This window comes from Chaetodon auriga, chromosome 14, assembly GCF_051107435.1.
Source record: "Chaetodon auriga isolate fChaAug3 chromosome 14, fChaAug3.hap1, whole genome shotgun sequence".
In the NCBI taxonomy this organism is placed as follows: domain Eukaryota; kingdom Metazoa; phylum Chordata; class Actinopteri; order Chaetodontiformes; family Chaetodontidae; genus Chaetodon; species Chaetodon auriga.
The window spans coordinates 7,974,685-8,042,024 of NC_135087.1; the positions used below are offsets into that span (position 1 = coordinate 7,974,685).

The window sequence follows — 67,340 nt, forward strand, 5'->3', positions numbered from 1 at the left end:
GCCCAACTTGTGGAGACAGCTGATCTGCATCAGCTTGTTTTGCCTGTTTGTTGGAACACAAAGAGTTTCTGTCTCCACCCCAGTTTCCCTTTCTGACTTCTGTTTACTACGAGGAAGGTGGAAGGCTTCTGACGAAGACCTTGCCCCGAGTGTGCATGTTTTTTCCATGACTTCAACCCAAATGTAAACTACAGTTGCGTGACTCAGCCATTGTTGTTCCTGTTCCATTACGCTCACAAGGCTTTTGTTTTGAAATCTGAGTGCAAACCGTTGGATAAAGCATTCAGTCAAATATGAATACAATAATTTATTGACTTAGTTAACAGCACAAAATTAGACCATAAATACGTAGCTATACAAACAACCGATACAATAAATTACTGGTGTAGCGCTGTTCATATTAGCCTGACAGCATTTTATCAAAACAGCAGCACTCCTGAAGGCACAAAGATGTTGACTGTGGTTTCTTTTGCAGCACGACGAGATTTTGCAGCCGCTTCATTCATCAGATCAGACACGCTTCATTATACTGCTCATTCCGTGTCCTCCTCTGACCAGGAGCATCATGTTCTGCACCTCTTTCCACGATCATCTTGGCCAATAAATCCTTCGTGACTTTAACTCCAACATCACTTCCATTTCAGTTTCCATGGTGACGATTCCTCCGCAGGTTCAGCTGCTCATTTCGAGAATGCACGCCAAGCCTCTTCTAAAGAAAGACCCCAGTATTGTACACGCATGCCACACATTCACACACGCCTTCTTTCCAAGGACTCTCCCATGTCAGAATACACAGGAATGTTGAGCATAGTTTCATTACAGCATTCCTGTCTGGTCCATAGAAAACACACAGGTTTTCCAGGTAAAGGTTGGGCTGTGGACAGGTTTCTATCAATGCTACTACTCCTCTTTTTGATTGTCACACCCCATAAATGTTGTAAGTAGCCAAACAGAAGCACAAAATTGAAGCTTGGATCTAGTTTTCACGACAAAGTAAAAACAATGTGGCCTGAATGGGGAATCAGTCTGTTTGTATCTTTTGCACAACACAGATTGCGTAAACCAGTCTCCACTTTGACTGTTTCAACAGTCACTGAAGGGGAGTCCTTGGCTCCTGCTGGTCATCAGTCAGGGTAGCCCGGTCCAGTCCACTCCAGGCCATCCCTGCATGAGCAACAACGGTTCATGAGTATTTGAACCCACAAAGCTCCTGTTTTTGTTCATGTATGTGGGCTCCAGACCCTTCAGCGTTCCTGCAGGACCAGTTCAGGCACCCACTGGTCAAGGCGTCGGCTCTCCTGGCAGTAGGTCCCCACTTCTTGTAGCCTGCAGTGATCGGCCTGGGGGTTCTGCACGGGACACAAACGCAACATCAAAGTCATGTTCAGGATTTAAGGTGAATTTGTTCTGCAGAGAGCTTTTGTGCTGTACAAAGCTAAATCACAATGAAACTGGGAGAAATAGTAAAGTTTCAGAAAGTCAAATAAAAGTTCACTCAGGTGCTGCCAAGAGTGAAGCAACATTTTAGCTACGGCATGAAAATAATCTGTAATAATACATCTCCACTTTGGCCCCGCAGTTACATAAGAGAGGGCTGCGCTGAGTCAACTCACCGTAACCAGCATGCAGTGGAGGTCTCTGTGCTCTTCCTGGTTTCTGTTGGCATCCGCAGCACCGAGCAGCTGCTGCAGCCGCTGAACTCCCGAGACTCGCAGGATGGAAAGGCCGCTGTCACAGCAGAAGGACTGCAGCAGGGTGAAGTGGATCTGCAGCGCCACATCGTCTGCATCGTCAGCTGCCAGAACGCACAGGACCACACTGTCTGGGTCTCTGAGGGGGAGAGAGAAAATAAGTTACAGACACCCGCATGTGTGGGATACAAGCCATTTTTTGAAATGCAAGAGCAGCTAGTGCTTGTGTATTCTAGGTAGAATACGTAGGTGAAGCCAAACTTAATAGATTCAACTCACGCATTGAGAAGTTTGGCTGACTCATAGATGCCAACGGTCAGGCAGTCTTGTTTCTGAGCCGTCACCAGCAACTCCTCCAGAGCCAGACCAACAGCCTGCATCCTGAGAGGGAAAGACAGAACAATCAGCCTGCTGTATTCTGCAAATCAAATTAACACCAGTCCTGTCCTACTCCTGCTGCAGTTCTTTAATAAAAGGTCCCTTTATTGTATCAACCAAATTCATGAAATATTGTCAAAATACCTCTAAGAAATGTCAGATAAAAGCTATCAAAAGTTACTTATCTATCCTCCAGTGTCAGTTTCATAACTTATTTTGCATGTGGATGATTGTGACACAGTAAAGAGAGACTTCATATGAATACATGAATACATATGAGTACGGTCTACACACAGTCTTTCTGCAGGCTGTGCAACCTGCGTGCACAGTGTTGCGCAACAAGTCCTAAAATTGGACTGAGAGTATGACATTTTAAACCCAAACTTGATTTATGCATCTATGTTGTCAAACTTAAAAGTGTTGAATGTTTACAAAGCTCGCAGCAGTCCCGACATCGACATGCTGAACATTTCTGCACTCCAGACGGATAAAGGCTCACAGAGTGCACTTTTCCTTCACTGACCTCATCAGTCTGGGAAACGCAAGGGTCAAAGGACGAGAGGCATTCTCGCCCAGCACATGATTCCCATCCACATGGCTCAGCCGAACATAAACCCAAGACTAAATCTGTGCAGAAACCGAGCGAGAAATCTCACCTGTTCTCGATGGGCTCGAAGCTTTCCTCTGGAATCATGTCTGCAAATCCAAAATTAATCCCAAATAACCGCCTGGAGGTTTCGATTCTCTGTCAGCGTGTCCAGGACCTGCAGCAGCGTTTGTTGTTGGCAACGTTGCGACACTCTTTATACCGAGGCGGAGGAGGGCGGCACCGAAACTCCACCAGTTTTGCAATTGGCTGCGAAGAAAATCCAACGTCTCTCTCTGTGTTATGAGGACCGGTTTGATTGCGTGGCTGCGCTGAGCGATGATTTCTCACGACATGGAAGCTCATTTGCTTTGTCATTCTCACTTATTGATCTGCGCGATGTAACGAAAACCATATGATCACGAGGAAACTCATCGATGAAAAATCAACTAAAAATCAGCCCTTTCAAACTGTCTTTGGGCGCAGATGCGCAACAGGAGCTCCTCGTCTTTTCATAACAACCCGAGTTTTCATAACACAACAGCGGCGATTATGAAATTATGACTGACATCTAGCGGCCGACAGAGGGAAGGACAAGTCTGAATAACTGAAAACAGTCGCAGACGTTCGAGCCAGATCTTTATTTTCACTTTGTGGTTGGAGAATAACAGAAAACAGTAAGACAAAGATAAGAGCGTGTAACAGCGGGTGTAATTTCACGTGCATGTCAAGCAAGTGCATTAAATGTGAATTCAAGTGAAAACAGTGACAACATGCATCAATTCTGGAAAAAAAAAAAAGAAAAAACTAATCTCATTTCAATCTTTATTTAGACACTGTTCGGAGCTTTCGATGGCTTTGCATGAGCTTCATCAGCAGGTGGCTGGTCCATGTTGTCATGGAGTGTTGAACCTGAATCTGACGACTTCTCAAGCACTTCTTATTCTACAAATCTCGACTCAACGTCTGTTCATCAGCACTTCTGGTGCTTTTGATCATATCACGTGATCTTCACTCCACCTGGTGATGGAAGAAATGTGAAAAGGCTTACAGATTATCATGCAACACCAGGGCACCTGGCTGTAGTCGTTGTGGTAAATAAAAGCAGCTACATAGAATTCAGTTTAATATATCTGATCAACAGACTCATGGTTGATACGGTCTGATGTTCTGTCTTTCAAACAATGCGATGTTTAGTTTCTGCAAACACTGGTCGGGAATCATCCATGGACCTGTAGAGCTCCAGATCATCATTCACCTCTTGGTTCGCAAAGAAGCTGTCGGCGTAGTTCAGCATCTGCTCCACAGCGCTGAGCAGCAGGATGTCGGTCTCCTGGTCCAGATCCAGCTCGCCGCTGTAGTTCTTCACCGGCAGCACACAGGACAAGGGGATGCCCAGAGACTCACTCAGCTCCCGGGCCTGAAAGAAGGAAGCGCACATGGTTCATCAACATGGCCGCAACAACAAGAAGTCTCCACCTCACTGAAGACAGCTCATTGTTCCCAGTGCGACGTCTCCGCACGAGGAGCCGGAGGAGGTCATGCGTTACCTTCCTCTGGATGTAAACACTGCGATAAACGTTCTTTAAGTCCTCGGCCACCAGCGGGCAGGCCTCATCTATTTTGGTCATCAGCAGAATCTGAGGAAGTCCTGTCAGGGAACAGAGGTGGAGCAGATCAGAAGAGGCACAGCGGTTCCCAGCTTCAACTCTCAACGAGCCCTGACTAAGTGACATATTATTGATATTTTGTATTATAACAGTAACAGCACAGGGCAAAGTTGTACAATTACCCCAAATACTGAACACAATAACTGCTAGAAGTCACTGTTAAGTGAGCAATTTGGATGAATATTGAGCAGACCAGAGGTGGGTTTTCGCATATTCATAAACTGTAGCTTCTCAATCAGCTTCTTTTTTGACAAATTCCGTGTTTTCCTCTCTGCGATGCTTGGCCATTGCTCTATTAACTCTTTGGCTGAGCAGAGACTGAAGGCTTTATCGTTATGTGTGACTTAAGACTTGTGTTTAGGTCTTCACTGTGGCCTTATCCTGTGAGATTATACATAAAATGACTATTTGAACTAGTTTCCTTCACAGAAATGAACGATACACTGAGATATAGGCCCCAGGTTTGGGAACCAGTGAAAAAGAGAAGCTAGAGTGAAAGTTTACTGACCCCTAGCAGGAAATAGAGTCATTACAACTGCAAAATAAATATAATTCAACATGGGAAAAGGCAGATGTATGCATGTGTCAGCTGGTGTCACAAATTACTTTACCTCCGTTATTACTTTACATACTGAATATAAAAACAGATAAAAAAAATGTCAAGACATGCATGGTGAAACAGTGGACCCATTCTGAAGATAACATTGTCACACTGCTGACCCAGCTGGTTGGTCTTTTTCCGGATGGCGGCGAACTTGTCCAGCATTTTTTGGGAGAGGAGCGAGACCTTGCAGGTGTCGACCATATAAACCACACAGTGAATCACGTCGTTCAGAGACGCGTTCTTCCTGTAGCCGGGAGCATCGGCCTGGAGGGGGGCGGAGGGGCTGAACTGAGGAACAAATGAGGCAGATTCATCTGTTAGTGATCGCCCAACAAGCTGCACTCTCAACAGTAACTCACGGACACAGAGATGTAGATAATATATAGGAGACCTGGCAGCGGTCCTTCATGTGACCCTTGTAGATGTTGACTATGTCCTCAATGTCCAAACCAGCATCAGCCTTGTCCTCCAGCCCCATTGTGTCACACAGGATCAGAGGAAGAGTTCCACCACCTTTGCCTGCCTTGATGGTGTAGGTGCGGAACTACAGAAGAGTCATGAAAGGTGGTTTAATAGGACAGGCTGTGTAGTCAGAGCATGAGAAATGAGTTTAATACTCAAATGAACAGCAGACAAGATATGGAAACCTCATATGTCCAGTGGTGCTGCATTCAATCCCTACTGGAGGAGCTCGTTTGAACTACTTTATATACATTCCCCTTTATTATCACACAACATGCACATGCTGGACACTGCACACGAAGGTGAAATTTGTCTTCCGCATTTCTCCCATCCTGGTCGTCCTTCCTCCACGGCAGACCAGGAGCGGTGGGCTGCCATCCAAGCGGCGCCCGGGGGACCCAATTCCGTTTTGTCACCATTGGTCAGGTGGTGATCTTCTTGCATGTTTTTAGTGGGGGTATGTTTTACGGAGGATACCTCAGGTGAACACGGGGAGAACATGCAAACTCCACACAGAAAGGCCCCCTTTTTTTTTTCCTCGAGCAGCAGACACCGAAGGCATGGTGGAGGACACACCCCGGTGCCCGCAGCGAGAATCGAACCCGGGACCTTCTTGCTGTGAGGCGACAGTGTTGCCACCATGCCACCGTGCCACCACATACAGTTAGTCAGGCCCCTCCAAAAGCTCACCAGAAAAATCTGAGGGGTCATGAGATGATTAATGGGAGCAAATAAAAGAAAAAATAAGGCTTTGACGGATATGTTTGTATTCATATTTGTCTTTTCTTCTTTAGCCTTTATGCTTTTGTTCAATATTGGATCATTTCACCTTTATGTAAGAAGTCAAACGGATCTAGCTTATCTTTGCTTTCCTGTACAATCTTAATCTGCCAGTCAACTCCGTCTTTATCTGCTGTTTTGCTGCTGTTAACCCTGGCTGCAATCTGACCTTCACGATTAGAAAAGGGACAAACTTCACCTTCAACACATCAGAGCATCACAAAGAGAAAAACTTGTGCCGGTACCTGAGTGGTCACGCTGTTGCCTGCCGTACCAGCGATGGCCTGGCATGTCATGTTGCCCCTGAAGACCGAGTTGATGGAGTTGAAGAAGCTGGATTTGCCGGCTCCGACGGGGCCCACCAGCAGCACCCGGGCATGGTGAGCTGTTTTAATGTCAGGGTTATAGGTCTGAATGGTCTTCATCAACTGCTGCTTCCTCCTAGAGGCCACAGAAACAATGCAGACAACATTTCTGATATACCCGTTAGCTGTAGAGGTGTTTAGATAAATGTTTGATGTAGAGAGTTTGAAAGCTTCAAGTCTGTTGCAGCCTGATACTAAAATACTTTGATCCATCCTGTGGTTGATTGTACATACGCATCAGTCCACTGGATGTTCCTCCAGGGTTTGGGCAGGAGGTCTCCAAGGCCTGCGTGTGGAAAAGCATTCATTGTAACATGAGCGCATATATTATTCAAGTCAACATTTGAATCAAGTTATAAGCTAATTCAGTATAAAAAAGACCAATTATGTACTTTCAAGATTGTCTGAAACTGTGTGGTTGAACTACACACCTTCAGCTCGATACACTTCGAACTCAGTCAGCGTCAAGTCGTTTCCGTGCATCTCTGCAGCCTGAAAGTGGAAGCCTGTCCCTGGGTTGGACTGGACCTCAGGTTTGTCCTCAGGCAGGAACACCAGAGCGCGATAATTCGGACCAGTGGCCTTGTCTGTGAAAGCACACTGTCCGCTGATACCTGCCACCCTCAGCGGTTTGTTTCCCTCCGCCCTGATGCTGTAGAGGAAGGCCTCCCTGTCGATGACCTCCGCGTCGCTCTGGGTGTAGTCCTTAGAGGTGTAAGCCCCAAAGATGAACCCAGCGGCGTTGTAGGCCACGATGACCGTGGGCCCCTGTGTGTCGCAGCGGCTGTGGAAAGCAGCAGCGGTGAAGCCGTGCACGCTGGCTTTGTAAAGCAGGTGGAGTCTGACATGGCCGACGAGAGAGAGCAGCTTCGCCTGCTGGTCGTTAGACAGGCTGGATGTGACCACAGGCATGACGAGGGCAGACTGTCCAAACAGACCAGAGGATGCAGCACCATGATTACGTACTGTATGATTTCTCTGAGAGCAAGTGAAAGAGTGGATGGGTGGATGAAGTTCAAATGTAGACGGACTTGGTGATGGAGGTTTATTAAAATCTAAATAATTATTATAAAATAATAAAGTGTTTGTTAGGGCATACTGTGAAACGTTTATGGTTATTTTTCTTATGGTTTTTATATAAATGAAGGACAATGTAAGTATTATTTTTGAAGAAAAAAGATGACTCTAAAGGTCTGTATACATGCTATCTATGGTGATATATCAATCGCGGATGAAGGTGTAATAAAGAAACCGGAACCAGTCTCAGACACCATAGCGTCTGCTCAATAAAGCGTGTTGTACTGGACAAGAGTTGTGGGATAAATATTGAAGAGTTCTCTAGTAAATCAAACTACCCCTTCCTTAAAAAGAAAAAAAAAGTGCTGATATGCGACAGATAAATCACGACATTTCGCATGTGAACGAAATGTCCTAACACTTAAACAGAAAGCAAAAGTAACCCTTTATCAATGGACAACCAAAAACAACACAAATGGTCAATAGATCAACATTCAGACAACGCAGACGTGTTATATCTGATTAACAGATCGTCAGTAAACGTGGTCAGACTCACCTGCAGGTAAAGGTGTGCTGTTCTAATGACCGCAGGCTGCTGTGGTTCAGACCGGCGTGTTTCTCCTGTGAGGTTAGAGCGAAAGTGAAAGCGTTACCACAGCCAGCCCTCTGGACTTACCTATAAAAATGAAAGAACGATTCCAGGGGGGAGGAATATTTTTCTCAGCTCTTTGAGTTTTTCCCTATAAAATGCTGAAAAATTAAAGTTAATAGGTGATGAAACTCCTGACTCTAATCTTTATACCCATGTGTGTGTTAATGTGACTTAATCAATCAACCTGTTTTCATCATCATCATATTTACTTGAAAAAGCAACAACAGAACAATGGATAAATGCTTCTTTACAAGTAAAAGTCCTGCATTCAAATTCCTGTTTAAATGTAGTACTACCTCTTCAAGCATCAAAAAGAAAATGTGCTCATTATGCAAAATAGTTGAAAGCAGATAAGTGCAGTACTTGAGTAAATTGAACTGTCCATATGAAAAGGTTTGTATACAGCGAGTACTGCGAGTCTAAAAACACAAAGAAGGGATTTGACTTTTACAGCCATCTCTATGTACTGTCTTATTTGACCACTAGGGGCAGCATTGTGTTTCTCTGCCTGCAATGATCCCAGCAGAGCAGCAGGTGTATCAATCAGAGGATGTGAGATCAGTGTGAGCTGGCAGGTAGAGGGGACCACGCGGTCCTTACCTAGGCCGTATTTGGAACTATCTACCACATACTGCTGACAAATGCAGTATGAAGTGTGTACTACATACGGCATACTCCTACAAACATGCAAGGATGTAGTGCATGCTGCATTTTCAGTATCTCTGTCTTCATCCCTGATGAGTCAAGTGTTCCAGCCCTCTTGTGAGTTTACCTTTCTCTCTTTTTTTCTAACCTTGCTGGTTTTTTTTTTTTCTTTCTGATTTATGGGTTCTGTGCTGCGTTTCTGTGGATGACCTTTTTGCTGTTGGAGTTATTACTTTGGTTTTGACTTTTGCCACCTCATGCTCCCAGTAGGCTTTGTTTGGTAGCCATTTTTTGTTAATACATTTATTGAACGAGCAAGTTCAAGAAGTTCAAGCACTGGAAATACGTGGTTTTCACTGGACAACCAACCTCAGTCTTGACTCCACTTCCTCTGTTGACCCTACCTGTATCAGCTGGTGATTTGTTTGGTAGGGGCGATCGCACTATGGGAGCACCTCCCTCACACCACCAGCCTACACACACACTCATGTGCACCTCCCGTGCTTGGTCTGGGGGAGTATTTCCCGCAGTAGAAACTCTACTGAATGATCGCAGGGATGCTACAGGCAGCAGTGAGTCTATGCTCCTCAGTGACGACACGTTGCTTCAGTCACAGACACTCTGAATGGTGATGCACATTCTTTATTGACACGTTGCTCCCGGCCCCACAACAACCCACACGTTTTGTGACTGTATGTACTTACAGACAAAGTGAAAGGTTCTCAACGTTCACCCCAGCAGTGAAGTTTTCCATCCCGCTCTCCCACAGTGCTTTGCTCTCTGTCTTCATGAATATCATGAATGAAATAACATACACACATACGGTATTTTATACATGCGGGACACATACATAGTTACAATTCTCTTGGCTACCGTGGGGCTCAAGTACTTTTTACCCACGGTTACAGATCTAGTTTAGTCCAATAAACCGTTTCAACGGGCAGCTTTTTGCAGCTGTAGTGAATTTGGGTTGGACAACATGTGTGACTTAAGCGCAGTTTCAAAAACAAACCAGAGATGATTGAATAAAACAAACCTCTGATGATACAAGTTTAACAGTGCATTTAAAATGACTGTAATTGTAACATAAGTACAAAATACTTCACATAATTCAGAGCGATTTAATCAAAACAACATCGTTTCTGTATTTGGAGGCAGCATTCAGGTGGAGGGGAAAATGGTCAGTGGCATCTTTGCAATCTCATGCTTTGGTACTGAGGAAACTCTGGATGTCACATTCACGTTTGTGTGGACTGATCCTTTAAAGGCGAAACAGCGACACAGATAATCAGTCACAGTTTATTTACGCCTCACCAGACGTCATTCTGGGACATTCAGACTGAGACAAAAGTAAATAAAGAGGCAAACAGTGGACAGACTGACCGCTCTGGAGACATTACAGTGTAACCTGTTACATTACATATCACCAATCACTTCGCTTTACCTTACAGATCTGTAATTTACTCAGAACTTCCTGAAATCTGTGTAATTTGATACTAGTGAGTTTGTTCAGTTAGACGAGTTGAGCGCGTAACCAGAAGAATTTCCTTGAAGGAGCTCCTCCATTTTAACTAAACTAAATATTCACTCATTAGTCATTGATTATAGGAAAATCTACTCTTAATATTAGTCAGATTGCTTGCTGCTATGCTCTGAATTAACTGGAATATTGAGCTGCACACTGTTTTCCTTGTAACTATAAACCACACTCCAGAAAACTTTCTAGGAAATTCTGGAAAAATTATGTAGCCATAAAATTAAGCATTACTGCTGATTTAATTACATTACAGTTCAACAGTCTCCACCCAAGGATTACTTTGTTCCAAATATAAATGAATCAGATTCTTTAATTTATTCATATTCACAAAGTAAAACTTGGAAAGTCGCCACCATCCACTGTAACGACGCCGTGATTTTATCCTGTGCAAAATGTTTGTCTACAATAAACATGATGGTATCTGTCAAAACACACGTCACCACTTCAAATGTTTTTTAGTAAGATCACAAGTGAACATCTATTTCTACAAAGCATTTGCTGTCTGATTCCTGATTAGTATGATTTTAAGCACTTGTAATGGATTACAATGAATTACTATATTTAATAAGATGATTGCCGTAATGCTATTAACTTTAATCTGGTACTCTAATCCCTGCTGACAGATTTGTCTTTGCACACTCAGACTCAGAAATCGCAGATTCAGCGGGTGATTTTATCACTCACTAACGTCAGACACGTCACATCAGGTCAGAGTATTTCTGAGATCTCGAGGTCAACAGTGAAGCCACGTTGGTACGACACTTTTTCAAAGCACACAACACAGCTCACCTCATGTCTGCACACAGGGCTCACAACAAACACCTGACCACACACTGTGAACGAGATTTCATTAAAGGTACAATGTCGGACTCTCTTTATGATCCAAGCATCTTCTAATCAGACAAGTTTCATTTCAGTAAGTAAACACAACCGATGCTGTCATAAACAAAGGTTTCCACACTTCAATTTCGGACTATCTGGGGTAGTTTGATTTGATTAATTGAATTCCTTCGATACACAAGTGTTAAAAATGTTGCATCAAAAGCAGCAAAATGGGCCCTTAAACAGAGCACAGACCCTCTCACCTCAGTGCTGAGTGTGTCAAGAAAACAAGCCCACACATAGAGCCTTTGACCCCATGTATGCTAACTATATCAACTAATCTACAACATCAGCCTTCACGTGGATCCACACTTTTTCAGCCCGACATGCTTCTCTTACAGCCACAGTGTGATCTCCTCTCCTGTTAGCACAGGGTCATGGGTGAAGAAAAATCATGCAATACTCCCCACAGGAATGTGTGTTCTCCTTGGATTAAGAGAAATTAGGGCTTTTGGTGCAAAAGTAGCCCACAAAGAAGTGATTAACCAGGAGGGGATGGGGTGAACATCCCACGTCATTACCAACTCGGTTGTGTTCGTGCAGAAAGGGGACGTATAATCCCCTTATTTCCCCATAAGCTCTGTATTTCTGTCGTTCTTTTAGTCCTGTCTCTTTTTTTCTCCCTCACACACACATTTCCATACTTCAGCTCATATTCACCATGCATCCTCCATCGCTGCATCTCAAAATCTGCCTTAAAACTCTATCTTGCAGGCGGGAAAGGTCTCGTCCTGCATGGCGACGGTGCTGTTGGATCCCAGCACGGTGATGCCCAGCTCCTTCTGTCTGTCCAGGGTCTGCTGGTACCACTCCTGCATCAGGACCGACTCAAAGGTAGGAATCACTGTCACCTGGAGACACAGAGGAAAGGATGAGCGGATAAAAAGGATGATTATCTGCAGAGTTACTTACAATTGACTCTTCTAAAAAAGAAAACTAATTCAAAGAACTACGTAGCTCGTTTATAGCACTTCTGATTCTTTTCTGATCGGTTGGAAGGTGTCCTATAAATCGTATCTCACAATAGTGATTTCTTTCGGACGGCTCATATAAGTCAACCATCAATATCATTTAATATATGTTTCAATGTGCATGAATCTAATCATGCATCTACCTGCATAGCGTCGGGCCAGGATGTCTTGCTGTCCAGCAGTGCGTCCAGCGTGTGCCTCAGGATCTCTTCTCTCTCTGGACTGTCCCCGCTGATGATGTAACAGGAGGAGCGAATGCATCTGAAGAAATCCACGCTGACTGTTGGAGAGGAGGCTCCAGAGGGAATGTAGGCCAGGTCCATGTACACACTGACTTCCCCAGCAGAGGTAGACTTAGAGCCTGTGACAGGAGAGGGTGTGAAGCTGCTGCTCGCCAAGACACCGACTCAAAGTCTGAAAAGCACAAAAAGTCTCAGAGAAATTTAGAGTATTTTCTATCATTTACACCTCATACCTGGATTGGGGGAGGATTTTGCTGGTGCTGTACGGGGGTTGGAGGAAGGCGTACGAGTGGCAGAGACATTCCCCTTTGTGACTCCACTTTGGCTCCCAGTCCTGCTTTTTCCTGATCTTTGGGAGGCCTCAGTAACCTGGTCATAAAAAAGAAAAATTATATACAAGGTTCAGTATTAGATTTCACTCCAGCCATAATAAGAAAGAATAATTTTATCCTCAAAATCATAATATCATGGCAAATATGGATTATAAATGCATTATAGAGTATGCAGTATGTTTAAAAACCAGGACTAAATACTTTACAAGGACAACATTTCTGGTATATGCAAGCCAAAGCCTGATTGTAGCCTAAAAACACACATGACTTCATGCACCAAATCACACACATCCTTTCCTCCCATGCTAATAAAAGTAACTCACAGCTGGTGTTTTTTTGCCTCGCATGCCAGTGGCTTTTGCTCTCTTCCCGTGAGCATCAGCGTCAAGCTGAGGAACGGGCATGGAGGTGTCAGGATGTGGGGGCAGGGGCGGACTGTCCCTGAGAGGGGCTGGAAGAGGGTCCTGCGGCAGAGCCTGGCTGGTGCGGAGGTCATGGGGGGAGTTAGACGGCTCACTACATGACTCATCCTCATCTGAGTCCAGAGCTCCATCTGCTGTGGTGGACGGGCAGTCTTCCGTGCAGACGGGGGCATTTGATTCGCTGGGTGACGTGTCCTTGGGGTTGTTGTTGTTGTTGCCTTGATGATGTGGAGCAAAGGGTCCTCTGGGGGACTCGCTCGCACCTGAACCGGAGTCAGGTGGTTTGAAATGCTTGAACTCACAGGGGGAGACCAGACACAGATCCACATCGTGAGCTGACGCCTCAAAATGAAGCGTGTTCGGAGCTGGAGGCCGGCCCATCTCTGAACCCTGCCCTAAAGATCTTGGAGGCTTCTTCATTGGCAAAGACATCCCCACAAAGTGGCCTCCATTGGAGTTGGAGTGATGAACGCTGTCATCCCCCTCTCTTTGACTCACCATGGTCGGTCCTTGCTCCAAGGACATGGACAGTGACTCATCGACTTCTGTGGACTGAGGTGAGCTCACCTCGGCTGGAATGGAGTGTGTAGTGGTGGTGGTAGCAACAGACGGAGAGGGGTCTGAAGATCCATCTTTAAATGCACCCAAAGACAGGAAACTGAGGTGCTTCTCTCTGTGGTTTGTTTGGCTCTCTGGAGTTGAGTTGGGCTGCCCCTCATTTTGCTTGGATGATCCATTTGTCTGGTTGACATCAGCTGACTCTGAGTCACCCATCTGGGCCTGTAACCGGCTGAGAGTGGCCCTGTTGCACCACACATCATCCGGGGACAGACAGTAAGGAGTGTGGCCTGCACTGTTGGGCCGTGAATCAGGGGAGGCAGCCTCTACGGTCTCCACGTCAGGGCTGATTGGGGCCTGGTTCTCTGGAGAGGACCGCGAAGGAGGGCTGCTTCTCAAAGCCCCGTCCAAGAGAGTGTATTCAGTTGGGGTTAAGTCAAGCTGGACTGTTCGCTCTTTCTTTGGCGCCATGTTCAAGGGACATGGAAATCCTACCACTTTTGCTGGTTTGCTAGCATTTCCAGGCTGATCTATAAGTGCTTTCTGCAGGTCTGCATCAGCTTTCTCTCCAGTCCAAACCTTATCTTGCACTCCATTATCACCACTCTCTCCTCCCATTGTCCCTGCGCCACCTGCTGCTTCTTCCCCTGGTGTATCAGCAGCTTCATTACTTGTCTCTTTGCTCAGGCCCCCGAGGCTCTTTTCATTTCCTGACTCACTACTTTCCTGCTTTCCTTTATCTGCTGTTTCCACCTGAGCCTCAGTTTCCTCCCGGAGCCGGAGAAAGTCAGCTGTCATATCCTCAGGAGTAGACATTTTGGAGCCACAAGGGTTCTCTTCAGACTCTTTGTCAGTTCTTTGATTCTGCTGCTCTGCATCAAGACCCCCTGACTCTGAGTTTTCTAACGCAGTCCCAGAATCGGATTTTGTTGAGTTGTTATTTGGCAGTTCAGAGTTTGCATGCGCCTTCTTGCCATTGTTTGCCTCCTTTCCTGATGGTTTTCTTGATTTCTTTGGCCCTGTTTTAGAGTCATTTTTTGCTTCCTTTTTGAGTTTATTTTTATTTTCATTCTTTGATTTGGGAGGGAGAACATCCTTTTTCCCCTGATCGTTCCTCATAACACCGTTCTCCTCTTTATTGCCAGGCTTCTCCTCCTTTTTGCCATCTTTCCCTCCTCCTTTCTTTGAAGTATTCTTCTCTGACGATGCTGCTTTTTGTTTTACACTTGTCTCTTTGATTCTGGTTTTATCAGCAGCGACTCCGTTTAATAATTTTCCTTTTTCCTTTACCAGTACGTCCTTTCCCTCCTCTTTAACTCCCCGATCTTTTCCATGTTTGGTTGTTGGCTCCTTCCCTTGAGACCTGCCACTGTCTTGGCTCTCTGTCCTTGTGGTCTTCCTGTCTTCCCCCAGCCTCTCCAGGTCCCCGGTGGTCACTGTGGGTTTCTGAAGGAAGGCCAGCCCCTTCAGCTTCTCCAGCCCCTGCAGCAGCTTTGCCTGTGGGGTAACCCCAGGGAACAGCACTCTGACCACCTTCTCCTGGGGACACGCTGGGTGCCACACAAGCAGGGCAGACACTGAAGCCAGGGCGGTGAGAGGGAGGCTTTGGGATTTGGATGCTGATGAGACGGCATCAGGCCAGTTTTGCATGAATGTCTGGTACTCCTGACTGTTTTTGCCGGGGTTGAGGATGTACAAATCCAATTGTCCTACCCCCATCTTCTGGAACAGGGTTAGTGGCTCAATGGGGACCCCTTGTGGTCGAAACAATGGCTGTGGTCTGATGTCCAACTTCTTTAACAGCTGAAGGGCGAGGGCCGCCTGTTGTGTGCTCTTCAGTACAGTGTCCACACCTGACATGAGAAGAATGATAACTTTACTTAGCAGTCATTCACATTAGAAATCCAGCGGGGTCCCTACATAACTGCTCATTGTCCCATGATAAGGGACTAATCAATGAGTGAGTCACCACTTCTCTTGGGTTCGCTGTGCGTGCCGCCATATTGCTGTGACGTCAGGTGTGTTTATGTTGGCTGGAATGACCCTCCCATTGTACTTTTCCATGCCAGATGTTGCTTTTTTCTGAATTACAGAAACCAGCTTCCAAGCTACAGTAATGAAAAACAGGGCTGCACTACGGCTCTTGACACAGCTACACATTCTGTTGCACATCAACTTACAGAAGTTACTCGATTCTTAGGGGAAAAAGCCACTACTGCAGCTTCTGTGTTGACTGCCATTGGGGAGTTGGATGTGTTTTAAGTGGAACTGATTAGTTAGAGCAAAACGGAACAAATAAATTCTCCATGTTCCAATCAAAAACTGATAATCGTGAGCACAGTGTCAGGCTGAATAAATGAAGTGGGAAAAAAAAAGCCAATTCAGTCTGATGTTTGTTTTAAAGAAAATTCATGGGGGACCTTTAACTCTGGAAAAGGTCAACTACCAGAAAAGTTAAGTCCCTCGTGTATCTTCCAACACATTGCAATACAAATGTTAATATACATATTTTTGATTAATAGGAGCTCACGTTCCCTGCTCAGTCATATATTATTCAGTGCTGTACTACAGTAGGTTTTAATGCATCACTCACAAGGCTGTTCTGCCACCTGCAACCTGCTGGGGGCGTTAAAGAACACAACTCCAAGCTCTGGGGAGATGAGCCTCTTCGACAAGTCATCTGTTCAGACAAGAGGAGATGAAGACACCAATAGGATACTTGAACATGAAACAAGAGGACTACAGAGAAATCCCTTAACAGCGTTTCCTCACTGTGTCACCTTCCTGCAGGAAGATCACAAACCACACTTGTTTCTTGGTCGAGGGATTTTTCCTCTGTTGCTCTTCCTGATGTTTCCTCCTTTTTCTCTGTTACTTTTTTAGGAGGATTTCTGCCTTATCTCAATAAAGGCTAGACTAATTTGTGATTTTGGGCTTTATGAATTAAACTGACTTCTTACCTTTGATATCAGAACTAAGCTCCAACTCAGCCACCTTCCTCTCCAGGAAGGTGTTGACCCCGGGGAGGTTCTCTGTCCCAATGTGGGTCAACAAAACTGCATCAACTCGGTCGAGGTGGCGGACCAGTTTCCAGAAACAGGCCTGAGAGTCCGAGCCGCCGTCCACCAGCACCGTGAACCCGTTGACGGCAAAAAAAGCGCAGTCACCGCGGCCGGCGGGGAACACGTAGCAGCAGGGGCGGGACAGCTTGAGAAAACCCACGGTGGTGGGAGGAGGCAGGAGCTCAAAGGGAGATGGAGGGGAAAGGGTGCCAGAGATGAGAGAGGTGAATTCCCCCAGGGCCTCCATGGCAGGCAGCACCTCCGGGGGGTTGATGTGCAGGGTGAAGGGACCCTGCAGAGGCTGGTTTTCCAAGAGAGTCTTCCTCCACTGGCCGATGTTGGGACAGCTGAGAGTCAGACTGAAGGTGGAGGAGGAGGCAGAGCTGTCTTGATCTATGAACTACAGAGAGAGCATCTTCTCACTGTACAGCCAATAGATTTACTTTTCTTTACAGTATTGTAAGTTCAAACCAGCAATTTCAAGAAGTCACGTCCGGCTTTGGGAAGTCATGACTGTTTCTTGGCATTTAATATCCCAAACAATCAATAAAGTAATCAGCAAATGAGAAAGTCAGAGAGAGGCAGTGTCCTACCTGCTCTGTTATTATCTGCTTCAGTCGGTGTGGTGAGAACAGTCCTCGGTGAAACAGCACGTCTCCGCTTTCCTCCACACTCTGGCCGGCCAAGATCAACAGCTTATGGGCCGATTCCCTGGACAGCAGAGCCAACACCTGAACAGGCCACAGATGGAAAGATTATTCCCCAATAATCCAGAGGGAAAGAACAGCATAAGAGACAAAGGGAAAGGGAAAAGATAAATCAAAGACTAGCACATAGTATGCCAATGAATACTCTACTAATATATAAATACATAGTCATAGTTTAGTGATACTTGACATAACCTAAGAGGTTTTTTGATGTTTATCAGCATAAACGTACTTGACAACTATTTTGATCATTTCTTTAACACACATTTGAGTCACGTTTAAAGCAAAAACATCAACCATTTGGTGGCAACAGCTTCTTAAATGGGACTATTTTCTGATTTCTCTGCTTAATATCATTGTAAATAAAATATCTGCGTTTGGAGAAAACTAGGCATTTGAAGACATGAGCTCCGGGAAATAATTCAAATAGAGATCATTTTCAATATAGGCTTTGCTCCCGATCTTATTCAAAACAAGATTATAATTGAATTTCATTGTTAAAAACTGATAAAAATAAATCAATATCAGCATACTTGCATCACTTCATCAGTATAAACCTGCTCATTGGTCAGCTATCTCCAAAGAGCTTAGTGAAGGACCCAGGATTCACCCCCTCACCTCTGAACGAACCTGTTCCTGAGAGGGACAGATCAGCACCTGAGTGTCCAACACTCTGGTGCTGTGGCGCAGACACTTTTGCCCTGAAGAGGGAAAAACAAAGAATAGATAGAGGACAGACAGGCAGCCAGCCAAGGAGAAGCAAACCAGAGCCGAGGGATGCAGTGAGCAAGCGAACAGATCTGAGCAGCGAGCGAGAGGTCAGACGCAAAGTAGAGGGGGGGACTCAAAGAGGAAGAGAAAGCGAACTGGGATCCTGAGAGAAGAGGAGTGGAACAGCTGAGTCAGAGGGACTGTCTGAGCACGAGATGCCAAGTTAACTCGGTCTGCAGTGAAAACCCGGTCTGAGGGGAGCTTTGAGGATACAGAGGCGGACACAGCCGACTGGAAAATAATGACCCAAACAAGAACAAAAGTTTCTTTGTCTTTAATTCAAGTTAGAAACAAAAAAAGGCCACTCCTCATTGGCTACCGCACTGAAAAACAATTCCCACATTTTTATGCTTCCCACTTTCAAATGTGAAGCGTCTTTGTGATAGAAATAGATTTATTTGCTCTCTTGTCAAGACTTGGTTTAGAAGATCAATACATCTCTCATGTTTGTACGACAACTATGAAGCTAAATTAGCTTAGCTTAGCATAAAGGCTTCAAATATGGGAGAACTGAATCAGCCGCTAAATATTACTAATTAGCACCTTATATCTCGTTTAATCCATACAAAAATAAAATGTTGGTTTGAGAGTTTCTAGGCAAAGAAATTCACCTGCCCAGTCAAGAAATAGTGAACTGTCAAACCACAACTTGTCCTTCAAACCCAACCGTGGACAGAGTCAGGCTAGCTGTTTCCCCCCGATTCCAGTCTTTATGCTAAGCTACGCTAACAAGCTTCTCGCTCCGGCTACTTATTTACTATAACGGTATCGATCTTGTCTTGTAACTCTCATAATAAAACGAACAAGCGCATTTCCAAAAATGCTGAACTATTTCTTCAAGTCAACTCTCTTTCTCTTACAAAACGTTAAATTCCTTCATTCTACAAAATCCTGACGTCCAGAATAACATGTAAGCTCTGCCCTTCATTAAAAGTGAATTCACAACAGCAGCATTGACAGCATACACGAAGCCTTTGTGGCTGCCATTTTGTCCTCCCTACAAAGAGATGTGTCTGTTCTTGTCTGTGTTCGTCACCTCACTTCACAGCTCAGCTGGAACACGACTGTCTGACTGATGTTTGTCTGCCTCGGCTGTCCTCGGCTCTGCATACTAAGAGGCTGCAACACGTACAGAGAGGTGGCACAGCACGGTCGCAGATCTCTATTGTTTTCTGTCCAAAGGTCCCACCCATGTTCAACAATCACCCGACGGCTCCTGCACTTTCCTTCCTTCCTTCCTTCCTCGTTGACCCCGACCATGGGAGCGGGGCTTTCTGCACGAAACAGTTTGGACGAGGAGTCAAACCCAAACAGCGACTTACCTGCACCCTTGAAAGACGCCGTGTGATGGGAGAGAAATTCTTGGAGATAGACGTTCAGGTTACAGGATTTTAAATCGACGTCCCAGGACCGAATACCTGCAGACATAAAAGACATGCGAAGGGTCACATGGGGGGACAGCTCCACTATGTCATAAACGAAACAAAATAAAAAGTGTGAATGTTGTAATGTGTTCATTTAATTGTTGTGTGTATTACTCATTTCTAGTCTTCTCTCCATTGAGGCCTTTATGCAAGTATAAGTACAAGTATAACTGCTTTTACAACAAGTGTACTTGTTGGCTGATGTGCATTCAGTCAAATAATATTTGCAGAAAATATGTGACTGTTTTGATTACAGGACATTTTAAATCTTTAAAATGGTTAAACCTTGTTAGGGTTCTGTTATTAGCAGCAAATCATGTGTAGAAATGAAATGGAGCAGAGTATTAACTGGTGTGTGAGTGTACTAGTGACCAGGTCATTTCTAATATTCACCATAGTCAGTATTCAAAGATTTTGGCTCTGATCTAATCAGTGAATGGAGGCTCATATTTTGATATATGATGTGATGTCATAGCTTCTTAAAACAGGTGACATCACAAAGGAAGAGTTGGGCAAATACATTTTGTACTTTATTAAAAATAGAGTGTAGTTAATAAACAGTATGAGACAAAAAAAAAAAAGAAGAATTATCACCTTTCTGACTGTCAGCAAAAACAAAAAACGTATGCCCTTTGTAAAAGTAGAGTTCAGGGCAAAGCGGTTATGTTGTACACGAGTTATAAAGCAGCCAATCAGAGTGTGACAGCACATATAAGACAGAAAAAACACTGATTTCCTGATTTCTACTTCTCAGACATATCAAGATAAATACACTCAAAAACACTTTGGAATACTTGGAAAAATGCTGGTCTAACAGCTGGAAACTATAGGCTGCTTTTCTTAACTCATGACCAGCTGACATGTTGGACAGGCTGCGTGGTTTTCACCACACGGTGCTGAAATGTTAATAGGCCTTATGTCTGGAAATAATGTCTGAATCTGTGTTTCTGTCCCCTCATCTAGTCACAGCCTTGATGCACTTTCTTTCTCAGATAATTTGCATGGACTCAATCGCTGTCCTCTGGCAGTAACACGCAGACTGTACTGGGTTTTCATACCATGCCATGTAATGTCTACAGCCGTGCAGTCTCCACAGCTGCACATAAACACGCAAAGGTCAACGGCACATCGTTTACAAGTGGCTATGTGTTGACTGGATATCAACAAACCCAGATGCAACATTTCCCCAAAAGCGTCTCTTCGCATAACGACACACTGAATCAAAGACAAATCACCCGCTCCAGACTGCTTTTAATTAAAACGCGCCCGGAGGGACGAGGTGATGCTGATGGTGGCGCACCGCCAGATGACGCACCCTCGGTCAGTAGGGTGGATAAAATTACATAAACACCGCATTGAGGTCAGTGTAGCATCCTCTCTGATTATCTAAGCGACGACAACTTGCAGGCGTCTGCCTTTTTATGCGAATATAGTCCAAAGCGAAGCGCCGGACAGGCGCTGGACGAGGCGTGCTGAGACAAACGTACCTCGTTCGATCTCCCCGCTGATGTGCGCCGTCTGTCTGAGGTGAGCGGTCCGTCCGATAATGATGAGCAGGGAGTATTTGTGGAGGCAGAAGTCGAGGTTTGCGGTGGCAGAGCGCCTCGGCTCCTCCTGGACCTCCCTCTCCGGCACCCGGCTGGACGCCATGTTGGAAACTTGCAGTTGGGTGTGATGTCATTGAAAACGCCTGACAGCGTTTTTTATTCGAGAGGGATGAGAGCTGCTGCGCTGGACCGCAGCCGCGCATTAGTGAAAGTGTAGGAAGAGGCTGAATTATTGATGACACGCGGAAACAGGAGTCAATTTATTTTTCTTTATTGTTGCCCTGTAAGTGTTGTAGTGGTTTTAATCACCAGCAAGTTTGAGGAAAGATGACAAGAACCCAGCTGCTTCAGTGAGGTGATCTATATTTTATGATGTTCCATATTTTCTAATAATGGTGCAACAGACACACAGACACCTGGATATAATTTAGTTGATTTATTGACCCCCTTATTTTACAAAACTAGGACAGCTTTACTATCTCCCCCCACTAACAGGGACAATAACAACAACAAATGACGAAGAAAAACAAGGAACTGCATTCAAAGTCTGTCACAAGATGCCACAATCCCGCACAAATAACTTCCAATGCCACGATCACAAACACTGAGGGGGGACACGGACCTTCAAATCTCTTCAAAACCAATATCCTGATATTTTCCAGTCCAAGCTTATAAAAGAAAAGTGTCCGTTTTTAATCACGTGTTACATTTTTATTTCATCACAAAGAGAATGACAACAGATTTTGTCACTCCGGCCCCCCCTGAACTCTCTCTCTCTCTCTCTCCTGTGTTTTCTTGCATCTCCGTTTCCTTCACAAACATTTGAGAACGTAAAAGTTACAGGAAGTTCCTCGCGGACAGCTGCACAGCGTGCCGATTCGCGCGCCTTTACGCACTGCGCACGGCTCCCCTGCGTCACACTGCAATGATAAAAACAACATGAGCTCCTGAAAATGCCGATCCATCAAAGAAATGTATTTCAAAAGTTAGAAAATGATGCGGAGCTATTGCCTGTAATCTGGCGTTTTGTGTCTAATTGCTCTTGTATAGTTTCAATTTTATTCTGTTATTATTTAATACACATTTATTTGTTTATTCTCTTTAACCCCCTTCCACACTGTTCATATTCTATATCTTCACAGTGTGGTCAGGGTCAGTTTTCACCCAAATCCTCCCATAACAAGTGTCTATGTTTTAACCACAGATCTATTTACAATGTATGGGCGATTGATGGGCGATTAAACTTTAATTAACGTTTCACCAATAAAACAAAAAGTATTTGCCAATTGCAAACTAGCAGTGGTGAGAAAATGTGGCGGGAACGCAGGCGGTTCTCGTGACAGTGTCAACTTGAATTCACTACTGTCACCACAGTCCCACAAATATATACAAAGACAAGGTACATTTTCAAGATTCCCCTTAAACCAGCATTTTCCTTGCTGGTGAATCTAAAATCCATTTCAATAGATAAGGATCAAATTGGACCCGGAACAGCTTCAATGGACAAGAATTTGTGGCACCTAGAAAATGATAGTATCTTTGAATATTTAGATTTTTGTGAGTTATATTGGAAAAATCACAAAATTTCAGGCTAAAAAAAATGACGTTTGGGGTCAAACATCTAAGGATTAACTAATCGTGTCCGCGCTGTTGCCTTTCTGTGTCTAATGTGTCTGCGTTATTTCTATTTTACTCTATCTCTATCTTATATACATTCAATAATTTATTCCCTTTTAATTTTCTCTGTATTCAATCAGTGAACTAACCCATTCCCTGACCTGAAAGAAGCAAGCTAATCAACCTCTTTTATCATTTCTAATTTGGTCTACATACCGATGGCAGCCAGCCGAGCTTTTTCTCTAAGGGCATCTCTTTGCTCCTCAGCTTCTCCAAAACTTCTTGCAACGCGTCGATCTGCAGAGAAAATAAGTCCACAAATTAAAATTTCATTCCATTAGAAAGGGAATGATGCTGCTAACAGTTGGCATGACTTGTCCATTTGTCTCTCACCAGGTCTTTCTCCTGTTGCGTCTTCAGAGGGAAATCCAACGAGCGCGTCTCCAATGAGGAGTCCTCTGCGCCGGCGAGCCACAGGTAGGCGCAGCAGCAGGTGGCCGCGAGGAGGAGAGCTCGAGCGCTGACCATGGTGCTGAGACCCAAACTGGAGGAGTCCTTCTGTTCGGCGGGTGGAGACGAGCGGGTAGTCAGGAGGCTCCCTGGACGTGTGGAGGGTCTGGAGGCGTCCTGTCCCTCTTTATAGGCGCTAAACGGCCGCTGTTGACATCAGCCGGCCTCTGAAATATTCATGGACAATTTTTGACAGAGGTGACACCGCTCAGCACCTTTGTACCTCTGGGTGGTCACAGGAAGGGAGTCGACATGATGAGGGTGGTGAAAGGTGGATTTACATTTCACAAAACATATTTGCTAATCAAGTGGCTGAAAGGACGTCAAACTTATTTCCCTTCAAAATGGATCTATTTTCAAATCTTAATGTGACCTATTGTGTGCAAATGATGTCTTTTTCAGTTAAATATGTTATACATGTGACCTCTCAATGAGTCATTTGGATGAGTCAGACTCAGGCTGAGAGCTCACCCCATGTCACTGAAAGAAACTCTGAAATCTGGAATAGTCAAATCCAAAGGAGTAAGGATGTTGCACTGTCTAAAGCATAATATTATACTCTTAACTACCTGTTACGGAGGACTGCTTTTGCAAATTCAAGCCTTTTCCCTTTAAATTGTTCCTGCTAATCTGTTCTGCCTATCTCCTCCTGTCGCCTCTGTTCAATAAAGCACAAATCAGACCTCAGGTTAAGCCACACTGACACCAATCTGTAATCAGGATCCAATTTCCTCTTGTAGGAATAACCTTAACCACCTCCTAAGCAATGTATGTGGATGTGTGTGTGTGCCTGGCAGGCTTGTATTTACACATCTACCCTGTCAGAGACCCCATGTCACTGACAATTCACGTTTCCCCTGAGAGGCCATTCCTCCACCTTACTGATCATGATCTCACCCTCAGAGAAAGAGACAAAGCTCAGGCAGACAGCAAAATGACTGCAATGATCAATGTAAAGCCTGTGGCTCATTCAGGTTGATTAAAAGTAAAGGAAAAACACATTTCAAGCTCTGGTTTTGGGGTGTTTGACCCAATACTTATATACAGAAAAACAAGGTATTTTAACATATTCATGCACTGTGAGATGTATGAATATACTGAAATATGTGCGTGGTTTTGTGACATTCAGCACATTATATCACAAAGCATTAGGATCTTATCATAGGACTATATAGCCTGAGACCAATCGCCGCTTGCTTGCTCAGTGAGATGGAACAAAGACTTGACAAAAGAAGAAGATTTTGACAACTGAGGAGAGAGGAGCTAATTCCTGTCATTAAGTGTGTGAAATGATGCATGAGTGTCCATTCAATGCAATTTAAAGTGCAGCCATTAAAAATGGTATATTTCACACATTATAAATGTGATGGGGATTCAATGACATATTAATGTTTGGCCATGGTGCATCAACCATCCTCCAGAATATCTATCAGAGTAAATAAAATCAAAGGTAAACGTGTAAATCAAAATTTACTTAAACACAGACAAGCCACTGCATCTAATAATGCACTTATTGTCTTCTTTTATCTGATTACTCTCTATCTTTGTCTTCCACTGTTTTTTACTGTTTAATGCTTCAGAATGTTTTTCCACAGCTGTATAATTACTCATCTGTTCCGCAGGGGGGCAGCACCACATTTTGCGGCACATCAAAACTAAGAACAAGTCAACCGGAAGTTCAGAGTGCTGCCTACAAGCTACGTCTACAAGCAGCTAGCTGGAGTAGTGTTGTTGAAATAGCCATCTGTCTTTTTAGTCCAACGTTTCATTCTTCTCGTTGGGTTTCCAGCAAAAGCAACAATGTCCGAGAGAAAAGTCTTGAATGTGAGTATGTGAACGCTAACGGTGAGCTTGTGTTAGCGAGAGTTAGCCTCAGCGCGTGAGTTGAGCCGCATAAGAAGCCAAACAGGGTAACGTTAGCTTTGAAGCTAAGTGTGCTTTCAATCAAAACATTAAGCTATTTCATAGTGAACGGTGGCTCCGTAGATTTGTTTTAAATGCTCATTCGGGACATCTTAAGTAAATTATGTGTCAGCTACGGCTACTTTCTGTAAAAGTCATCGTTACTGTTTGTTTCATTACAAGTTCAGGCCTTTCAGTCGCTCACGTCTGTGTTTTGCCCTCTACAGAAATACTACCCTCCGGATTTTGATCCATCCAAAATTCCAAAACTTAAACTCCCAAAAGATCGTCAGTATGTGGTCAGGTTGATGGCACCATTCAACATGAGGTATGTCTGTTTCAAACACTCATCTTACATCATGCTTAAGTTCCACTTCCTTTTATTACCATGGATTGAGTTTTCATTGCAAGCAGAGAGAAGCGGTTCTCAATAGACAAATATGAACAACACTGTAGTCAGTATCCTTAGCAGCATAATTGAATAGTAGGTCAGAGGAGAAAGGGGACAGAGTTAAAGAGTAGCATCTGCTATTTGTAATCGCTTTAACTGGAAAATAATGCTACTTGTAAATGACCTCAGACATGTTTTGTGTGGACATTTCTTGTTACTTATTGACCAACATGTACAGAGACTCTGATACATCTTTGATTGGTCAATAAAATCTGCCATGTTGATGATATGCTGGTCTGAAGCACCTAGTGGACTGAAAGCAAATTGCAACTGGTACATTTTTATGCTTTCAGTGCTTTGTTTGTACCTCCATGCTGTACTAACGTAGACGTGATGCTTTATGTCTAAGAGTCTTCTTAATACTCTCACAGAGCTGTCGTGGTAAATGGATGATGTCTGATTTCAGGTTGTCACTTGCTGTCAATCAGTCCAGGAATCTTGGCTGACTTGTTTCATTTGAAGGCAAAAACCATTTCTTACATTTTGGTTGTATTTACCGTCGGGCCAAGGCTATCTCTTAGTGACGAGGACTTCCTGGCCTCTATGAATAAATCCTGTGACTGTGGACTCATCAGAAACATCTCTGGTTGTCTGCAGGTGTAAAACATGCGGCGAGTACATCTACAAGGGGAAGAAGTTCAATGCACGCAAAGAGACTGTTCAGAATGAGCTGTACATGGGACTTCCCATCTTCCGTTTCTACATCAAATGTACTCGGTGTCTGGCTGAAATCACGTTTAAGGTGAGGGTGCTCTAATTATACCAGTGATGTTTAGTGAAGGTAAATATTAAACTCCAGCATGTACGCATCAGAGCTTTTCTCACGCTTTCATATTTCATGTTGTGACTACAGACTGATCCAGAGAACACAGACTACGCAATGGAGCATGGTGCAACACGAAACTTCCAGGCTGAGAAACTGATTGAGGAGGAGGAGAAGAGAATCCAACAGGAGAGGGAGGAAGAGGAGCTGAACAACCCCATGAAGGTCAGTGTTGTAAATGCCCTTTACTGTTTTATGTTAACTGGCAGCTGGGATGAACAGTCAGTGATTTCCCAATCTGCTACCAGGTGTTGGAGAACCGAACAAAGGATTCCAAGATGGAGATGGAGGTCCTGGAGAACCTGCAGGAGCTGAAAGAGCTGAACCAGAGGCAGGCTCAGGTGGACTTTGAGGGAATGATCGACCGGTACAGGGAGCTGGAGAGGAGAGAGAGGGAGAGGGAGAAAGAAGAGGATGAGCGAGAGACAAAGTGAGTGAGGTGTATTTGTCATGTGTATTCTTCTCTGAGTCACGAAAAACTCAATTAAATCTGAATGCATCAATTGTTTCTCAGAGAGATGTTGGATCGTGCCCTCGTGAAAAGACTCAGAGACTCTGACTCTGACTCTGACTCGGAGAAGAAGGAGGAGGAGGAGAGCAGCAACTCGCAGTCAAACAAATCCAGCACAGACAAGCCAACAGACGTCCTCACCACCGACAAACCCACAGAGGCACGGGTACGTACAGCCACCCACGTTCAGCCAAGTGTGTGCCCTATTCAGTGCTTTAATTGGGTTCAGATGACATGTGCAGTTTGCTTTTGTCTATTCCAAGTTATTATTTCAGCCCCAGTCGCCTGCAGCTCTTCATCCAGCAGCTCATTGTGCTCACTCGCTCACTGCTCCTTCTTGTTCATGCAATATTTCAAACTGATCCGCTGTCAAACTGCCTGAAAAGGACCGCGTCTTGTTTTGTAAAAGTGTTCTTGATTAACTGTTGCTGTCAGCGCTAAGCTCGGTGGGAAATGCGCTGCATTCCCAGAGACTGCTTCCAATAAAAGTCACCTTGTGTTTCACCAGTTGAAAACTTTTAATAGGAATTAGCAGCTGGAGGAGATGTTGAACGTTACCATAGTGAGTTAATTACACAATGCAACTCAATTTCATGGACATTGCTGAAAGGATGAACAGACTTCATGAAAATCCTTTCTAACTTTAAAATATAGGTGTGTTCAATATAGTGTTGTACTGTTATTTTTTTCCATGCAAGAGGAAAAAAGGCTTGCAGGATGAGTAACATACCATGTAGATGGCCTTTTTTCAATACGGTTTAGGACTTTCATAAGATACAAGATGTGTTAATAGCATGATATTGGCATTTTTATGGTTGTATAAATCGGTCTTAAATGCGGTTCAGCGTGTAAAAGGCGTTTAAAAGCCTCGTGACCTAAAATGTGGAAATATCCCTGTTTTCCTTAGAGCATAAAGAAGCTGTACTGTGAGGATGAAATGGCGGATAGTCTCATGCTGTGTGCTTCCACAGGGAACCTCAGCCACAGGAGTGAAGCGGGCCAAGGTGGAGAGCTGGGAGAAGAGTGTGGGGGTGCTGGGCGGTGGGGGGGCCTTAGGGTCCCTGGTGGTGCGAAAGAAACCAGCCGCGACTGTCACCAAACCCAGTCCAGTGGCGACCGCTGCTGCTCCCACATTAAAAACAGGTGACACATCTCTTTATGTTCCTGCTTATATGAAAGCCTTGTAACTTCTCTGAAAGACAAGAGTTCACTTCTTTCATTTATTTCCTCTTCAAACGTTTGTCCTTGTCATTAATCAAATGTCTGCATATGACGTGGAATGCACAACCTTTATGTGCCTTGTTTTACAGTTTCAAAGGCATCTACAGCTGACTCCAAGAGTGCCTCTCAGCCCGTTACCTCGCAGAATGGCTCGTCATCTCTCAGCCTGCTGGGGGCGTATTCAGACAGTGACAGCAATGACAGCGAATGAAAAGAAGATGCTCGGGATGGACTTTGATTTGAGTGACTGACACATAATAGTCTCTCCTCTGAAAACCTGTCCGTAAAGACGATGTAAAGATTAACAAGTCACTGCAGGAATTGTGTGGTCTGCTGTTGAAATCCAGTGACACAAAAATAATTCCTTCGCTGATCCACTGGTTTGTGGATCTGTTGTTACAGAGAATTTAACCCAGAAAAAAATGGTACTGTTTGATTTTTTTGTGGGGAATATTTGTCCTGGGAAAATATCAGGTGTATATTTTAGTGTTTATTAAAATCTGTTAAATTCTTTGACATCTTTCAATCCCTCTCTTTTAATATAAATGTTAATTTAGGATCAGAATATTTAGTTCTTATGTTTTTGTTGATTTTTGCCCTTTATATATATGAATTTATGTAGATCAGAGGAGCAAGGATACAAGGGGACTTTAATAATTCAGCTTTTATTTGGCCAGTTCATTTTAATATTCATAGTTCAGAGAGATGAGGTGAATTTCCTGTGACAATGTTTGATACCTGTTTGAACTGGGAGATATACTGGTATTTCTGTAATATTGATACGAAGATCTTTATGGTCATTCTTGAACTGGAAAATACTCTCAACTCAAGGTCCACTTGATTGTCCTGGAGCTTTGATCATATTGCTCAGTCTTCATCAGCATAACATTACAAATATTTCTAACCTGCCTCATATTTTCCTCATTTTTCTCAGTGTTCCTTACAATCCACCCCTGGTTTGGTGTTAATACTGTATGAAAGCACTAATATGAATGCCCTAAATGCTGCTGCTTATTTTTTTAAGGTGATGAGTCAAAACGTGGCATTTGAAATATGTCCCATCTTTGACTGCAAGAATTCTGTAATAATATATAAACGATGGCACTGTCCACATTAATGGAGCTACAGCTGTAAGACAAAGGATTATATCTGTGGATTTAGCAGCAGTATTAATGCCATATCTGAAGGTTTAATGTCGACCAACCAAAAATATGTCGGTACTCCCCTTTAAGCCAGCCCGCCGTGCCAGTGATTGTGAGTGTTGTGTCGGAGACGGTCTGCTCCACGGTCTGGTCTGGTCCAGCTAACATTAGCTGACTGACCTGCTTGGCTCACAGGCTGGACGGATTTCACGGATGACAATGTTTTATGTTTAAGCCCGAACGCTGGATGGTAACCAGGAAGACATAACTGGAACGGGAAGCCGTCAATGCCAAGAAAGCGGGTGAGCTTAAAGAAGTAACGTTAGCAGTTAACGTCAGTTAACGGCTGAGACGCTTCGACGTTAGCTGGTATCCAGCTAACTTGGCTAACTTAGCTTTGGCATATTTACAGAGAGGTGACCATCAATTGTACGACTCGCATTACTTTAACCTTTGACTGTTTCAAAGGAATAACAGAACAGAACGAGTAGGTGGCAATTTATCTGTGTTCTGGTAGTTTTGAAGGAAATACTGTCCATAATTTATTGTTGTAAATAAGTGATTGGGTGAAACGCTCTTATTTACCCTCTAATGCTAACTAGCTATTGTCAATGGTTGCGGTGATTTGCTGACTTAGCAAGCTGGCTAGCGCTTACCTCTGTTCTCAGATCCCACTTTTCAGCTTCACTCTAACAATGTTAACCTTGCGTAGCAGGGAAAATTATTTCCACCGGACCTGTTGCTGGATGTGAACACCTTTCTCCTTCAGGGAACGGTCAATTCTTCGAGGGATTTTACAGCCCCAGCCAAGTTCATTTGGCTAACGTAAACAAAAACCTCATGGTGACTATTAGGCTGCTTTAATTACTTAAAAGACTTAGTAGGTCCAACTCAAGGCTACAGTTTTGCTATGTGGCTGTAAATTAGTTAATTTTTCCTCATTGATTCATATCTACCTACTGACGGCAACTTTATTTCTTGGAGTAAAAGTCAAGTTACTCTTTATTTAAGTTTGTTTTAATACTCCTAGTGTAAGACTTCATGACGGGTTGGGGTCATTTGTTATTACTTAAATGAGTGAAACATTGGAAATGACTAAATAACAAAATGGAATCTGGCTGACTTTCTTTTTCACTAATTACTTCATCACTTTGTCATCCTAAAGTATTGAAAGCAGTCTGTCTGCCGCTTCCTTCCCAGATCCATGGCAAAGTGGCTGAAGGACTACCTAAACTTTGGCACCAGGCGTGACCCTCCACAGCCCCCGAGGCCAGATTACAGCGAGAGTGAGATTTTGAGGGCCTACAGAGCTCAGAAGGAGCTAGATTTTGAGGATCCGTACCAGCACGCTGATAAGGAGCATCAGAATGGCGGCTTCAGCCCCTGTAGTGCCACAGTGAGCCTTCCCTCTTTCCCTGCATTTGGTTCAGTGCTGCCTAATGGCGTGGAGGTATGTGACGCATGTTTTTACAGCCATGTACATAATAACAGTTTGTCTTGTTGTGTAGCAGGTATGGTCACTTGCTAGAGAAGTGTACCCTTGGATAATACAGTCTTTTCTCTGTGATCTCACACTGACATCAAGTATTGAGGTGATTTTTGAGTCACCTTTAATCGTTTTGTTTACGTGTGGTATGTTCCAGGTGAAAGTGGTGTCTCCCAAGCACAGACTAATTAAAGTGGACTCTCAGGAGTTTGGCCGCTGTAAAGTCCCCCTGAGTCCTGTGACTGTTCAAGAGGAACCTGTAAGAGCTGTTTTTATTTCTGTTCTGCCTCATTTTTCCCATGCATTTCCCACCTATGTTCTCCTTTGTCCTCTCTCATTCGCTCACTCATTTTCTTTCACACCACAGTTGTATTTGCAGCTCTCTCATTTGTGAGATGCTCTTTGTTTCTCTCTCCCTACCAAGGTGGTTCCCTCTGCCCCTGCAGCGTTGGACGCTGACACAGATTACTCTGATCCATTTGATGTGCGTCCAGACCCAAGAGGCAGACCAAACTGGGAGCCCAAATCTGCACCGACAGACTGCTGCAGCTACATGGAGCCATTTGAGGCCCAGAGGATCATCTCAGGTTGGTCATATGTCTTTCTCTCACTAGGCAGTACATAAAGTTAACAGCTACGCTCAATTGCTGGCCCTTTGCCAGGCGTCAGAGTCAAAGCAAAGAATGGCACACTGGGACTAGAGGTAATCCTGTAAGTGCGACATTACATTAATGTTCACTGTGGACCACTTTACCTCTCTTCAGCAAGTTTAATGGCAAGGTGCCGTCTAGACTATGCTGACATCTGTATGCTTCTGGCAGCATACCAACAAAATTAACTTTTCATTTTGACTGGAATCTGGAACGATATGAGTCAGCACCATTTGGCCAACAGCCAGCAGTTCTGCAAGACGCTGTTCCCCTTGATGGGAATTTAGGGTGGGTAGATGACTGGATATCACAAAAGAGATGGCAGACAAGACTCGAAAACACTTACCCAACAGATCTAATTTGACTTGGAAGGTACATCAGTGCTACAAATTGCCTCCATATTTTCAGTTTTAGGCAAAGTCTCATTAAAAGTCACACTCTTTGCCTGCTTGTGACTTTTGTATATTGTGCAGAACTGCAGCACAGCATGATGACTAACAGATCTGGGAGTGGAGATGGTGGCCAGTTATATGATAACCCATATGAGGAGAGGACTCGTCACCACCACCGAGCCGCCCCACCCGCACAACAACAGATTCAGAGGGTTGAGGGTGGACTGGCCCAAATAGACAGCAGGGAGAGCAGGCTGCCTCAGGATGATGAGAGGCCGGCCGATGAATACGATCAGCCCTGGGAGTGGAAGAAGGACAACATCTCTAAAGCTCTAGCAGGTAAACAGGCCTTCACTGTGTGTTCATTTCAAATGTGTTTTGAAAGTGTGTTTTTAAGATAACCTACTGCATCTTTCTGTCTGGCCACAGTTCAGTTTGAAGGGGCAGAAAGGGAGCGCTCGCGAGCTCAGACAGAGCAGACCAGGCTCACCAAGACGGGCACTACAGCGACCACAGCTGACTCAACCACGCTGCGTCTAGTTGGTGACACTCCTCCTCTCCTGGGAGAGAGAGTGGACCCATCTATGCCTCTAGAAAGACAAGTGTAAGTGGACGTCTGCAATGTTAGTGTTTCAGATGGTTTTCCTCATTTCAGTGGATAGCTGTGATCACCTTTCTTAGTAGAATACATCCAAACATTTAAGATTGTTTTATTATTTTTTTTTTTACTGTACTGTGAGTGACACTGCGAACATGTGGCAAGATGTTTGGGACAAATTGGATTTTAAAGATCGTTTTACAACTCTTCACTTGAGCATTCATAGGAAATGACTCTGCAGTCTAATGTTGATCGAAACAAAACTTCAGGTTTAATTTCTTTTTGGAATTTTTAATATTTCCTCTGGTTGTGTCTGATTATGTTTGTACCGGGGCTCTAGTCTGTTTAATTACAATGACTCCTAATGGCACATGGTGAAGTACAAGCACGTAACATGCAGGTGACTATCGTCTTCACTTACTCTTTACACACAGGCTTAGTTATTGAGCTTTTTCCTTTAAATTGACTGTAAGCGTTATTGAAATGACTGGAAGCTGACTTTTTGTGTTGTGCAATTGCAACATAGATGACAACACTGATTCAGACAGAATTCAGTCTTAGGTTTTTCCACACTGATGTAAGCTAAACTTACCTGCAGGCACGTTGCATGCCACATAATTCTCTGTTGCTTTTTTCGTTAATGTAGCGAGCTAGTTATGTAGGATGGTGATGTTATCATGTTATTCCTTATTCCTGCCAAACACGCTCAGTTGTCTGACTGAACAAACTGGAGATGGGAGCAGTGATTCAGAGGTCTGGAGGCTACAAAACAGTGTTCAGCCACTTGAAAATAGAGCCACGTCCTCTATTTCTTTTGTGTTGTGTTACATCTGTGTTGTCAATCGTGGCCCATCCTGAAAGAAAATCAGGCAATTTTCTAAATTCAAGTCAAATTCTGGAGGATGGTCTTTGTACGTTTCAGCCACACATGTCTGCACCAAGGGTGTACAGTAAAGAAGCAAACTGAAGCGTAAAATCGTAAGCGGTTCGAGACAAGAAACGACAGTCTACGAGTCACATCAGGTGGATTTAAGTAAAACTTGTTCTCTTGTTTCCTTCACCTGCAGGTGGTACCATGGAACCCTGAGCCGCTCGGAGGCAGAGAGTCTGCTGACGCTGTGCAAGGAGAGCTCCTACCTGGTGAGGAACAGCCAGAGCTGCAGGAACGACTATTCGCTGTCACTCAGGTAGACACTGACTGCATTTCACATTAAATCATTAGTGTCCCACATTTGTGCATTAAGAGTTATTTACCACACTGGGTTTGTCCTTTCTCAGCACTTTCTCTTAATGCTTTACTGTAAGCTGTTCTGAATCTAAAAAAAACCCTTCGTACCCCTTCATACTGTCTTGATTTGAAACATCATTACGCTCTCTTAAAGGGGATTTCTACCCCCCCCCCCCCCCCCCCCCGTGTGCTGCACTGCACTGTGCTGTTTCCAAAATTATCTGATCTAGTTTTTGCCTCATTTGGGTATTGTTATGGGCTGTGGTGGTGAGAGTCTTCTCACATTTGATCCCTTAGGCAACTTTTAATTTTTCACCATTTTCCATGATCTCTCTTCCCACCCAGTCACTTCACTCGCGTTGCTCTTCCTTCCACCATCCCCCACTTTGCTCTCTGCGAGTGTGTTTTCAGCCGGAATGAATAATATGCATGAAAGCAGCTGTTTTTCGAGTCATCATCTGCATGCGGGGAATTGCTCCTAACCTCACATCTGTGCTCTTTGAAGCAGTGAGTGGTGGGACACAGTCATTTGATTGGATTGTACCCCACTGAAAGTGCTTCTGTGTAGCTAATAATGAAATAAATAATCAGACACTGTAGGAATAGGTCAGTAGTTTAAGGAGTGTCAGTGAATGCATCTGTCAGACGTTTAATGGCACAAAAAAGAGTAGTTGTAGATCACCAACACATTTGCTTCCTGTCCAGGGTCCACATTTATCAAAGTTACTGATGGTTCATTTTCAGGACAAGTCTTAAGAACAATTATTAAGACATTATTCTTAACTACTCACGGTACCTCTGATCAGTCAGGTGTCAGTCAGACTTGACGGCTTTAGCCCTGCTAAGACCTGCAACTGCTGGAGAAATTCTGACTGGGAGATACACAAATCCACCCGATTATCCCTCCTGACTCCTGAGACAAGACTTATGTTTTACTTTGTTTTGCTTTTTTTTTTCACTGATCCAGCTTTTAATTTCTATGATTGAAACTGAAAGTTCATTTCAATCGATTTTTCAGTTCAGAACCAACACTGTGACGCCTCTGGTCTGGAGCCCGCCATGAGCGTTACAGCGACAAGGACAAGAGTGCGTAAAAATTTATGACCTGGAATTGAGACTGCGGGATACACTAACTTTGATCATTTCCTCACATCTATTCCCAGAACGCGTGTGATGTTTAATTGTTTTCAGAAACATCAGCTGCCACGTTTTTCCCAGATGTGCTCGCTCACTCACTCACTCACTGTAACAGTCCTCTGCAGTCTAGTTGTGAGCGTTTGCAAACATGAATCTTTCCTCCGTCTTTCTCTCTCTGCCAGGAGCTGTAAGGGCTTCATGCACATGAAGTTCACTCAGTCTGCAGACGGGCGTTACGTGCTCGGCGAGAACAGCCCTCCGTTCTCCACCATCCCCGAGGTCATCCACTACTACACTACACACAAGCTGCCAATCCGAGGAGCCGAGCACATGTCCCTACTGTATCCTGTCATAGTGCAGACCCTCTGACACTGACGCACTCGAATGCTCCTTCTCCTGGTGCTACTGATACAATATATACTCAATATTTACCCTTTTCTGCCCTTTTCCTTTCCCACACGCCTTTACACTTCAATTCTACCTGCACTGCTCACAAGAGATTGGACTGTTTGGTGCCATGTTTTCCGTTTTAACCCCAGTATCTACACTGGCAGCTTAATAAGAGCACTCGTTGCCTCATAAATACACGCCTGTGAACTGGTATTGCCACTGAACTCCCTGTATTTTGAAACCATGGACTCCTGAGAATCAGCCATCATTAATATTAAAAGTGGTAGCTGAGTGCTTTTAGAAAAGATGAAGAGACAAACTCATGTCTACAGAACATTGCATGGAGATTTCTCTTTTACTGTATTGCAGAGAGAGACTGTGCTGCCGGGTCACGTAAAGGATAATGGTTTTGTTTTGGTTTGTGCCAATCGTACAGGTTGACTTTTCAACCAAAGCAGCAGTTATTTTCTTGTGAATTTTAGCTTTTAAAGTGACAAAAAAAAACAAACAAAACGATGGGCATGAAGCGTGGGGATTAAAGATAGATGTAGACGGTAGACAATGCAGTAAAAAAAAAAAAAAAAAAAGTGCTGTAACTCAAACAACACTGTTCTTATCCTTTTGGGTGTTAGTTTCAGTATCAAGCAAACCTGACGTATTTAACCTCGGCCACCTCTGGGTTTCTCTGTGTTTCAGAGGCCTGTGAATGTTACCTGATGCTGTAGCTGCGAGCCCTGCAGTGTCGTCCTCAGTTCACGTTACTGTCTGCGTGAACAACGTAAGCGACAGCGTAATGTCCGACAGACACGACCTGTCAGCTTCACGCAGTAACAGACTCCTGCAATACTAGTTTAGAGAGTAATAACTGCAGGATCATATTGAAAGCTCGTGGCTTTGTGATCATGACTATTAAAGAAGCTTTGGTAGATTATTTACTGTTATTTGCTGTTTTATAAGATTTTAAATGTGCGTTGAAAATAAAGGTGTCGTCTGTTTTTAAATTGTCTGTGCGTTAATTTTGCTCTCTGTGAACTTTAACTTCCTGGTTGTGAAACGGACATTTCACAACATGTACGGGGCTTCTTAACGTCATGTAAACACATTTATTTTTTTCCTTTATTGCAGTGAAAGTGAGGTAAGTAAAGATAGATAAAGGTACTGAATTAGATTAAATTGAAGTTGCTGCTCCTGAATATATATTTTTTAATGTGACCTGTGTGTCTTGTATGGCCTGGAAAAAATTAAAAGTTATTAACAACTAGCTGCAAACCTAATATTTAGAAAGATCGCAGGATAAACGTGTGCTTCTGTAGGCCCATTTCTGCTCCTATTTGACATTAATTTTAATAATAAAATACAATCATGTGTTCACAAAGTGGTGAACCTCGCTCCATCCTCGCTTGTGAATGACTGAGCCTTTCCAGGATGTCCCTTTCATACCCAATCATGACACTATCACCTGTTATCAATCAGCCTGTTTACCTGTGGAATGTTCCAAACAGGTGTTTTTGGAGAGCTCACTGTGACCACAACACAAAGCATTAACTGAGACCTCTCAGCTTGAGAAGAAAACCTGGATATGTTTCAGCCCTCGCTTTGCAGCTGTTGTGTAATTAATGGGGAAATATGTCACTGCACGGGAAGGCAGAGTTGGCCATCTTGACCCTCCCTGCTCATAGACGATCTTCGGTATACTGGACTCGACCAGCGTCACCTGATCCCCTAGCAACCAGCAGGTGTCGGTATCAGCGCGAGAGAACGAGCGACTGCAGGTAGGTGCAGAACAGGCAAACTTCAGTGTTGCTTTAAGCTTAAAAAGGACTATTATCAGTTCAAGATTGACGACTATCTGTATCTGTGGGCTTATTGATTTAAAGGTAAAATTCATCCTGTGGTTAGTTTCTGCTCTTCTTAGAGGGTGTAAAGGACGTTTTTGATGGGTTCAAAGCGTTTGGAGACGTTTGATAAACAATAGAGAGTAGTACATGATAACTTTGACTATAAATTAATACATGTATTTATTCATTTTAATGTGTAAAATCATTTTTTGTGATACGAAGCTCTGCATGTCAGTTTATCCCTGGGCGCGTTCTGTCCGTCTGATGTTGGTGAGGGGGTCTGTCATTGTAACGGTGGATGGATTATGGGACGATGTCAGCAGCAATGCGCTCTGTTCCCCCATCAGCTTCATCGGTTTCAATGGCAACTCGGACACAGAGGCTGGCTCGACCCAAACCCAACAGACTCAGATTTCCAGACCGGTAGGTCCGAGTGAGCCCCTCTGGATCCACCTGCCTCCCTTTCTCTGATGATGATGATGTTTGTTTATTTATTTTTATTTTTCCCAGTCGCTCTGTTTACTGGCTGGATGAGCTGCCACCGGAAACGACTGGATCCACCACAGAAACAGGTTCTTTCACTCTAAACTTTTTTTTCTTCCGTTTACAAACCTGCCCTGTTCTGCCTCTTTGTGATGATGTGCATAATTGTTGTTTGTCTTTCTAGAGTTAACCCCTCGCTGGTCGGAGCTATGTAGAAGTAAAAAGTTCTGCACTCAAGCCACGTAATTATAACAAATTCTACTATAATTAATGCAAAAAATGTTACTACTACTGCATGTGCGGTTTCTTTTTTCCTGTGTGTGTCACAGAGATCCACGCCTTTATTTGTGACAGGCCTTTATTTCTAGTTTAAGTTCTGCAGCTTCCCCATTGTAGATAGGCTTTTAATTTGAAAAAAAAAAAAAAAAAAAAAGTTAGTAAGTGTTGAGTTTTGTGGTAGCTTCACACTAATCAGGAGCAGCAGGTGATTTAGGGAAGGATGAGGGGGGGATGCCACCCCCCTCGTTTGCTAAAGGACCAAAACTCATGGCCCTTGTTACCCTGCCGTGCCCCCTCTCCACCCCCTGGAGTGCAGGGGCAGAGGGGTTGTTAACCTGTCAGTCTGGTCTGCCTGCATATGTAGTTTTTGCTTTATTAAGTTGGGTTAAGGTTTTGGCCGTCCCTCCTGTTAAAGATTAACCAATCACCATCAGCACACAAACTGCGGGACTGTGACAAACGTTATTTTCAGTACATACGGTGTCAACAATGAAGTTGACTTTAGGCTTTTTTGGACTTTGTCTCATCAGGAGTACAACAAAGAAGAAACAACATGACAGCTCTGTGTTGTGGTAATGTCAATAATACTGAATTTAGCATAGCGGCTGTCGCCTGCACAGTGTGTTTTATTAGTGACTGGCTTTATGTGTTATGTGCAGGCCCCTGGCTATTATTTGAGACTTTAAATGCCAGCTTTCATCTAAGAATTGCGCAGATTTCTTAATGTCAGACACTGAATTTCAGACATTTTCAGGGCGTATCGTCATTTTATCTCTGATGAAGTCTGATATTTTATTTCATAGACATAGTATAGTGTTCAATAAACCAAATAGAAGAAAGCCCATTAAAAGAAGCCCTGTGTTTTTGACCCCTAGTAGCACTATGGAGCAATGTATTATATATGTATGTATATATGGGCTCATTGTTCTTGTACATATGAACGCCCACATGAGCGACACAGTGCACATTCCTGCTGATGGGTTCACACTCCTGAACAGGACAGCCAAAGCAAACAATGGCCGCACTTTGTCCTGACTTCACCTGTTAGATTCAAACTTCAGACACATGTGGATCACAATATACACTTAATAAGCAACATTTTGATGTTCATTGAAAAAACCTTTATCTCATATACAACATAAAAAAAATGGCTTATCTGATGAAAATTTGAAAAAACAAGTGAAAAAGTGACAGTAATCCTATTGGTTCAGTGAATCTAAATAACAGTTAGGTCAAATAACTGTTTGTTCAGTGTGTTTGTTAGGCTTCAAGTTGTTGACAAGAAAACACCCCAGGACACCTTTATTTTTCTATCCTCTTCTCGTGTCGTTTGCTCTTATCTGCCGCCTTGCCCACTTCCCTCCTTCCTCTTTCCTCCTCTGTTATTTTTACCTTTTCGCCCCCCCCCCCCCCCCCCAACCTAACTCTCCTCTCTCTGCATCTTCTCTTACTCACACTCTCGTTTGCCCTCTTACTTTCTCCTCCTCCTCCTCTGCCTCCTTTGTTTGTCTATTTTCTCTTCCCTAGAATTTCTCCCGTATGGGAGGTGAGTGAATGGGCTCTCAGGGCCGTTGCATCCAGCAGGCTGTGCAGCCTCGCTCAACCTCGGGCCCCTGCAGCTGGCTGGCAGCCGGATCGGCCGCTGCTGGCCCCTGTGAGTAACACACACTCCGTTTCCTGCCAAACCGCTCTGTATGTAGGAGATCATGAGGTAGCTGGCAGCTTTCCAAGTGTGCCATGAACATCTTTTAAACTCCCCAGCCAACTGTGTTAGTAAGGCCCAGCTGTCGAGTTAAAGTCTGACAGTCGAACTTGAAGGATTTAAAGGTTGTCAGTGAGAATTTTTGTCGCTTTGCCCACTGTGGTTTCACAGGGTTTGTAGTTTCCTGATTGTACAAGTGATAACAGTTGTTTTTGCCTTCTTTAAGTTGCTTTTTGTACATGTGCCTTTAGCTATTAACACATCCTGGAACTTTTGCATTTTAACTTGCAGATATTAAGCTGCCTGAATACAGGAGGTGAAACCAAAACTTTAAGGCAGTTTTACTACACTGAGTCTAATAAGCCACAGCAGACTTATTGTACTTTGCTAGAGTAGAATGAACAAGGTATGGTTGAACTTTCTGACTGCGCTGAGCATGAATGGCTCATTTACAATGTATAATGCTGCTGGTTCTGCACTTTGAGGAAACAATAGGCAAATCTGATTTGCTGTTGTCAGCATTTCACAGAACAGAAGACGAAATTACACATAAATCTTTGTTTCATTTTGTTTTTGACTTTCCCACAATTCAACAAGACAAAGAGTCAGGGCCAAGCTAGCAGCTCCGTGGAGTTAAATGCTCCTGTCTGGTTCACAATGACAGTGCTAACATGCTAACATGCTGATGTTTAGTGGCATAGAGTCTGTCGTGCTCCTTAACAATTGGATGTTATATTTCTGTCTGGATTAAAGTTGCCGACCAACCGACTGACAGACCTACACTGTCGGCCCTTAAGCAACGTATTTGCTCCGATTCTGAGGTGCTCACACCTTTATATTTGCTCGTGTGTGTGTAATATAATCTCACTGGTGACCTGAAATGTGATTGTAGTTAAACAGAGCGACGCAGACGTCGGTCCCCACGTCACGAATTTGCCAGCTCGCCCAACCTAAAAGAAGGCCGGCTCAGGAGGGCCACAAATCTAAACCTGTGCCCGTCACCCACATACCCTGCAAAGCATCTGCACACATAGAGCTACTTGCTAGTAAGTCCGTCTTGCCGTCGTGCAATGTTTTGGGTGGGTTTTTGACGTATTTTACTCGCTGTTTCACATGATTGCTTTTGTCTTCGCAGCCCCAAAGCGCGACCACCCCAAGTTTGAAGGGGAGCGCTCAGTGTGTCGCCTCGTCTCCAGAGCAGCCAGAAGCTACGTGGCCAGCCAGAGAGTTCTTGAGCTGTCCAGCCCCAAAGAGAGGAAGGCTCTGTTCGAGGGATATGACCCGTACGTGGTTAGCCGGGCAGCCCGCTCTGCCAGCCCATCGCCTCGGATACAACAGCTCTGCCTGCCTCTGCCTCGCAAATGTAGCTCAAACTAGGAGAGCGGAGGTCTGGTCCCTGGAGGAGAGCTGATTGTTCTCCTTTTCCTCTTTGTGACAAAGTTGTTTCCTTGGAAAACCACGACAAAGGCCTATTTTCTGCTCTGCTACACAACTGTGCAGATGAAAGACAGCTGCACTCTACTGTGTGTGACCTTGTTTACTCGCCACCCTGGACTCACTGGAATCACTGAAAACTACGTTTTCCACTTCTTCTCCTCCTCTGAGCTCAGGAGCAACCCTTCAGTTCTGCAATGTGCTTCTCGAACCACAACTCATCAGGACACTTTCAGGAAAAGACTGAAGTTAAAGTATGAAGCTGCTCTGCGTAGCACTGTTTTTGGGGGTCATCAGTCATACTCTGTTGAATGGCATCATGAATACATCACAGGCACCTGTGTAAATCATTGTCTTTTGCTCATGTTTGTCAGTCAATTATGAACTTGCGGAATCGCAGGAACGTCACAGTCAGACCATGAAATCAAACAGAACATCGGGGAGACATTGTGAACTGCAGCTGAAATTGCTTTGAGACATCCTGCAGCACACCTGCAGCACACATCCCTCACTTCTTAATTGTTGTCTTTAGTTATTGTTGACACGAGGCACAGAGCCGGTGAGTCAGCTCTGCAGTGAAATGTTGAAACACTATGCAAAAGGCTCAATGAACCACAAAACTGCAGTTGCACAGAGGGAGCAAACAGTTAGGTCCTTTAAGGTGTTTTTCTGTCACAAAATCCAGATGAATCCACAAGCCATCATTTGAGATTTTGTCTGCCTGCTGTCAACCTACTGAAAGTGGACAACGTGAAATCTGTTTCCTTTTTTAAGCCTTTATTGTTGTTTTGTTAAATCTCACGTGTTAAATAAAAGTGAAATCACTTCTTCTATTTCCGACCTCCGCGGAAAGCTTCCCGCGATCCCCGAGGGGACCCCGTACCTCATTTTAGGAACCCGCGCGGGGCCTGGGTCATTGTGGAACAGGTGGGCGGAACAGATGTGTTGCCTCCGGGCTGAGGGGCGGCCGCCTCACACAGACGCGCACGCTGCCGGAGCGGACGCCGGTAAGCGGACTTTTCACTCAATCTCCGTCACTCATGCGCTTCAAGCGTCTCTGATCTTCACCTCAGCTCAAACTCTGGGGTAAGTTACTTACTCCAGCAGGCGCAGGAGGCTGCAGATTGGTAGTTTAACGTGAAATGCAACGATTACATCCTTAACAGGCAGAGAAAGGTGGATAGTTTGAAGTAGCGGGAAATGTGTAACTTTGTAATTTGATAACATCTGTGGTCTTTTCTGTTTATGAGATAACTGGCGACAGAACAGTAAAAGCTTTAATTAACTTATTCTAAAAGAGATTTATTTATTTCCAATGTTGTGTAAAGGCACTTCATGACATTTTAAACGTATCTTAAATGTTTTGCTCTGTGCAATTATTTTATTTATAGCACATATATAAAAGGTTTGCTGATTTCAGCTCTGTTTTATATGCTTACAGACGGAATATATTTTTGTTTTGAACAGTTGGTCGCGGGAAAACGGACAATTGGAAGAGATCACCTTGGAATCAAGGAGCTTGGGAAAGGTATTTTCACCATTTTCTGAATTGATTAATTGATCTATCGAGCAAATTCGCAGTCATAGTTGTGACGATCATAACTTGAAAAGAGAAGTTTTTGACATCCCTCCACTGCAGAGTGACTGACAGTGGACTAATGCTGTTACTTTTGACAACCATCAAGACTATAAACTGATTATTATGTATGACGTGTGTATGCAGTGTAGTTAATATCAGAGGTCACCTCGACCAGCTGCAACACTGAAACGCTGCGTGTTGTTGCATCAGAGATAATAATGTCTATTGATTACTTTTACTTGTTACAACTACTTTAGGTACATTTTGCTCTCAGTCCAACTATAATGCCGCCACAACCAGCAGTCCCAAAAATGAGTGAACTCACTTCTCGCTCAGGGCCACCACAATCTGAAAATCATAAGCTTTACAAGATTGGATTTTATGCAGAGTGTTCACTGAAGATTTTACAGGTGTATCGAACAGTAAACCCATTTATGAATTTCACACTCTGGATTCACATTAATGGAAAATGTGACTCTGCTCCCTCATGTTTGGAGCATCGTCACGATGAGTCTGATCTCTTACACCCAGGTGATGTTTCTGTGCTGCTGACGGTAAAAGGTCAGACCTGAATTTCTGCCTTCATTTTGATGCAGGAACCTGTGACAATCCACCCAACTACACAGTCAAACCCACCACACCCACTTTAGGAAGTCAAATTGTCCCTGCTTGGACAAAACTGCTGCGCTTCATATTAGCTGAAACACGTCTTATGTTGCAATGATTGAAAAATGAAAAAGCTGTAGTGAAACTACTTCACGGGAAGCTATTTCAAGCAAATTATGAAATGTAACCACTGAATTGAGTCATTCTTGGGCAGCCTGCGCTGGCACTGTCATTTTTTAAATTTGACAGGATGAAAACAGTTTGCTGCCATATTTCTGTTTAAACTGCAGGATCCTCCTGCTGAGTGGTCGGTAGTGTGATGTGGGAAAGAGATTGAGCAGAGCTGCAGCACCAGGAGAGACCTGCCTGTGTTCATGGAGCAGAAGCCGGCTCTGGTGTGGACCTGCCTGCTGGGGGCCGGACTCGTCCTGGGTAACCTCCTCTCCTTTCTAATCCAGAGCAGACTGGCTGAGTTAGACCCAAGTGCTGATCTTTGTGTGAGTGCTGTTAGTGGTTGGAGGACACAAATCACATTGGAAAAAATGATGATTCGTTATGTAAATGAGATCATGTAATCAAAGTTACTACCACAGCTGCTCATGTTGTGGTTTAACTGGTTTGGACGGATACATTGCATCGATATGTCTGTCGATTATGCCTGCTTATTTATCTGGTTCTGACAGACACACTATGTCTGATAGCTTCACCATTGCTAGCATGTTAGCACACAGTTAGCAGTAGACCATGTATGTCAAAGTGTGGAGTTGCAAGTTGCCCCCAAAAGGCATTAACATTTTGTGAGGGAGGAGACCACTTTATTTCTTGAAGCAAAAATCAGAAAGAAGAAAATGAAAAGACAAACATGCAAATAACATCAACGATTGCCCTCCAGGAACAAATGAAACACAGAAGCAGCAGCGTTGTGACACAGTTAAATACAGTACAGACAAGAATTCCCAAGCTCCCAAAGATGTTCGAGATAAAGGTTCCTCCAGCCCCCAACATATTTATTAAAAAGCTACCAGTATGTGAGACCTGGTGCAATCATGTTGATTATCTCCACACATACCCAGAGGCAAGCTGGGCTGCCACGGTGAGTCGTTAGACGAAAGCAAGCTTCGTGTACAGTCTTGTCTGAGCTTCTGCTCAGGCCAAATAGCAGTTGCAGCCGTTCATAAATATTTGACAAGATAAATTGTGTGCATCCTTCACGGTTAGATTGGATTCAGATTCTCTTAAGGTCTGGTTTGATGAGTTTGTCATGAAGGATTTAAGTGCTGATGTGCATCAACAGTTAGCTCACAGAGCAGATTCACTTATTTCCTGAATGCTAATCTGTCCCACGTTCCTCTTTTTGCCCGTCCTTATATCTGTGTTCTGCACATTTTTTCTTTATCCTGGAAAAAGCTATATGACAAGCCACAAACTCCAGACTTCCTCACGGAGGACTCACAGTCTGCCCCTCCGCTCCATTAACTCCATCCTCTCTCCATCCTCAGTCTTGTCTCCACCCTTCTCCATGACAAACCCCAACACTGTCCCCCGGCCCCCGCGGCTAATTGCCTGCGTGTTCCTGAATCGAGCTAACGTTACCTGCCGCTGGGAGGCTGGAGACACCCCAGCGACGCACTACACCCTGCAAGTAGAGAGGATACCTGCTAGGTGAGACAAAACATTCCCTGAATTTATTAGAAGTGATGCTTCAACACATACAAGTATGTGAAACAGCTTCAGTTCATGCAGGTTTTGTGATGCACATCGCATTTCTTTGTATTGTTGTCCGGTGTTTTATCTCACACTTCAAAGATATTCTGTTTATCCATAGATTTACAATTGGATGCAAATTAAAGGGGAAAACAAGGCCACACACAAGCCTCCTTTTGAACATCTTCAAAAAAAAAAAAAAAACAGGAGGGTGGAGGAGATGCTGTCAGACACTCAAGCAAAAAATCTTTAGTAGGGGTTCAGCTGGGATCTGCTGACTGTGAAGGCCAAAGCACGACTTTGTGCATCGTTTTAATACTCGTCAGCGATTCAGTGAGCCTTTGTTTCCTGTATGGATATATTTGCATCTGTGTTTCTCCACTCGTTTCTTCCAGTTTTACCTTAAACAATAACACTAATGTTCCCCCAGGACGGTTGAATGTAGGGCAGCTGGACTTGGTTGTAGATGCTTGAAAACGTTTCAGCTCTCATCCTCATTCAGCCCCCGGTGTTTAACCTCTGTGGGCTCTTTAAAAGTGTGTCACAAATATGTAATTTCATTTTAACAACACAGATTGACACAGAATAATCTACAGTGCCCATGTTTGCTCATGCAACTGTGTGGTTCATTGTTGTGTTTTTAGTAGTTTTTGGACAATAATGAAGCTCTATAAACTTAAATAACTACATAAGCAACACCTGTTGACGTTAAGGAAATTTAAAAAAAACAGCAGAATATTCACTCTGTGAAAATGCAAATTCGGCAGCACCACTTAAATTTTGTTAAATCCCTTAAGACGTGAATTAATTTTTTTTAATATTTCTGCAAACAAACATTTTTATCAGAGTTTGTGTAACAAGTCCTCCATCGGTTATTATTAGTAAGAAGTTGGTTCCAGTTTACGTCTGCAGTCTGTCTGAAAAACCCACATTACGTGAAGTTCAGACATTCTGTAGAGCTGAAAAAAGCCTTATCCACCGAGTGGCTGGTAAGCAGGAAATAAATAGTCTGATATTGTCTTAGATGTGCCTTTGATAACTGATGTGTTCAGTGTGTGTTACACTAGGAAAATGAAGCCTTTTCACACGTTTCCTGTGATTGCCTGATAGTTCCCTAAAAACACATAGGATGGTTTCTTTCAAAATCTCATATGATAAAAGTTATTTTAGTGCAAGAATGATCCAGCAGTTGGCTTATCTGCGGTGTGTTTATCAGTGTTTATGACACGCATAAGATCCAGTCAAACTGAATTATCCAAGTCCCCGTTCAGCAATAGCAAACCGTTGTGTTTTTGCATGAGGGAGTGTTTGAAAGTTTGTGCCAGCATTACTGTTTGATACTAACTCCATGTGCTGTATGCAAATGCTTGGTTTTGTAATAAGCTTTGAATGTTACATGCGTGTGACGCTTTGATGGCGGGTTTGATACACTGCGACGATAAGAGTCACGCAGTTTCCACCTCACGATCTGTTCATTTGGCAACATTGGTTTGCTGTTTTTTTGCCCAAAAGTAGTGGTGACACGGTGTCTCAAATGGAGATGAGATGGGTTGGCTGAGTTTCTGCACAGCATGTGTGAGCTTTGCATACATGCAAATGTATGCAGGCACCTGACACATGTCCATATATATCAGTGTACGTGAGAAGGCGTTCCACGCTTTGGGCTTGTGGTTTCGTAGCTGTTTGTGTGTTACGTGTGCTTGTTGATTGCTGTGCCAGAGGCAAGAGCAGCCATCAGATGAACATTGTTTACATATCCTTGCGTGTGTGTGTGTGTGTTTCTATGTTTGCATGGATTTGGGGATGCACAGAGCTGAGCCCTCAGCAACAAACAGCCCTCTGAATATGTTCACCTGCACCACGTCTGAAACCAGCTGCACTGCGATCAGCAATTCTTCAGTGAGGTTTCTTTTTTGCATCACCGTCACAGCACACAGTCAGAGCCGGGACGTATCATCACAGCGGCGGTGTCAGTCTGGTAGGACTGAAGGTGAGGTTGCTGTGCTTCTTATATGCTCCTTATTGTTCCCCTCTTACTTCTCTCTCAGTCTCTTTGTCCTGTCTTTCTCAGTGATGTTGCCTCCAGTGTCCTTGAACAACGTTAAACCGGTCAGAGGGAGACCTCGATGTCTGAATATAACCTGGACCGGCACCTTGGGATCCTTCCCTGTGTCTTATTCTGAAATCAAAGGCGGAAACCTGATATCCCAAATTGAGTTCGCAGCACAGGGGCAGGTCTGCCCAAACACAAACACACATACACCTGCATGAAGGAAAGTAATGCATAAAGTAAAGGTGCGAGGTGCAGTATCTTAAAGGGATAGTGTGGCTGTATGAGGTATTTATCCATAGTCAGTGGATTACCGACAGTAGATGGTGTTCAGCACGCGCCTAGTTTGGAGATGCAAATGGGAATATAATGTAAAGACTTATTATCATTGTTAAAAGGCTTCATGTAGCAACTTACAAGAATAAAGACTTGATTAAAGACAAATGTGTCGTGTAGTTTCTTCACGTCAATCCTCACCTCACTCTGTCCCGTTTCTCCTTCCTACACAGTTTAATGCTCAGGTTGAAAATGTGACAGTGAGAGACAACAGCTTCCTGGCTTGCCTCTTCCGACCTGACACCTTATACACCATCAAGCTTCGCCACAGCTTCCGGAGTTCACAGAGCCCCTGGAGCCCGTGGAGCAATGCCAGCCGGGGGAGGACAGGAGAGGACGGTGAGAGGAAGCAGAGCTGACAGACTTGTGTATTGTGTTTTGTTGAGAGTCTCTTATTTTTCACATTTTCCCCTCCTTCCATCCACCAGCTCCATCTGCAGCCCCAGCACTTTGGAGGCGAGTGAAACAAACAGACAAGAACGGCTGGAGACTCGTCTCGCTGCTCTGGAAGGTGTGTGTGTTGAATTGTGTGTGAATTAGAGTCATGAGTGCACACATTTTGACTCCTTTTATCACTCTGAGCTTTTGAGTTTTACAGTTTAATAACTTTTGGATTTGATTAGTTTTTAATCACCACCTCCTCAATGACTGTGCCTAATTTGGTTTTATATCTCCCATAAATTACTTATTTGTTGCATAAGTCTGATTCATGTTGAGAGGGAAGCTGAGAAAGCTGGAGAAAGAGAGCAAGAGAATAAATGTTCATAAAATCTCTGTTAATATGAATTCTGATTTAAACCTCCATCTCTTTTCTTTTCACGCTGTTCAGCCCTTGCCTCGCCATCTAGCCAATGGCAAAGTTCTCTTCTTCAGTGTGAATTGTCAGACAGAAAATGCTCAGGTCCTGAGGGATCGTGGCAGCTGCACAGATCTGACCAATACAAGTACTTCCTGTAGCTTGCGCCTCCCTGCTGGACGGTGCTCCTGTGCTCTGACGGCCTCCACCTCTGAAGGGGCCTCCCCTGAAGCCCGAATATGGTTCCTTGGAGCTTTTGAGACAGGTAGGCTCTCACTCAAATGTCCAGTGTGTGGGATTTAGGGTGAATCAACCATTGTGTTGGGGTTACCTGAGTGGATCCTCTCCCACAGCGTCCGCAATGTTGCCCTGTTTCTACAGTAGCCCAGAACAGACAAGCCAAAAACTGGCTCTACGGAGCCACTATCACATATTTCATGATTTTTATTGTCCACCATAGGGGAGGGTGAAACAAGGCGTATTCAGCTGGTTGCAATCTGTAACCTCACAGCTAGAAGTCATTAAAACCTACACACTGAATCTTTAAATTCCTCAGTGGGTCATGACATCAAGGTGTAGTCATGGCTGCTTTGCTGCATCATCACCCTAGACTGAACTTCTACAACCAAATGTAGTTATTTTGATCAGTTTAAACAGGCTTTGACTGCAATTTAGAGATGGGTCCAAACTGAAGAAACTCCAGTATAAACTCTCTTAGTAAGGTGAGTCGCTAGTGCAGTTTCAGTGCTCCCTCAGGCCGAGTCTCTGGAACTCTTGCAGAGGGATGAATACCATCCTCTGAAAGATAGTCCCTCATTTGGTGTTGATGTAAGTGGAGAGCACTGTCTACTGGCATCAGTATGCTTCAAATAAAGTGCTTGTTGGATTGTCTCAGAGCCTCTGAAACAATTCCCACTACCTTTCTGAAGTTGGAACAAAGGGATGTTATGGTCAGTTTTTAACTTTCTGAAACATCAAACAATCTGCCATCAGGCCCACTTCACACAGTGGCAGACCAGGTGTGTGGAGGCAGGTTCCTTCAAGGTCTCATTTGTCTTTCTTCACAATTTTTTGTGTCCAACAGAGTGAAACAATGAACAGCTTGGAGAAGAGATTGTCTGAAAGTGTGCTTTCAAACACGGAGTTGTTTGGCAGAGATAAGGGAAGCAGTGTGACACATCCAGAACAAAGCTAACGATGACAGCCGCGTGTCAGAACAGGAGTAATCGTTCTTGCCTTTAGAAGTAGTGGGATGACTTGAAGTACTTCATTTCAAGGATACTCCACTAAAACGTTGCTCCAAAAATGTTTGTTATGTTTCTCTGCTCATTTTTTCAGGCTTTTCCGTAATTTGTCTCCTGTCCAGCAGACGATTTGAGGGCCTACTGGACATTCATTATTACATTATTGTAATATTGCTATTGTAATAATATTACTGAATGTAATACTCATGTGCATTTGATGTTTTGCACGTCACATATGCCTACCAGCCTCTTTCTCCTCACCATCTTCTCCTTTTATTTCTCTTCAGAGCCACCACCTCCCAGCCAAATCAGTGTGAGTCCACTGGATGATAGCAGCTTGGATGTCCGTTGGACTGCTCCAGTTGATCAGTCAACGAATGGCTTTCTGGTGGAGTGGTTTGCTGTTCGAGAGCAAAACAGCAGCATCCTGCATTGGGAAAGGTTGAATAGATCGTGTACAGCGCTGGTGATCACAGGTAGTAATCCAACAACACATACAACAAAATAAACGTGCAATATGTAAGAATGTGTAAGAATGTTTCTGGAAAACTTGAGTGTGTGTGTCTATGTGCTCCCTTGTCCCTTGCCTTTCTTCTACTTCCCTAAAGTGCCAACAGTGCGCAACATTAGCTAACGTTAGCTTAAAAATGGAGTCTGCTAACATCAGCAAATGGCTGGTACCCACCATAACACAAGTCCAAAGTCAAAGCTAACAGGACTGCAAACCATGTGAAATACAGTGTGATATTGTGGCACAGCTGGCTAAGGTTAGCTTGCATGTTCGCTAACATCATCACTAACTAAATATTAGCTGAGTCGATATGTGCGTTGAGGAGCTTGCCAAATTACTTCACCAGCTAACGTGACCCATGAAACAGTTTAGATTTTCTTTTGACAATAAATGATGGCATAATACAAAGCAAAGGTATATAACTAATGTTTGCTTTCTACTAGCTATGAGTGACGTGAGGCAGGGGCGGCAAACTAGCTAACTGTAACCTAAGCTAAGCTAAGGTTAGCCTGCTAGCTGTGATTCAGCTACGCAGCGTGCATCTGGCGGTGTTTGGTCCGTAACATTAGCTGTGAAAGTAATCTGGAAAACTACGTCACTGTTTTGGCAGGATGACGCTCGCTCACGCCCACAGAGTGTGAGCAACAAGAGGCTGACTGCAGTTCACTTAACGGCCACTGGTGTCATTAATAACAAAGATTTTCTGAAAGTTCCACAAAGTACCTTTAATGTGTAACACAAAGTACCTTTAATGTGTAAAATATTATGTTCTTTTTGCCTTTTTTCAGGGTGAAATGATGAAGCAAGTAGTTGTGGAACAGTAGTAGACTTAGCATATTTATTTGGACACTAATGAGTACTGTGATCTTTGTGTTGTTTCAGAGGGTGTACAGCCAATGGAGCGTTATGTTGTTTCTGTCAAAGCTCTGTATGGTGAACGAGGGGCGGGACAGAGCAGGACAGTCAACATCTATACACGTGAAGGAGGTACGTGATCTCCATAGTATAGATTCAATGAAAAAGGTGCAACCAACAATATGTTAGTCCATCTGACTTATTACCACCAAAGATATAAGAGATAAGATGTAAGTGTAGATGAAATGGGTCACACACAGATACCTGAGGCCTGGTAATTTCCTAAAATAGCTGGATGGTATATGTGTGATCAGCTCAAAATGAACTACAGTGCCCATGTTCTGGGATATATCATATTACAATTATTCATTTTTAAATGCTTAAAATCACGAGTTCATCAATTCATTATCTTGTGAAAACACGCTTTTTTATTTGGAGATAATGAGATAATCAACCTTTATCATGAGAAAACAAAAGGTCGTTTCGTCGTTTCCAGCGTGCATCCATGGTATCGTGAGCTGTACTGTTATACTCTGTTGTACTTTGGATCCTTGCTGTACTTTTGTTCTCTTGTATTTTTATAGTAGGAAACTGCAGCAGCTTGTATAGAGTGCATCATTAGAGGCTGTTTTTTATGTGCTCTCTAAATGGAACAATCGATTGGAGCTTGTTACTCCAATATAAAAGCTGATGACTTGGTGATGGAGTGATTATGAGGCGATCTGTCCACATTTGATCTGACGGTGTTGTCTTCGTCATGCTGGATAAAAAGCATCTGGCAGATATCAAGTGCAACTGACTTCAAATGATTGGAAATCAGCTCCAGTTGCTGCTTGTCATTTTATTAACGCCTCTGCTGGTGTGCTGATAAAATATGAACATGAAACTATGTCGGTTCTGTTTACCTGGATTGTTGCTGTCTTCATTTGCCAAGCCAGACACAACCCACTCAGCTGGTTGAAGCAAACACAAAGTATCAGTTGTTGTGAACAGAGATAGAGATCAAGCCTAGTTCTCACAACATGTCCTGTGGTTGATCCTCACCACCCTCCCTGCTCTCACAGTATCTCTCTGCCTGTCTAGTGCCCTCAGCTGGTCCAAAAGTGCAGGTGCAGCAGATCTCTGGCAGCACTGTGGAGCTCACCTGGAGTCCTGTACCTGTGGAGCTGCTTCACGGTTTCATCCGTACCTACACAGTCTGCTACTCAACAGGAAGCCAGCCAACCAAGAGTGAGTGTTAGCCTGCACACAGGCAAAGCAGACCTGCACTTAGCATAAACCCAGGCAGCAAACACTGTGCTGTAACAGGCCTGCTGAATGACACAGAGAAAGATGAGAGTTGTTTTTGTTGTAAAATTCAATATTCAGCTTTTTAGCTCTAGTGTAGCTCTAGAGATGGTCCGTCAGTCAGTCCCTCCAAACCTTTGATCCATATATCTGGATAAATATTGACCTCTTCTCTTGTGTCACCATGAAGCTGACATTTATACTTTTTAACGAAATGTCTCAACAACTAGTGGACGGATTGCAATGAATATATCCATGTGGCATAAAGGATGAATCCTATCTTCAGTGATCTCCTCTAGCGCCATCTTCTGGTAAATAAAATTACATGTCCAGTAGTTTATGATCAGATACCTTCCATGCTAATGACATTGGCGTGAGCCCCAGCTGTGCTTTGTGATCAGTGCTAATTAGTAAGTGTTAGCATGCTAACATGCTAAACTCATATGTTGAACATGGTAAAAAATTACACCTGCTAGCTTGTTTACATTGTTATTGTGAGCATGTTAGAACGTTGATATTAGCATTTAGCTCAAAGCTGTGTCTAAACACAGCTGCTAGCGTCACTGTAGACTTATTGACAGTAAGTGTTGTACCTGTTCTTGTTTGTTCAGGAGTACTTGTGCCCGGTAACACTCACCGTTACTCTCTGAGCGATCTGTTGCCGGGAAACTACGACATCTTCTTGCAGGCCAGCACTGACGCTGGAGCTGGAACAGCTGGGCCCATCACAAATGTGCACATAGGTGAAGGTGAGACACAGGCAGAATCACTGTGCCCCCTGCATAAAAATAGGATGTTGTTATATCTTAAATCTTGTGTGTCTGAAGGCTCTGAGGAGATCTCGGTATTGATGTACACCCTCCTTACTCTCGTTCTGACCACACTGGCGCTGGTGCTGATGGCCTGCCTGGTGCAGAGTAAGATGTAAGAGCTCTGTCTAAACAACACAAGCACAAACACGCACACCTACTCAAAGCTCGGTGTCCTACTTTCACTGTTTTGCCTACTTTGCACAAAACTGGCTGAAAACTTCCATTTGGAATGAGCTGATTATTTTATCAAATCGTTTTGTTTCTCTTTCTGTAATATCTGTTCTGACAAATGACCTCGTAGGGTGAAACAGAAGCTTTGTCAAGACGTCCCTGATCCTTCCAATAGCAGTTTAGCCCACTGGACCCCAAAAACCGCTTTGGAGGTAACCTTTAACCCCTGCACCCTCTCTCATTATCTGTCTTCTAAATAATTTTGTAAGTAAAACACTCCGTCTGGATGAATTTGAAGTCAGTAGCATTCAGCCTTTGGGATCCTGGATTCCTTTGGTTCTCTGTGACCTAACAGATCACCTGCAGGGTGGGTACACATCAAGGCCTGTAGGCTGCTCAATTTCTAGATATTAATATATATAAAACATCAACAACAGCTGAATTCTGTCCCACATTTAACAATAAGCAATCCTTAATCAGCTAGGTTAAAATTCAGCCACTAGATGGCAGCAAAAGCAGATTTTTAGCTCCCTTGAACCTCAGACTGGCCAGTGGGTCAGTCATTACAAACTCCTGCTGTGCAGCCAAACAGCATGTAGGTTGAAGAACTTTTACTGCAAGCAACCAACAAAATGTGAAAACATGACTGGATAAAGATTTCAGAAACAACTATGAAAGCTAGTAAACATGCATGCAGAGTCCACAAAAGGGAACATAATAAAATACAGAGTTAGCAGTTGTACTTGGCTTTAAATGATCAATAATTAAAATTGTTTTGTTTTTCACCTCAGAGTATGAAGCAGCCTGCCATGGCAGAGAAGACTGAAATCAAATACTCTGCAGTTATTTTGCTAGATGAAAGTAAGCTGCCGAACTCCAACCCTGACAAGGACCTGGCCTATCAAAGCGTCTGTAATCTCCAAACATATTCCTCTCACCGCTACTCTCCGCTGCCAGTTTCAAGCACTCAGACACCACAAAACACCAGAAACTCAGAGAAGAAGAGCATCAAAATCTCCACCAGAGCCAAGACGGCCTCCAACACCGATCTCTCCTCCTTTCCATCCATCTACTCCAATATCCTCGTCTCTCAGACTCTCAAACGTGTTCCTCCACCCCTCCTGTCTCCCTCTTATCTCCAAACCAATGACTGGCAGCACAGCACTGTCAGCATTAATGACGCTAAGATACATCCAGGTAGAGACGGCGAGCTGTCTCTGCAGGGCAGGAGTGCCACGACATCTGCTTCACAAACAGATGAACTGGAAACCTTCGGTCATTTTCTGAGGCAGCATCAAAGCCCTGCGTCCTCCTCTGACCTCGGCAGCATCTCTCATTCCTCCGTCTTGCTTTTTCACCCAGCTGCAGTCACGTCACCCCAACACTCTTTTTCTCACGTGCTCTATAGCTCGGTCCCGTCACTCCAGCCCGACACGGTCACTCGCCCCGATGCTCTTTCTGGCACTTCTAATACGTCGCTTTCACCTTTTCCTCACTCTGTCTTTGTGGATTTATCTTACTGTCCTCTGCAGTGTGATCCTTAGATCTCCCCTGCTGCATAGTTTCATGCAGGGAAATAAAACTTTGATTTGTTTTGTTACAGTGTCCATAAAAAATATGGCTCTTTATCAAAACTTTCATCATTGTTTCTTTATAATTTTTGCCGTGACTTTTATGCCAAGAGTTAGGCCATGTGAGAAAGACGATGCCACTCTCGTGTCTGTTTGTTCAAGATGAAGTTTGAGCCAACAGCTAGGTAGCTTAGCTTAGCATAAAGACTGGAAACATAGCTAGCCTGGCCCTGTCCAAAGGTAAAAAAAAAAATGACCTACCAGCACATCTAAAGCTCACTTATAGACAGGTCATATCTTGTTTGTTTGATCTTCAGTGTAAAAACAATTATTTGTGGTCTGACAGAGGCATATTGCTAACCTTTGGATGGAGCCAGACTAGGTGTTTGCCCCTGTTTCCAGCCCTGTGCTAAGCTAAGCTAAGCTAAGCTTCATATAGCTTCATATTTACCATATACACATCAGAGTGATACCAATATTCTCATCTAACTTCCTGTTTTTAATCCGTTGGTACATGTGCTGTACAATATGTTTGAGCCCTGACTTGAATACTGAGGATTGTAAATAGTACAAAATACTACCTGCAACACTGTCTTATGTACATATACACGGTTGTGCTTTTTATTTATGAATATGCTATTATACAGCTGAAAGCAAAAAAAAAAAAAAGTTATCTGCTTTGTTGTTATCTGGGCTTATAATGTGTGTGTATGAATATTCACTGGGTACAAAAAATATGAAATGAGAACTTTAACTTTGAAATAATTAAGTTAACCTTGCAAGTTCATCCATCATATACCTGCTGCTCACTTTCTCCTGGTGCAGCTGGTTCCATGTGCTGATGCAGTTTTTCTCGCCTCTTCTCCTCAGCATTTTTTTTGTTTCTTTGTTTGTTTTTTCCTGTTATGAATTAACAGTTAGGACAGGGACTTTCTGGCCTCGTCACAGCTCTGTTAGTCATCTCATTTTGTTTTTAAAACTCACATACCTCAGATTCAGATCTCTTTTATCGCTAAACTGCTGCTGCTGACTGGCGTTCCACCTTACGGGTCTGCGGTTACTTGAGAGTTGAAGTTCTTTTTGGTTTACATTATTTGTGTGCTTGAGCGTGCAGATTTGCAGCTAATGCGTGGACCACCATTAAAACAGTAGATATGCTGTGTGATGATTCAAACTTTGGGTTCATACCTCTTTCATCCTGCCTACCTCGTGTGCTCGTTGTTGTGTTTTCATCACTTCAATATCTTCTAGACTACAGAGTGTATTCAGTGTGTTTGCAGCTCTTTTTCACAGCTGACTTTTGACTGTCTGGTAAGGAAATCACAGGTGTCACTAACAGCTTTAACAATGGCTCCGCTCCATTCAAGTGCCCCATTAACTCATGACAGTGTGACAGTGAGCCAGCATGCACAGTGCCAGGACCCTGAAGCTGAAGCTGCTGTGAACAAAAGGCCTGTGAGTGTGAAGGTCTGTTTCTGCCTTGAAAAGAAAAGGATAAACTTAGAAATTACAGAAAATGAAAATGCTCACAAGTCAGAATTTTTAGATATTGAGTGAAAGTGTGGCACAACTCATCATAGAACATATTTTGACTTTAAGCAGCAGAGGTTTCTTTTATTCACATCTATTATTACGGAAGCTGTTTTCTGCCAGGAAAAGAAACAGATCAAGAATGATAAAAATGAATATAGTCATCATCAAATTTAAGACAGTAAGTTAAAATCATGACTTTTATGTCAAAAACTTGACCTCATGAGTCAGAACTGTGAAACACAAAGTCAGAATCATAGAGATCAAAAGCTGAACATTGAACATTTTAAGTCAAAATCTGAGATTCTGTCTGAAAAATTTGACTTCTTATCTCATAAGTTTTTGCATCCAATGAGTGTGTCTGCTTTTATCATTCCTAACTTGCTCTGTTTTGTTTTCTGGGCTGAAAGTCTTCCATAATATGAGCATAAATAAGCGATTGCTCTCTATCTGAAAACGCTTACTGGTCGTCAGATTGGTGTGAGCGGCATTCAAAGACCTTTGGTCCTCAGTGGGATTAGACTCTTAATCTGCTAATATTTACTGTCTCAATCAGTTCGAGACCTCAGCTGATGAAATATCATCATACTATATGAGGTAGTTCAGGTGGGTTGTGCCATGTCTTTACCCCAAAGAGTAACCACGTGGGTAATTTCACTGCTTTGATTGATCACATAAATCCAGAGGACGAAGCAGAGAAAGTTGGGATGTTTCCTCCAGTCCACAGGGAAGATTTCGAGAAACCAAAATCCTTTGTGAGCCCGCTTTTAGCGCGCCGTTTGAGCGGAAAGACGCGCCCCCCCGTGCGTAAAAAGGCAGGACAAGTGGGACGCAGCTCCGCGACGCGTCTCCTCCTGCTCACCTGAAACAGCGCAGTGCGCAGACAGACAGACAGGCGGACGGACAGGCAGGTACACAGAGGAGTGGAGCCGGAAGAACAAGCAGGTCGACTTGTGCTAGCAGTTTTTCCATAGTAACTCCAGGCGGTTCCTAGATTACAGCTCTGTCCCTCTGCTTTTTTTTTTTCTTTAACTCGGTTTATTTATGAAAGTGAAGCGGCATCGGAGGAAACATGACAGAGCAAGGAAAGAAGCTGATTTTAATCGTGGTGGATATTCTTTGTGTGACTGTTGGTGAGTGACTACCTTTACTCTCCCCTCCTCATGACAATATGGCTGAAAATCTGATCAGGTTCAGGCTGCACTGCTCATCTGCGGTGCGTTAACGCGCGAGTTTGTGCGGCCGAATCAGAAACATGACTCCAAAATGACAAAAGTTTCTGTTGAAACGTTTGCACAGTGACGCGTGGGATTACCCAATACCGCACACACACGACACACGCACACGCACGCACAGACACAAACAAAGCACGTTTTATATATCTATCACAGATAACCCACTTGTTGCTTCATGGGTCTTTGAGCAAGACTAGAAGTTCCTGACACCTGTTTATAAATCTGCAGTCTAAAAACGTATCGTGCACATTATTCTGTTGCATAAACATGCGCAGTAAACACCTTGATTGGCAGTGATTTTACCCTCAACAGTGCAATGAAACACTGCAAGTCATCCTTGGTCTCTATCTTGTTCAAACAGGCCAAACAGAGTCTTTCTCAACAAAGAATGCTGCAGGGACTTTTTTTTTTTTTTTTCCAGCTGTAACTGATGATTTCTTCCCTGAAATCATTTGACAGAGAATAGGACACCTCCTATCTAATCTCACTATCTGGCTTTTAAAGTGCTGATCTGCTGAGGTGACCAGTTTGAATTCATGGAGTTCAGACATCGTGGTCGTGTGGAAGTAACCACAAAGTGCAGTTTGCCTCTGTGTGTGTGTCTCTTTTGTCTCTTTGATGAATAATTTCCAGCCTCTGTGAATACATTCATGCTTTCTGCATATTTTTCTTCCTGCCCCCTGTGGCCCTTCTCTTTTTTAATCTTTGGGTTAGGAGGAAGAGCAAAGTTCGTTCTCAATGAATCTCTCTTTCTGTGACAGTTAAAATCCTGTTTTGGAAACAGGGGGGGCAGGTGTGTGTGTGTGTGTGTGTGTGTGTGTGTGTGTGTGTGTGTGTGTGTGTGTGTTGAGAGTGGTCTCTGCTGTGTGTATACTGTACAGGGAACAAAACGACTTGTCACGACTTGCTCTGTGCTCCGGGGACTGCAGGAAGCCATTAACAGAATTGACATCTTCCAGCTGTTCGTGTCACATCTGCAGACGTTTCTGTCACCATGAGGCCGACAGAGGCTGCAGCTGAGATGATGAACGACGGGAGGAATCAGGGGCGCTCATCTCTCACTGAGTTTGTTTTCTGTGGATGTTTTTTAGGGTTGAGTTACGGGGTTAAACTGGAGCTGCAGTGGAATCTCTGTGTGTGTGTGTGTGTGTGTGTGTGTGTGTGTGTGTGTGTGTGTGTGTGTGTGTGTGTGTGTGAGAGAGAGAGAGAGTGTGCGTCCAGTTGTGGACCCATCTGGTGACTGACAGGGAGGAATGATAATGACCGCTCTGCTGTTCAACCCCCTCCACACTCAAAATGTTCCTGTGCTCACACATGACGAGTCGGCTGTCAACGCCCTGCGTGTCCATTCTGAGGACGACAGAAGTCTCGAGCTTTAGCCAGTGGTGGACATTTATTCAGTTCCTACTTCTTAAATCCTGTCTTTAAGGACTAATTTGAAGTGCTTGTACTGCACTTGGGTCTTTTCATGCTAGTTTCTACCTCTACTATAATATTGCATTTTGTGCTTTACTTACTTTAGTAGACACAAACATTTCACAGTTCCAGCTTCACACCTGTGAGGATTTGCTGCTTTTTCTCATGTTTTAATGATTTTAGTCTATTTTGAAGTCTGGACTTGGACTTTGGACTCTTTGTGAAGGTGTCACTATGGGCATTTCTCACCATTTTCAGAAGTTTTACAAACCAACTAATTAATTAATGGAGCAGCAGCACATTAATCCATAATGAAAACAATAATTAGTTGAAGTTTTTTACAAAATAGTTAATATTATCACCACAAAAGTAAAATCCTGCTTTTACATTAACATTATATGATAGTATAACAGTCACAGGAGACATTTATCTGCTTTTACTTTTACTACTTTAAATACATTTTCCTGATCATCCTTGCCTAGTATTACTTAAGTAATATTTTCAATGCAGGGTTTTTACTTGTACAAGTGTAGTATTTGTACTTTACTTCCTCCATCGCTGGCTTTAGGGATGAGCTCAAAGACAACATCTTGCTGGGAATGAGTGTGATATGAAGGTGAAGACAGATAAGGATTTCGTGGACATGCTGATTAGCTGATTTCATTAAAAAACTGGGACACTCAGTGACCTCCTCCAGTAGGCCACTCCTCTACCTGCAAGTGAAACCACTGCATATACGTCCACAGCTATTAGAATAATGTCAAAATACGGCTGTGCCTCGCTGAAGCTTTTGACAGGTTCGTCCTCGGCTCCTGCTACACTCGTCCACCGAGTTATATGAAAATGAGGCCAGCAGTTTTAGTAATGAGTCAAGTTTTTCCCGGTTGGCCGAGGACGTACTGCGACTTTCCTTCTACAGATGTGATGATTAATGTCGAGTCAACTTAAGATTACTCAGTCAACCATTTCTTTGGCTGACTAAGCTTGAGGTTCGGCTATTCAGCATGTCACAATCCTGGTGTATCGGGTGTGTGAAAGTGTGTGTGTGTGTGTGTGTGAGAGAGAGACCTGCAGGATTTTTGTCAGAGGTGTGAGTTAATCATCGGCCTTTAAAAAGTGAAACCATTAGTTTTAAGATTGGTGCTCTGAATCATCTTGTATGAGTCGTGAGACGTGGGCGTTTTTTATAGATGAAACTACCAGATGAAAACCAGCACTGATAACCTCAAATATTGTGGTGTTTTTTAATAAAGAAATACATGTCAATAGGAATAATATAACAATATAACATAGAGATCACTATCTGTGCTTAAGGAAACACTATAAAGATGATTGATAGTGTGAATGTGTTCAGACTAGAGCTGCAACAAGTGGCCCATTAATCAATCGGAAAATAATTAATCTGCAACTATTTTGTCGACTGATTTGTTTTCCAGCACTAATGTCACATTTTTGCTGGTTTCAGCTTGTCAAATGTGAAAATTTGCTGCGTTTACTATAATTTAGAGAAGTAAAAGCTGCAAATCTGAACATTTGAGATGCTGAAGCTCCCTCGTATTTGGCAGTTTTGCTTGAAAATAAAAGTGTAAAATCCGTTTCTCGATATTCCAAAGCCCAAACGAACCTCGTGTCACAATATTGATGTTATATATTGTTTTATTTCCCTGCTCTCGTGTCATTTTTATCACGAGGCCTTACGGCTTTGCCTCCGTTTGCATTAGTTTTCACAGCCAGGTTTGTGATAGCAGGCGTATCTCTGTACAAACTAACACTTCATCTCCGTGTCTGATTTTTAATTTCCTTCTTTTAATCACTGTATCTTCCTTTCTCCTCTCCCTCAGTTGGTTGCTGTTTGTTTTCATCTCGAGGACATTAATCTGCTGTGATCTGTGTGTATGTGTGTGTGCAGGCTTAACATGCAGGTTTGATTCCCCCTCATTTAGAGAGGTTGTGTAGTGCATGTGTGTGTGTCCATGTGTGTGTGTGAGATATGACAGGAATGTGCTGAGTGTGTAGATTGTAACCGATCTGTGATTCTGCTCAGTGTTTTATTTCTCTCTCTTCCTCTCTGCCGTCAAACCTCCATCCTGCCATTATTTGTTACCTCTACACACAGTAGGTACAACACAGCTTGTAAGAGTACACACACACACACACACACACACGAGTACTGCACATCCATATCTCACTGTGACACAGACAGATGCTGCCCGGTCCGTCGTTACACTGTCCGTCATGAAATTCAGGCCACAGTTACGTTTCACACCTCCGTGAAATGACAAGATTATTATTAAAAATGAACTTTTATGAGAACCAGCTCTTTTTCTTTGACTTTTTCCCTCAGTCTCCATCTTTCATTTTCTAAGGCGATAAGCGAGTAAAATCAGGCTTTTTTGACACTGATGGTGTCATTTAATGTTTCCTGCTTAAAGGGACGGATGTTTTGGGAAATAGGCTTTTTTGTTTTCTTTATGGAGAGTTAGATGAGAAGATCAGTCATCCAGTTAGCTTAGCTTAGTATAGACTGGAAACGGCTAACCTAGCTAGAAGTCCACCGATTAAGATGTTTTACAAACTCTGGTTATTGTCAGATATATCTTCGTTGTATCGGCCTTTTAAAATCCACTATCTCAACCTAGCTCTGTCTGAAGGTAACAAAATCCGCCTCTCAGCGCCTCTAAAGCTCACTAAATAACACATCTAAAAACCACAGACTGAAAACAACACGTGGCTTTTCAGCGGGTTTGGCTGCGGCCAAGATGGCAGCTGATTAACCAGCACGAAGGAAACAGTCTGTCACATAAACCCTAGATCAAATAAAAGAGAGAGGTGTTGATTAGTGAGCTTTAGAGGTGCTGGTGAGAAGGTTTTGCTTGCTTTAGACAGCACCAGACTCGCTGTTTCCCCCTGTTTCTAGTCTTTGTGCTATGCTAAGCTAAGCTAAGCTAACCATCTCCTGACTGTTTATATTCAGAGGAGCAGTATAGGCAAGAATGTGCACATTTTCCAAACACAAAACAAAGGAAAAAAACCTCTTCCAGCTTTGGAACAAACTATTCGTTCAAGCTGTTTAGAAAAACCATCTGTTCTCCTCTGTGCTCCTCACAAAGAGTCCATGTGAACTCACTGCTTTCAGCTTCGACACTGTTTTAAACACAGTTTGTCTCCGTTTTAATGGTGTTTGTACATTAACAGACGCCAAAGAGCTGAAGTGTTTCCGGCTGCCCGTCAGCAAGACCGAGCCCAGCTGCTGCTGCACGTTTCAGCTACACAGAGGCCACGAGGATGGGTTCACCATCGCTGCTGAATGACTCGTTACGACTCTCGCAAGTCCTTTTTATTTCGGCTCAGGTAGAATTTCACTTTCATCTGCAGCGTTCATTATCTGATCTGCGCCTCTGCAGCAGGGCGGAGGGATCCATGTAATGTATAATGTATTGGTTTGGTGTCAGGAGCCAAACTCCTGCTAGCTAAACTTGAAAGCAAATACCAGTCGTTCTGAAAGTTCATGTCAGTCAGGAGATCTCAGGCGGGTCAGCAGCTACTTTGTGAGCTTGAACAAACTTCAGCAATAACACGTGCAAATAACACAATCCTCACCGTATCCACTTCAAAGCTTCAGGCCTTCTAACATTGAGCAGTTATGTTTATTCACCTGATATTAGTTTTTTAGCCGTTTTATTTTCTGAATTATAAAACTACTGCGTGTGTTGACAGCAACTTAAAGCATTTTGTTAAAGATTTCTGGCTACGGCAGCATGTTGGTGCAGGACAAAGAGGACTGAGAGAGTGAGAGGGAAGGATGAGACTCGTGTCAGATTATTTCATGTTTGTCCTGTAAATTTGTAGCTCCTGTTGGATGCAAAGGTCTATAGAAAGTCAGGAAACGGCAAAATAGGCGTCACAAGTTTGACGTCTTTTACCAAAGTGACAGTTCAAGCCAAAAAATATTCAACTTGCTTTCATAGAAGACTGAAAAACTAGAAATATTAAGATTTCAGAATCTGGAAAAAGAGATTTTACACCGTTTTCTGCTTGAAAAAAAAAACAAATCAATGATCAACAAATGACTTCATGGACTCTTGATTTCAGCTCTTGATGTGCAGAATGACTGGCAGTGGGCACTCAATATGTTTTTTTTTGTTGAGGTGAGAATCGGCATGAGGAAATGAAAGTGTGTCGTTATGAAAACGGCTCCACTCTCCTCACAAGCTTCAGCCTTAAACTGAAGTTTAGTGACAGAGCTGATGAGGTGACCGACAGCAGCTGTTGTTGTTTCTCCCTGCGCAGTGTTATTTATGTGCCACTTTAACATTTTGCTGACATCTTTGAGACACTCGTCCAACTGTTTTAGTGACAGTCACATGCAGTATCTGCTTCTGCCAAATGTGTGTCAAAGTCAAGTGTTGACTTCTGCTCCCTGACATTCCCGTGTGAGAATGAACGATAGATGCTGAAGACAAAGTGCGTGCGTGCGGTTGGTTGGTTTCAGGTCTTTTCTGTACCGTCGTGGTCGCATGAGGAAGAACTCTTTCTGTTTTCTGCCTTCGATTAAAGGTCACAGACACTCTTCAGTGTTCCTTTGCTCACTTCAGTGAGGTATGAGCTTCAAAGGTCTTCAGGATGGATTGTTTTAATTATACACTGCCTGTACATGATGCAAACTAGAGAGGCTTCAGAGAGAGCATACCTCCACCAGACGATCGCGCAGGCCCTTTAAAATGTACATCAGTGATAGAAAGTGTTGACAAATGTAAAACCAGCACAAAGTGAAGGATAAACATGAGGCCAGATTCGCTCTCATTCAAGCGCAGCACTTTAATGAGAAACAGGAAATTTTGGAAAAATGACTCACAATGTTGAGAAACCTTTTTTTTTTGTTCTCAAATGACAACATCTGGATTCACACCAACAATTTAGCTGAAATCTGGGTTTCAACACATTTGACGCAAGCTCAAATACTGCTAATTAAAAAGCCAACACATGAATCAGAAACATAATCTCCTCAGTCAGGCAGTTCAGTCGTTCTGAGGTGCAATTCAACACAAAGAACATGGTACTGTTTAACCCCTCCAGACCCACCGTACATTATAATGAGCCTCACATAAATGGTGGTCTCAGGCGGTGACATTGTATGAAAAGGTGACATTTCACCTGCTTCTGTCAAATTGCATATTTCTTCACTCTAGAGAACAAATTCATTATTTTAATTATTCCCAAACTGACCAGCTCCATCTCAGTGGACCCACTCTGCTCAGCAGCAAACAGCAGACAGACACAGGTAGCGACGAGCCTCGTTTAGCAGCTGAAGACCCAGATATTTCCCTCAGGAGTCGGTGGAGACCAAAACGGAGCTGAAAGGAGAGTGAAGGATAAAGTAACGTACATATGGATAATTGCAAAAGATGTAACCCATCCATTAATCGTGTTAAATTCAGTGTAGTTTCCAAACAAGGACATTATACATATAAAACACATATGAACATCGGAAACAACAGTATAGTATTTCCTATAATCACATTAGTGTCAAGCCTGACTGTGCTGCAAACGCTTTGTGATACATTGGTTACAAGAAACCCTCACAGAGACATACCTTTGCCTTTACCATGGACATAAAGTCATGTATATTTGCATGTTAGGACAGTTTGATCCAGATAAAAGCAGCTGCAGGCTTGTGCACAGGTAACACATACAGTACATGGTTTGAAAAAAACACCAGTGGGGAAAATCCAAAACATCAGATGACAGGACATAAAAATGTGAGTTTTGACTCTTCAGGTCTGAAGAGGTTAAAGTAGTGACGCTCAACCTTTTCATACGAAAAAGGTTTTGCCTCTCCAAAGCAGAAAAACACCAAGATAAAGCTTTTTTTTTTTTTTTTTTTAAATCATCCGGTGTCATGTAGGGCTTTTCCAGGAAAAATCCCCGGCCTCACGAATAATGAGCTTTCCTTCCAACAACAGTTTTCCTGGATTTAGTAGAAGATTAACCCCCAAAAACGATGAACAATGACGGCCGTTACAGGCAGACCATAAACAGCAGAAATCCCACAGCGGTGAAGATATGCAAATAAACCAAAGAGGAAACTTCACAAATTAGATAAGAGCTGTCTGAGCGCCTCAGTGTGAATCGCTGTCAGGGTCACCAAGCAGACGCTGAAACCTCACAGCGCTCTGCTGATGTTTTACATGCACACCTCAAACAAATGTCCACCTCCATCTAACGGCGTTACCTGTTTCTGTTTCCCATCAATGTCTCAGTGCTTCGTGGGCCTCTGCCGCTCATCTTCAGGCCTGAATAACAGGAACACTTCCCACTTCCCGCTGGGTCAGAGGTCAAGGGGAAGTTGTACTTGTGTCCGATCCCAAATTCCATCATGTTTATTTTCTCAAAGTGGAATCGGGGGTTCGCTCTCGCCAGAAGAGATTGTGAAAGCGTAAAACAATACTTTCCCCTCTTCCTTTTTTTATCTCTCCGCTGGACGTTCTGTTTCTGAAGACAAAAACTCAGCAGAGGCTTTATGTGTATGTGTGTGAGTGTGAGTGTGTGTCTTTTTCAAGAGAGTTTGGGGCTGGTTTCCACATTGTTTGCAGCCATACAAGTTTATCGAGAAAGTGAAAAAGGGAGGGAAAAAACTCAACAGCTACATGTAAAATGTCAGAGCAGGATGAGACAAGCTGTTACAGTTACGCCAAAGAACATATTTTTTCAGTACTCAAATGCTTTATTGTAGTAAAAGTAACAGTAAAATGTAGTCAGGAAAGTACAGATGGTGCAGGAGACGATAGTTTAGTTTCATCTTGAGGCAAAAACCTCCAGTTTTGGGAATTTTCAGATCCGTTAAAGAAGGAAAGGATCTGAGGAGCGACAGGGAGGAAAGAAGGAAGGAAGGAAGGAAGGAAGGAAGCAGGAAAGAAAGAAAGTTTGAGAACTTTCTCTAAAAATCTGTGTCAACTGCTTCTTCTCTTGAAGCTGCAATAAAGCTGTTTTTAAGAGTTACAAGTTGAGGTTTTAGGGATTACAAGACTTCAACCTGCAAAGCAACAACTAACTGACAGCTGTTAGCCTGAGCTAAAGTGCTATGTTCAAGTACTTCAAAACTGTATTTGAGGGAATAGTTTTTGGAAATAAACGTACTTTCTGTCTTTCTCAGAGGTGATCAATGTGACTCTTGCGTTTAGTTGTGGTGGTCATGTTTTCTTTGTTTCCTCTGCACAGAAAGCGTAAAGTAAAAACCACGTCTTGTGGAAGTTACGCGCTGTAACTGTTTCTAACGTGCAGGTTACAGGTTAAACAAAGAAGACTTCTGCTGCGCTGACATCACGTACGATGAACAACACATCCAACATGTGCTCAACATCACGATGTGCCATATTGTTCACGATAACAGCAGTTTAACTTTTAATCATTAAAAAAATTCAGTAGTTTCCTCCACAACACTGCGTCACATACGAAGATTTGACCAAACCATGAACTTATTTAAAAAATATATTCTGCCCTGCAAACTTAAACCTGATGCTCAGACATGAAGGGAGACTTGGCTGCTGTCCACCATCGCCTGCTATGTTGTTGTCATCACTTCTGCATTGTATTGTGGGATATTTATGCTAGCATAGTGCCCAGTGCACGCATACCGTAATGTTTCCCCATAAATAGTGTGCACATATTTACCAAAATGTCAAACTTTCTCTTTAGGTGCAGTAAATGAGTAAATACTGGTGAGCTCTGTTCATTTTCTTACCACAAGACATGAAAAAAACAGGATGAATTAATGTCACAAACACAAAATTTCATACTTTGATACAAGACTAGTGTAAAAAAAAATGATACTGAATACCTCTTTAGATAAATAAAATAGGACATTTTTACACATTTGTAATAAAATTAGCAGCAGTGTTTGAGGACCAGTTAAATTTCTTCCCTGCTGTTTCACCCGTGCAGCCGTGAGTTGAAAATCTGATTAAAGATCTGTTCTTTTATAGCTTCCGCACGTTCAATATGAATCATTTTAAAAGTGTGGATTTGAAAAGTACTTAAGTATCAATATGTTAGATGACCTTAACATAAATATACTAAAAAACTACTCATACACAGTACATGGAACTCTTAAAGTGAAAATACTCTGATCTTGCAGTCAAATTCTTTCTTGTAAAAAAAGTTCTTCTGGAAGGAAAGAGGTGTTTTGAGTAAATTTGGGGAGTGAACCTCTCTCGCCTCAACTCGACCCAGCCTCTGGGAGGGGAGGCCGCCCCACCAGCGCAGGCCTACGAAAACATACCAGGCCTTCTGGAATAATAGAGCAGATAAAAACAGTCAGTCCCACTCAGATAATAGGAGCTCTCCATGGGCTCGGCTCCCAGAGGCTGCTGGAGCATGTGTGATACGGAGGGGAATTGACTTCCTCACTCATTCTGTTGTTAAATAAGCTTAGCAGTGGTTACCGTATGCGTGTGTGTGTGTGTGTGTTTGTCTATGTGTGTGTTTTGAAGGCCATTGCCCAACTCGGTCCACTGACATCTCCGCCCTGGCAGCGTGTAG

At 43.4% G+C, this 67,340-nt stretch overlaps 9 protein-coding genes across 15 annotated transcripts in view; 5 read left to right on the forward strand and 4 right to left on the reverse strand.

Annotated features, from left to right (window-relative positions):
• Positions 1-293: 293 nt before the first annotated feature.
• LOC143331274 (growth arrest and DNA damage-inducible protein GADD45 beta-like) lies at positions 294-3,197 on the reverse strand. Its single transcript, XM_076747973.1, has 4 exons — positions 2,726-3,197; positions 1,971-2,072; positions 1,614-1,830; positions 294-1,349 (listed from the first exon to the last, which is right to left on the reverse strand). The coding sequence occupies exons 1-4, from the start codon at positions 2,761-2,763 to the stop codon at positions 1,245-1,247; spliced, it is 462 nt and encodes a 153-aa protein (XP_076604088.1). The 5' UTR covers positions 2,764-3,197; the 3' UTR covers positions 294-1,244.
• Positions 3,198-3,283: 86 nt separating this feature from the next.
• LOC143331270 (interferon-induced protein 44-like) lies at positions 3,284-8,183 on the reverse strand. The gene is made up of 8 exons (XM_076747968.1): positions 8,110-8,183; positions 6,968-7,460; positions 6,771-6,822; positions 6,417-6,612; positions 5,321-5,473; positions 5,046-5,217; positions 4,206-4,306; positions 3,284-4,075 (listed from the first exon to the last, which is right to left on the reverse strand). Exons 2-8 carry the CDS (start codon positions 7,446-7,448, stop codon positions 3,833-3,835), a joined length of 1,398 nt encoding a protein of 465 aa, XP_076604083.1. The 5' UTR covers positions 7,449-7,460; positions 8,110-8,183; the 3' UTR covers positions 3,284-3,832.
• A 1,291-nt stretch (positions 8,184-9,474) lies between these two features.
• LOC143331269 (microtubule-associated protein 1S-like) lies at positions 9,475-21,437 on the reverse strand. 4 transcript variants are annotated; one of them, XM_076747964.1, is made up of 10 exons: positions 21,246-21,435; positions 19,657-19,752; positions 18,182-18,264; positions 17,450-17,587; positions 16,755-17,256; positions 16,388-16,474; positions 13,138-15,647; positions 12,716-12,851; positions 12,384-12,601; positions 9,475-12,120 (listed from the first exon to the last, which is right to left on the reverse strand). In XM_076747964.1, exons 1-10 carry the CDS (start codon positions 21,406-21,408, stop codon positions 11,965-11,967), a joined length of 4,089 nt encoding a protein of 1,362 aa, XP_076604079.1. In that variant the 5' UTR covers positions 21,409-21,435; the 3' UTR covers positions 9,475-11,964. The 4 variants fall into 4 exon arrangements, with proteins under 4 accessions (XP_076604079.1, XP_076604082.1, XP_076604081.1 ...); XM_076747967.1 differs by having other exon boundaries at positions 16,755-17,215; positions 21,246-21,309; XM_076747966.1 differs by lacking the exon at positions 18,182-18,264 and having other exon boundaries at positions 21,246-21,437.
• Positions 21,100-29,248, forward strand: yju2 (YJU2 splicing factor homolog). 3 transcript variants are annotated; one of them, XM_076747970.1, is made up of 10 exons: positions 21,100-21,285; positions 23,319-23,703; positions 25,055-25,256; positions 25,562-25,662; positions 26,383-26,527; positions 26,639-26,773; positions 26,857-27,038; positions 27,123-27,285; positions 28,091-28,262; positions 28,430-29,248. In XM_076747970.1, the coding sequence occupies exons 3-10, from the start codon at positions 25,233-25,235 to the stop codon at positions 28,549-28,551; spliced, it is 1,044 nt and encodes a 347-aa protein (XP_076604085.1). In that variant the 5' UTR covers positions 21,100-21,285; positions 23,319-23,703; positions 25,055-25,232; the 3' UTR covers positions 28,552-29,248. The 3 variants fall into 3 exon arrangements, with proteins under 3 accessions (XP_076604085.1, XP_076604086.1, XP_076604084.1); XM_076747971.1 differs by having other exon boundaries at positions 21,122-21,285; positions 23,319-23,630; XM_076747969.1 differs by lacking the exon at positions 21,100-21,285 and having other exon boundaries at positions 23,503-25,256.
• On the reverse strand, positions 21,727-23,450 carry LOC143331275 (cocaine- and amphetamine-regulated transcript protein-like). The gene is made up of 3 exons (XM_076747974.1): positions 23,316-23,450; positions 23,139-23,219; positions 21,727-22,225 (listed from the first exon to the last, which is right to left on the reverse strand). The coding sequence occupies exons 1-3, from the start codon at positions 23,448-23,450 to the stop codon at positions 22,118-22,120; spliced, it is 324 nt and encodes a 107-aa protein (XP_076604089.1). The 3' UTR covers positions 21,727-22,117.
• A 346-nt stretch (positions 29,249-29,594) lies between the features above and the next one.
• LOC143332140 (SH2 domain-containing adapter protein F-like) lies at positions 29,595-36,364 on the forward strand. Its single transcript, XM_076749426.1, has 8 exons — positions 29,595-29,784; positions 30,683-30,932; positions 31,126-31,227; positions 31,393-31,555; positions 32,092-32,349; positions 32,440-32,614; positions 33,676-33,795; positions 35,156-36,364. The coding sequence occupies exons 2-8, from the start codon at positions 30,687-30,689 to the stop codon at positions 35,340-35,342; spliced, it is 1,251 nt and encodes a 416-aa protein (XP_076605541.1). The 5' UTR covers positions 29,595-29,784; positions 30,683-30,686; the 3' UTR covers positions 35,343-36,364.
• A 736-nt stretch (positions 36,365-37,100) lies between these two features.
• Positions 37,101-41,979, forward strand: spmap2 (sperm microtubule associated protein 2). Its single transcript, XM_076748022.1, has 7 exons — positions 37,101-37,135; positions 37,549-37,624; positions 37,712-37,773; positions 37,869-37,926; positions 39,491-39,617; positions 40,558-40,711; positions 40,801-41,979. Exons 2-7 carry the CDS (start codon positions 37,563-37,565, stop codon positions 41,040-41,042), a joined length of 705 nt encoding a protein of 234 aa, XP_076604137.1. The 5' UTR covers positions 37,101-37,135; positions 37,549-37,562; the 3' UTR covers positions 41,043-41,979.
• Positions 41,980-42,139: 160 nt separating this feature from the next.
• Positions 42,140-55,336, forward strand: LOC143331298 (interleukin-31 receptor subunit alpha). Of its 2 annotated transcripts, XM_076748020.1 has the most exons (15): positions 42,140-42,185; positions 42,567-42,627; positions 43,575-43,716; positions 44,784-44,946; positions 46,800-47,223; positions 47,548-47,713; positions 47,803-47,885; positions 48,204-48,435; positions 49,702-49,890; positions 50,808-50,912; positions 51,864-52,010; positions 52,679-52,816; positions 52,895-52,991; positions 53,181-53,262; positions 53,842-55,336. In XM_076748020.1, exons 3-15 carry the CDS (start codon positions 43,659-43,661, stop codon positions 54,592-54,594), a joined length of 2,637 nt encoding a protein of 878 aa, XP_076604135.1. In that variant the 5' UTR covers positions 42,140-42,185; positions 42,567-42,627; positions 43,575-43,658; the 3' UTR covers positions 54,595-55,336. The 2 variants fall into 2 exon arrangements, with proteins under 2 accessions (XP_076604135.1, XP_076604136.1); XM_076748021.1 differs by lacking the exon at positions 42,140-42,185 and having other exon boundaries at positions 42,508-42,627.
• A 1,648-nt stretch (positions 55,337-56,984) lies between these two features.
• The window catches only part of LOC143331247 (phospholipid phosphatase 2-like), a 16,552-nt gene continuing 6,196 nt past the window's right edge, over positions 56,985-67,340 (forward strand). Inside the window, exon 1 of the mRNA XM_076747931.1 lies at positions 56,985-57,284. Within this exon, the coding sequence (XP_076604046.1) occupies positions 57,224-57,284 (61 nt within the window). The 5' untranslated portion in view covers positions 56,985-57,223. The remainder of the gene's footprint in view (positions 57,285-67,340) is intronic.

Excerpts from the sequence above, each read along its gene's own strand:
- LOC143331275 (XM_076747974.1), bottom strand. The coding sequence starts at position 23,450 with ATGGTCAGCGCTCGAGCTCTCCTCCTCGCGGCCACCTGCTGCTGCGCC. Across the intron at positions 23,220-23,315 it reads CGCAACAGGAGAAAGACCTG|ATCGACGCGTTGCAAGAAGT; the intron begins GTGAGAGACAAA and ends TTTTCTCTGCAG. Across the intron at positions 22,226-23,138 it reads AGCTCGGCTGGCTGCCATCG|TGTGACGCAGGGGAGCCGTG; the intron begins GTATGTAGACCA and ends TTATCATTGCAG.
- LOC143331269 (XM_076747964.1), bottom strand. The coding sequence starts at position 21,408 with ATGGCGTCCAGCCGGGTGCCGGAGAGGGAGGTCCAGGAGGAGCCGAGG. Across the intron at positions 19,753-21,245 it reads CAGCGGGGAGATCGAACGAG|GTATTCGGTCCTGGGACGTC; the intron begins GTACGTTTGTCT and ends TTATGTCTGCAG. Across the intron at positions 17,588-18,181 it reads AGGAACAGGTTCGTTCAGAG|GTGTTGGCTCTGCTGTCCAG; the intron begins GTGAGGGGGTGA and ends TGGCCTGTTCAG.
- LOC143331270 (XM_076747968.1), bottom strand. The coding sequence starts at position 7,448 with ATGCCTGTGGTCACATCCAGCCTGTCTAACGACCAGCAGGCGAAGCTG. Across the intron at positions 6,823-6,967 it reads CGAAGTGTATCGAGCTGAAG|GCCTTGGAGACCTCCTGCCC; the intron begins GTGTGTAGTTCA and ends TTCCACACGCAG. Across the intron at positions 4,307-5,045 it reads GAAAAAGACCAACCAGCTGG|GACTTCCTCAGATTCTGCTG; the intron begins GTCAGCAGTGTG and ends GTTCCCTGACAG.
- LOC143331274 (XM_076747973.1), bottom strand. The coding sequence starts at position 2,763 with ATGATTCCAGAGGAAAGCTTCGAGCCCATCGAGAACAG. Across the intron at positions 1,831-1,970 it reads TCAGCCAAACTTCTCAATGC|AGACCCAGACAGTGTGGTCC; the intron begins GTGAGTTGAATC and ends TCTCCCCCTCAG. Across the intron at positions 1,350-1,613 it reads TCCACTGCATGCTGGTTACG|AACCCCCAGGCCGATCACTG; the intron begins GTGAGTTGACTC and ends TGTCCCGTGCAG.
- LOC143332140 (XM_076749426.1), top strand. The coding sequence starts at position 30,687 with ATGGCAAAGTGGCTGAAGGACTACCTAAACTTTGGCACCAGGCGTGAC. Across the intron at positions 32,350-32,439 it reads CATCTCTAAAGCTCTAGCAG|TTCAGTTTGAAGGGGCAGAA; the intron begins GTAAACAGGCCT and ends GTCTGGCCACAG. Across the intron at positions 33,796-35,155 it reads GACTATTCGCTGTCACTCAG|GAGCTGTAAGGGCTTCATGC; the intron begins GTAGACACTGAC and ends TCTCTCTGCCAG.
- spmap2 (XM_076748022.1), top strand. The coding sequence starts at position 37,563 with ATGGCAACTCGGACACAGAGGCTGGCTCGACCCAAACCCAACAGACTC. Across the intron at positions 37,774-37,868 it reads TGGATCCACCACAGAAACAG|AGTTAACCCCTCGCTGGTCG; the intron begins GTTCTTTCACTC and ends TTGTCTTTCTAG. Across the intron at positions 40,712-40,800 it reads ACACATAGAGCTACTTGCTA|CCCCAAAGCGCGACCACCCC; the intron begins GTAAGTCCGTCT and ends TTGTCTTCGCAG.
- yju2 (XM_076747970.1), top strand. The coding sequence starts at position 25,233 with ATGTCCGAGAGAAAAGTCTTGAAT. Across the intron at positions 26,528-26,638 it reads TGGCTGAAATCACGTTTAAG|ACTGATCCAGAGAACACAGA; the intron begins GTGAGGGTGCTC and ends TTGTGACTACAG. Across the intron at positions 26,774-26,856 it reads AGCTGAACAACCCCATGAAG|GTGTTGGAGAACCGAACAAA; the intron begins GTCAGTGTTGTA and ends ATCTGCTACCAG.
- LOC143331298 (XM_076748020.1), top strand. The coding sequence starts at position 43,659 with ATGGAGCAGAAGCCGGCTCTGGTGTGGACCTGCCTGCTGGGGGCCGGA. Across the intron at positions 47,886-48,203 it reads TCGTCTCGCTGCTCTGGAAG|CCCTTGCCTCGCCATCTAGC; the intron begins GTGTGTGTGTTG and ends CACGCTGTTCAG. Across the intron at positions 52,011-52,678 it reads AGGAAGCCAGCCAACCAAGA|GAGTACTTGTGCCCGGTAAC; the intron begins GTGAGTGTTAGC and ends TTGTTTGTTCAG.